General features: G+C 36.2%; 5 protein-coding genes across 6 annotated transcripts; 2 read left to right on the top strand and 3 right to left on the bottom strand.

The window, feature by feature from the left end:
• Positions 1-18,073: 18,073 nt before the first annotated feature.
• On the bottom strand, positions 18,074-22,423 carry LOC120252515. 2 transcript variants are annotated; one of them, XM_039260686.1, is made up of 3 exons: positions 20,674-22,423; positions 20,195-20,254; positions 18,080-18,163 (listed from the first exon to the last, which is right to left on the bottom strand). In XM_039260686.1, the coding sequence occupies exon 1, from the start codon at positions 21,949-21,951 to the stop codon at positions 20,770-20,772; it is 1,182 nt and encodes a 393-aa protein (XP_039116620.1). In that variant the 5' UTR covers positions 21,952-22,423; the 3' UTR covers positions 18,080-18,163; positions 20,195-20,254; positions 20,674-20,769. The 2 variants fall into 2 exon arrangements, with proteins under 2 accessions (XP_039116618.1, XP_039116620.1); XM_039260684.1 differs by lacking the exon at positions 20,195-20,254 and having other exon boundaries at positions 18,074-18,163.
• Positions 22,424-22,552: 129 nt separating this feature from the next.
• LOC120252516 (SKP1-interacting partner 15) lies at positions 22,553-25,572 on the bottom strand. The gene is made up of 2 exons (XM_039260687.1): positions 23,992-25,572; positions 22,553-22,888 (listed from the first exon to the last, which is right to left on the bottom strand). Exon 1 carries the CDS (start codon positions 25,164-25,166, stop codon positions 24,012-24,014), a length of 1,155 nt encoding a protein of 384 aa, XP_039116621.1. The 5' UTR covers positions 25,167-25,572; the 3' UTR covers positions 22,553-22,888; positions 23,992-24,011.
• A 17,705-nt stretch (positions 25,573-43,277) lies between these two features.
• LOC120252541 (cytochrome b-c1 complex subunit 6-like) lies at positions 43,278-55,665 on the bottom strand. Its single transcript, XM_039260720.1, has 5 exons — positions 55,541-55,665; positions 55,413-55,449; positions 44,204-44,288; positions 43,694-43,783; positions 43,278-43,610 (listed from the first exon to the last, which is right to left on the bottom strand). Coding segments are annotated over exons 2-5 (210 nt in total). The 5' UTR covers positions 55,415-55,449; positions 55,541-55,665; the 3' UTR covers positions 43,278-43,577.
• A 513-nt stretch (positions 55,666-56,178) lies between these two features.
• Positions 56,179-58,912, top strand: LOC120252531 (actin-7). The gene is made up of 5 exons (XM_039260702.1): positions 56,179-56,323; positions 57,153-57,224; positions 57,314-57,707; positions 57,797-58,410; positions 58,530-58,912. Exons 2-5 carry the CDS (start codon positions 57,165-57,167, stop codon positions 58,593-58,595), a joined length of 1,134 nt encoding a protein of 377 aa, XP_039116636.1. The 5' UTR covers positions 56,179-56,323; positions 57,153-57,164; the 3' UTR covers positions 58,596-58,912.
• Positions 58,913-68,717: 9,805 nt separating this feature from the next.
• Positions 68,718-69,259, top strand: LOC120252481 (syntaxin-123-like). The gene is made up of 2 exons (XM_039260654.1): positions 68,718-68,980; positions 69,076-69,259. The coding sequence occupies exons 1-2, from the start codon at positions 68,718-68,720 to the stop codon at positions 69,257-69,259; spliced, it is 447 nt and encodes a 148-aa protein (XP_039116588.1).
• Positions 69,260-72,089: the final 2,830 nt, after the last annotated feature.

Here is a 72,089-nt window from a genome sequence, read left to right as displayed (position 1 = left end):
GGTACTAGCCGTAACGAACCTTGGCTTGACCTGAAAATTGGTTGAAATCTTAGGCAGCTTGTTTGATGAAAACTGGATTGTGTTTGCGTATGAAAAAGATATAAAGGGTGACCTAGAGGTTGTCTTAGTGAACTGGAGATCGAATTTAGAACCAGGATTCATGTCTTCCCCCAGGAAGAAGAGTATTATGTAGGGGCATCATCAGGGGTAGAGTTAGAAATTATATATGAAAGATATTATTAAGGGGGGAGAAATAGATTCCTTTGAGTTTATTTAAAGTAAAACTATGGTTTAAATTAAGTGTATTTCTAACAGTACGATGTACGAAAATTTGACACATCAACTTACAAGGCAATCATGGTATGTGATACTTTGACAAGGACGATGCATGGCTTATAATTTTAGGGAGATCTAAATTATTACATTTATATGCTGAAAAGATATTTATCTAAATATGTATTATATTTATACTCTAATAAACAATATATGGAAATTTCAAATATACCAGTGAAAGGAGAAATGGTTAAGGGATAGCATAATTTAAAAATCAAAACATTCCATTATAAATTCTAATATGTGATTCAACAGTACAATGCATTTAATTAATAGCTATGATACAACACTATTAACTTTAAATAGAATTATAGTTCATTACAATGTGAGTTTGATGGATTCCAGGGAACGCACTAATTTAAGAACATGAAACCAAGCAAATGTTGAAGGAAAGTTTTATTACCATATCATGAAATATACGACAAGATGAGCAGTGCCTCATAAACACACACAAAGACAATCTTATTATTCCATGCCACAATGGCACAATATAAGAATAAACTAGTAAACACAATCTCAAGTAGAGAACTTCTTCCACCTAATACTTCCTAACAGTCTACAGAACATGATCCTCTATTATGAAGTGACAAACTTGCACTCTCCCAGCTTCATCCTGAGCACTTGGGAAGCCAACTGCTTCGGGTTCCACTTAGATGTGTCAAGATGGAACACAGATATAGCTTCCACCTACGTCCAATTATTACCGTCCAACACTATCGTGTACTCCTTGCTCTTCCCCTGCGTATGAGTACAGTTGCGCTTGGCACGCAACCAGCTTCTCTCCGCCTATTGCATAGACACCACCCGAAGTAACACTATAAGATGGTTTCATCTCAGCATCACCGTTCGCTCATTCACTTTTATTAAGATTGCATGCACTTCTCTTGTTCACAAACTCATTATGCTGAACTCCACCATGGATTACAATAACGTAGCACAGAGCTTACTTTCCCCTTCTATGGCTGCTCCTCATACTCCACGAGCGTCTTCCTCATGGTACCATCATTAACAAACCTTGGCTTGACTTGAAAATGGGTTAGAATCTCAGGCAGCTTGTGAACGATATATAAAGGGTGAGCCAAAGGTCATCTTGGTGAACCGGAGCTCAAATTTGGTACCAAGATTAAAGTCTTTTTCCAGGAAGAAGATTGTTACATTAAGGGGCATCATCATAGACGGAATCAGAAATTATATACCAAAGATATTATTAAGAGAGGGAGAATTAGATTTCTTTGAGTTTATTTAGAATATAACTATGGTTTAAATTAAGTGTATTTCTAATGGTACGATGTACCAAAATTTGAACATCAACTTACAGGGCAATCATGGTATGTGATACTTTGACAAGGACGATGCGTAGATTATAATTTATAGGGAGATCTAAATTATTACATTTATGTGCTGAAAAGATATTCATCTAAATGCGTATTATATTTATACTCTAATAAACAGTATATGAAAATTTGAAATATACGAGTGAAGAGAGAAATGGTTAAGATATAGAAATAATTTAAAAATCAAAACATTCCATCATTAATTCTAATATGTGATTCAACTATACAATGTATTTAATTAACCACTTTGATACAGTATTGTTGACTCGAAAGAGAATTATAGTTTATTGCAATGTGAATTTGACAGATTCCCTAGAACTGACTGACTTAGGAATATACAACCAAGATAATGTTGAAGTAAAGTTTTATTACCATATCATAAAACATATGTCAAGATGAGCAATGGCTTATACACACACACACACACACACACACACACACACACACACACAAACAATCTTATTTTTCCATGTCACAATACCACAATATGGGAATAAACTAGAAAACATAATCTCATGTAGAGAACTACTTCCACCAACTACTTCCTAAAATTCCTCAAAACATGATCCTCTATCATGAAGTGGGAAACTGGCACGCTCCTAGGCTTCATCATGAGCACCTTCAAAAGCCTCGTGCTTCGAGTTTTACTTAGATGTGTCAAGATGGCACATAGCTATAGCCTCCACCTTCATCTCATCATTCCTCTCCAATGTCATCGTATACACCTAGCTCTTTCCCTTGCGTACAAGTATAGCTGCACATGTCATGCTACTAGCTTCTCTCCGCTCATCACATGGACACCACCCAAAGTAACTCTATATAATGGTTTCATCTCAGCATCATCATTCTACTCATTCACAGTTGTTAAGATTACCTGCATGTCTCTTGTTCCCAAACTCATCATGCTGAACTCCACCATGGATTACAATGACGTAGCATAGAGCTTACTCTCCTCTTCCATGACTGGCTCCTCACACTCCACGAGCGTCTTTTTTATAGCACCAGCCGTAATTGACCTTAGCTTTACCTGAAGATGGGTTAGAATCTTAGGCATCTTGTTTGATCAGAATGGTATGGTGTTTGCTTGTGAATGAGATATAAAGACTGACCCAAAGGTCATATTGGTGAACCAAAGCTCGAATTTAAAACCAGGATTCAAGTCTTTTTCAGGAAGAAGAGTGTTACGTTAGGGGCATCATGAAGGGCGGAACCAGAAATTATTAATGAAAGATATTATTAAGAGAGGGAGAATTATATTCCTTTAAATTTATTTAAAATTAAACTATAATTTAAATTCAGTGTATTTCTGACAGTGCGATGAACCAAAATCTGAGCATCAAGTTGTAGGGCAATTAGGGTATGTGATACATTGACAAGGATGGTGCATGGGTTATCATTTCTAGGGAGATCTAAACTATTATATTCATACGTTGAAAAGATATTTATCTAAATGCATATTATATTTATACTCTAATTAACATTATATGGAAACTTCAAATATACGAGTGAAGGGAGAAATGGTTAAGGTATAGGAAAAATTTAAAAATCAATACATTCCATCTTTACTTCTAATCCATAATACAATGGTAGAGTGTATTTAATTAACCATTGTGATACAACAATGCCGACTCTAAATAGAAATCTAGTTTATTGCAATGTGAATTTGACGGATTCCCGGGAACTTACGGACTTAGGAACATGCAACCAAGCAAATGTTGAAGGAAAGTTTTATTACCATATCATAAAATATAAGGCAAGATGAGCAATTCCTCATAAGCACACACGAGACAATTTTATTATTCAATGCCACAATGCCACAATATGGGAATAAACTAGTAAACACAATCCCACGCAGAGAACTAATTTGACCTAATACTTCCTAACAACCCAAAGAATATGATCTTTTATTATGAAGTGGCATGCTTCTTGGCTTCATCCTAAGCACCTTCAAAAGCCACATTCTTCGGGTTCCACTTAGATGTGTCAAGAGTCCACATAGTTATTGTTTCCCCCTTCGTCCTATCATTCCTCTCCAACGCCATTTGTGTAGGCCTTAGTTTTTCCCCTGTGTACAGTTGCGCATGGCACACCACCAGCTTCTCTCTGTCCATCGCATAAACACTGTTTAAAGTAACATTATAGGACAGTTTCATCTCAACATCATTGTTCTGCTCATTCACTATTTTTAAGATTGTCTGCACGTCTCTTGTTTCAAAACTCATCATGTTGAACTCCACCATCGATGACAATGACGTAGCAAAGAGCTTATTCTCCCTTCCATGGCTGGCTCCTCACACTCCACTACCATTTTCTTCATGGCACCAATCGTAATGGGCCTTGGCTTGACCTGAAAATGGGTTATAAACTCAGGCAGCTTGTTTGATAAGATCGGGATGTTTTGCCTGTGAATGACATATAAAGGGTGACCTAGAGGTCGTCTCGATGGAGGGGAGATCGAATTCATAACCAAGATTCAAGTCTTTTTCTAGGAAGAATAGTGTTACGTTAAGGGCATCATCAAGGATGAGCTAGAAATTATATATGAAAGATATTATTAAGAGAGAGAGAATTAGATTCCTTTAAGTTTATTTAAAATAAAACTATAGTTTAAATTAAGTGTATTTTTGACAATACGATCTACCAGAATCTGAACATCAAGTTGCAGAGCTATCAGGGTATGTGATATTTTGACAAGGATGGTGCATGGCTTATAATTTCTAGGAAGATCTAAATTATTATATTCATATGTTGAAAAGATATTTATCTAGATGAAAATTATATTTATACTCTGATAAACAATACATATGAATTTCAAATATATGAGTGAAGGGACAATGGTTAAGGTATAGACATAATTTAAAAATCAAAACATTTCATAATTAATTCTAATCCGTGATTGAACTGCACTGTGTATTTATGTATTTAATTAACTGCTCCAATACAACACTGTCAACTCTAAATAGCACTATTCTAACAATACACATAACATGATCCTCTGTCATGTAGTGGAAAATTAGCACATTCCTAGGTTTTACCTTAAGCAATTGGAAAGCCAAGTGTTTCAGGTTCCACTTAGATGTGCCAAGATGCCACACAGCTATAGCCTCTACCTTCATCCCATCATTCCCTTCCAATGCCATTGTGTACACCTTACTCTTATCCTTATATGAGTATAGCTGCACATGGCACGCAACTAGCTTCTATAAGCCCATCACACAGCATCGCCCAAAGTAACACTAAAGGATAATTTCATCTCAGCATCACCATTCTTCTCATTCACTGTTGTTGAGATTACCTCGCATCTCTTGTTCCTAAACTCACCACGATGAACTCCACTATGGATTACAATAACGTAGCACAGAGCTTACTCTCCCCTTCCATGGCCGGCTCCTCACGCCCAATGAGCGTCTTCTTCATGGCACTAACCGTAATACACTTGGCTTGCCCTGAAAAAGGGTTAGAATCTTAGATAACTTTTTTGATGAGAACATGATAGTGTTTGCCTATGAACGAGATATAAAGGGTGACCCAAAGGTTGTCTTGGTGAACCAAAGTTCGAATTTGGAACCAAGATTCAAGTCTTTTCCAAGAAAAAGAGCATTATGTTAGGAGTATCATTAGGGGCGGAGTTAGAAATTATGTATGAAAGATATTATTAAGAGAGGGAGAATTAGATTCCTTTGAGTTTATTTAAAATAAAACTATAGTTTGACTTCATCGTATTTCTGATAGTACAATGTACCATCAAGTTGCAAGGTAATCAAGGTATGTGATACTTTGACAAGGATAATGCATGGCTTATCATTTCTAGGGAAGAATCTATATTATTATATTAATCTATTAAAAATATATTTATCTAGATGCATATTATATTTATATTCTAATAAACAGTATATGAAAAATTTTAAATATATGAGTGAAAGGAGAAATGGTTAAGGTAAAATCAAAATATTCCATCATTAATTCTAATATGTGATTTAACGTTTACATTGTATTTAATTAACCGCTCTAATACAATACTATAGACTGTAAATAAAATTATAATTTATTATAATATAATTTAATTAACCCCTCTAATATAGTGTAGACTCTAAATGGAATTATAGTTTATTATAATTTGAATTTAATTAACTGCTCTGATACAACACTGTCCATAGAACATGATCCTATGTCATGTAGTAGCAAATTGGCACATTCCCAAGATTCACCTTGAGCTCTTGGTGCTTTGGGTTCCACTTAGTATGCCAAGATGCCACACAGCTATAACCTCTACTTTCATCCCATCATTCCCCTCCAACGCTATCATGTGCACCTTGCTCTTATCCTTATATGACTACAGCTGCACATGGTACACCACCGGTATCTCTCCACCAATCGTACGGACACCACCCGAATTAACACTATAGGACGGTTTTATCTCAGCATTACAATTCTACTCATTTATTGTTGCAAAGATAACCTGCACATCTCTTGTTCCTAAACTCATCATGCTGAACTCTACCATGGATTACAATGACATAGCGCAGAGCTTATTCTCCCCTTTCATGGTTGGCTCCTCACACTCTACGAATGTCTTCTTCATGGCACCAGCCGTAATGGACCTTGGCTTTACCTAAAGATGGGTTAGAATCTCAAGCAACTTCTTTGATGAGAACGGGATGGTGTTTGCTTGTGAACAAGATACAATGATCACTCCAGAGGTTGTCTTGGTGAGCCGGAGCTTGAATTGGGAACCAGGATTCAAGTCTTTTCCAGAAAGAAGATTGTTACGTTAGGGGCATTATCAGGGACGGGGCCAAAAATTATATATGAAAGATATTATTAAGAAAGAGAGAATTAGATTCCTTTGAGCTTATTTAAAATAAAACTATAGTTTAAATTTAGTATATTTCTGACAGTACGATGTACCAAAATCTGAACATTAAGTTGCATAGCAATCAAGGTATATGATAGTTTGAAAAGGACGGTGCATGGCTTATCATTACTAGTGAAGGGAGAAATGGTTAAGGTATAGGCATAATTTAAAAATCAAAATATTTCATTATTAATTCTAATCCGTGATTTAACAATACAGTGTATTTAATTAATCGCTCTGATACAGCATTGTCGAATTTAAATAAAATTATAGTTTATTGCAAGGTGAATTTGACAGATTCTCGAGAACTGACTTAGAAACATGCAACCAAGCTAATGTTGAAGGAAAATTTTATTACAATATCATATAACATATTGTAAGATGAGCAGTGCCTCATAAATACACACGGAGACAATCTTATTATTCCATGTTACAATGCCACAATATGGGAATAAACTAGTAAATATAATCTCTGTTTCCACTTTCTACTTCCTAACTGTCCACAGAACATGATCCTTTGGCATGTAGTGGCAAATTGGCACATTAGTAGGCTTCACCTTGAGCACTTGGAAATCCAAGCCCTTTGAGTTCCACTTAGATGTGTCAAGATGGCACACAACTATGGCCTTCTCCTTTGTCCCATCATTCCCCTCCAACTCCATCTTGTATACCTTGCTCTTCCCCTACGTACAGGTACAACTGCACATGGCACACCACTAGCTTCTTTCCACCCATCGCGGGATACCACCCGGAGTAACACTATAGGATTGTTTCATCTCTGCATCACCGTTCTACTTATTTGAAAGAAATAACTTATATTTAATTATATATATATATTTATCACTAAATCATAAATTTTTCTTTTAATATGGATAAATTCTCTAAATTAAATTAATAATATCAATCCATATATGATAACTCCAAATCAATGATATCATTTCACATTCCACATTAATTTTTTCAATCCACAAGCATTTCAACAACAAATTTCCTAAAACTCTATACATGACAAATTCTTAAAAAAAAAATTTTTAATAAAATAGATAAATAAACAAACAAGATGATTAAAAAAAATCAGCTTCACCTCCTTTGAAAAGATCAGCATTTTGCTGAAGAGATCTAAAAGGTTGTAGGCTCAGAGTTTGGCTTGTGTTATTTTTTGTCAGAAATTGTAATCCTTCTCAGCAATTGAAAAGTTACTTTCTCTTAGAAATCAGAACTTAGGTACATTTATATTTTTAAATGTATGAAAATCACATCTAGACAGCGGGAAAGAGATATGTTAGCCACGTTTCAAATTCTCATTGGCCCATATTGACTTAATTAGACCTTTCTAGCCTTATTGGAACTCGTAATCTTTAACGTGCTCTAGCGGCCGCTCACACAGTCACGTGGAAACTTGTAATCCTTAAACGCGCACTAGCGGCCTGGAGAGACTCTCACAGCTTAGTTGCTCACACACTCTTGGGGAAAACTGAAGTCTGAAACACCTGCTAGCTGCTACCTACTACTGGGGATAGGAGTTGTAAAAATCCTGGTCCGGACAACTACTCTTATAAGTAACTAAATTAGATGCCCAAACCCAGCCCAAGTTTTTAAATCCGGACAAGTGTGACTTGTCCAGGCCTGGTTTCTTTCAAAACCGAGTTATCCAAATGTCCGAATTTTATTCGAATCATGTAATATACATTTAAAATACATTCAAATACTAAACTATATAGAAATAATTTAATTCATTTCAAATGCAAAAAATAGTGTCTAACAATCCAAATTAATTCATACAATAGTCCAATTTTTAATAAGTATTAAATAAAAATACATGTTCTTAATAATACAAAAAAATACCAAATTGCCAATTGTGAAGAAAGAAAGTCACAAAGTTTGTGAGCAATCAAAAAAATGAAGATGTCATGACCTGTAAGTGTGAGCTTCAGGCTTCAGAGAATTAATGCCAAATTGCCAATTGTGAAGAAAGGATGGCACACTGCACACAAGTGACACAGACACACTAACGCACTAATCGATGCAAGATTGAATTTTTAAATCACAATTCAATCATTCAATGAATTCCCATCCTATTATATATAATTATATTAATATTTAATTAGTAATAATAAAAATTTGGGCTTGGACAATTGGGCTTTAACATTATGTATATCAAAATATTATATATATATATAAAGGCCCAGTTGTCCAAATTTTCTGGGGCCGGGCCCAGCTTAGATTTAAATCAGGGACAACCAGACGATATCCAGACCTGACCCTTATTAACAAAACTTCTGTCCAAACCCGGTTTATCCCAGGCCTGACAAAACTGCGTCTGTGGGCCCTAACATGTTATTGCCACCTTTAACTGGGAAATGGGGGTGGCCTGTGGTCTGTAGAGAAACGTTGGGAAGTGGGGGGATTTGGGCCATAAAAGGGGATGGAGGGAAGCTCGGGGCAACAGGGCCCATTGAACCCAATGTTAATAGGGGGAAGGGCAGTCGCTCCCCTCATCCCTTCGTCCCTAGGCAACATGGACTTGAGTCTCACTGATAACGTACAAATACTTGAAGCAGTCGTTAACTCCAACACCACCGAGACATACATTGAACTTTGTGCGACTACCTCCAGGTTTCCTAGTGTTCACTATTGTCCCTGTCTTATCTTCATCTAGTTCATCTGTAGTTTATGCAAAACACAATTGTTCATTAAAGTTTTAAGTTTTTATCAAACACACAAGGACACGAGAGAGAGAGAGAGAGAGAGAGAGAGAGAGAGAATTATAGAATATGAAGTCCAGGATGGCTCTGGGCATGGGAGAGTTGGGTAACATTTTATGCCAGTAGACTTGGGAAGTGAATACATGAGTACCAGTTTCTATGATTTTAAATAACGTAGTATTTTAATTAGTAAAAGAACATGGATGTTTGAATGAGATTGAGGAGATGCAATTGCATACCAAGATGAGAGCAAAGGACACACAGGAAGTGATTCATGGTTTAGGACAGAAGTGCACTGATGCAAAGAAGAGAAACTTTAGAGTAGAAGGAGGGAATAAGAAGAAAGGAGAGGAAGAAGGAGAAGAGGAGAGGAGATAGAGTCTGGTAAAAAGATTACACCACTTGTGCGAGGATAATGGTTTACTCTATAACAACCTCTCTAATAATCTGGAAATCTTTGATTACATAATCATATCATTCATTAAACCTCTCTAATAATGCTAAAATAATGTCTGACTCTATAACAACCTCTCTAATGACCTGGATATCTTTGATTACATAATTAGTTTTCAATTATCTTAAGAAAGACTCACTCTCTTGGACACAAATGTAGCTTTTGTTAATGTATTTGGACACCCTAATGATGTGTCCTAACTTTTTTTATTAAATGAGATGAACCATTTAATTGATTGAGTTTGAGGGCAGTTGGATAAGGAAATGTAACTGTAGATTGGGAATTGAGAAGCATGAACCTACTTTGCTTCTTCAATTGATTTCTGTTACTGGAATAATATAATAACATACAAACGTGGTGTTTATTAACTTCATAATGAAATTTATGAAAATTATCTTAAAAATTAATGAAGTTGGGAGGCTAGCTAGTTCATTAAAAGATGTTTTTAGTTCATTTGCTTGGAATAAAGCAAGTATAAATATTATTATTTTACTTATTTTTAATTTTTATTAAAATTTTTTTAGCTGATCATCATGTTATATCGACCATCAAATACTTATATCTATGTGAATGGTAGTGGTTGTACAAGATGATTATGTTAAACCATAAACATTGAATGCTAATCTTAATCTCTACTGGTATATATATATATATATATATATGATGATCATGTGTTAATTCACATAAGATGTAACATAAACATAAATGTTAGTTCTGGAGGGGTACTAGTGTGGCGATTTTCGCTCAATCTCTCATGTAATGTAAGCACACACACACACACACACACACACACACTCAATGTAAAATCAAACAAGTAAGAGAAAGAAGATACACAAATCGATTACCCAGTTAGGCACAACTTACCTACGTCTGGGGGGCCAAGCCCGAAAATAACAATCCACTAAAAGAGAAAGAAGAAAGAAGAGTACAACACTCACTCTCACTCTCACAATGAATACATAAACCTTCTCTAGATTGGTCGATGCCTACTCTCTCACCCTTGTCCAAGGGTTTCTCTCCGATGGCACATCCTAAATCTCAGAGAAGGATTTTTATATAAACATCTCAACATCCCAAATATAGCTCCTCCCTCTTTTAGAATCTCCATGGCTCCTAATTCAAACATCTTCTAAATTAAACATTACAACTCCTATTCTAACTGAGCTTACAATGCGATCTTCCTGCTGATCCCAACTGAGTTCTAGCTTCCGTTGCAATGCGACCTTGCAACGCCTCCAACCCTCTCAGTTGTGCCAGTCCAAGTCAATGCAGTCAACTCCTCCCGAGCTTTTCCTGCCAGTAACTAGCTCGCCTCCGCACATCATATCAGCAGGTCTCTCTCCTGAGGGTCATACCCACCAAGATGGGTCTCCATCTCACCAAAGATAGTCTTCAAAGATCTTTAAAATCTTCTTTCCAAACTTGATCTCCATTCATCCAAGTTTGGTAATTTGAATCTTCAAACTTGATCTTCATTTATCCAAGTTTGGTTCATCAATATCCTTGTTACTAAACTTGATCTCCTTTCATCCAAGTTTGATATTCACAATCTTCAAACTTGATCTTCATTCATCCAAATTTGGTTCATCAATATCCTTGTTACTAACTTGATCTCCTTTCATCCAAGTTTAGCTCTTCAATATTTTCCAAGCATGATCTTTATTCATCCAAGCTTGGACTTTAATTATCTCCAAATATATTTGTGTCTTCAAATAGATTTGTCCTTGAATAACTTGGTCTTTAAATAGATCTCCTCTCACAAATAGCTTCAATCTTTGATTAGCCTCAATGAGATCTAGCGTCTATGTAGTTGATCTCGCAAGCTTGATTTACTTACCAAATATAGATGTGACTCCATTTAGCTTTGTTCTTCACATGATCATTACTTGCACTTCAAGAGATCCTCCAAGTTGATTGCCATGCCAAAATTAAATCCTTCATAGTTAGTTTTATATCTTCTTGTCATCTCTTACCACATACGTCATCATTCTATACCACATCATCTTGGTTGCCATGTCATCTTGCCACATTACTGTTGATACGTGTCAAATGATACCAAATATAGAGTCTAGCTCTAACAATAAACTTAAGATTCTATAGAATTAATAAAAATTTAATTAAATAAAAAAGAAAATAAAAGGCAAGCTTGAACAAGAGATAAAGAATGAGGGTGGGAAGCCAAGCTCATCTCAAGCATGGTTAGGGGATGCATCTGAGCATGACCCCCAAAGTTTGCTAGTCTCTAATTAATTATAATAAAAATTATGAAAATATGTAATAAATACTAATAATGTCAATAAACAAATGGATTTACTAGTTTAAGGTACATAATGCAAGAGTTATTCAATGGCTAAAGAAATATATCAAATTTGTTGTACATGCATAAGAGATGAAAGGTTTACAATTTTTATATTTTATTTTTTTAGTATTATTACTTTTATTTGATAATGTAGACAAGTCATCTCACATATACACCTCAAATCCTTAATCATGCTTTGAAAGGGAGTTGAATTGTTGACCTTCCCTATGAAAGTTATTCATACTACCACTTGTATTGGAACAATAGATTAAAACAAACTTTGATTATATTTGAACTTATTCAACAAAGAGCTATAGCATATTCTCAAGAACCTTAATTTGGCACACTCCTAAACCCTACCATAGTTTAGCTATTATAGGAATTCAATCATGAAATTTTCTTAATTAGTGATTTCCACTTTCTCTCTTCAAAACCTCATTAAAAGATTAATTTGTCTTTTTAAACATAATTTCAATCACGATTAAGGATGGATATCATCAATTTAAAGAATTCAATCAAATATAATGGCTAAGATAAAATCTTAGATAAACTCAAATTTTTAAGATATATAAGCAACCTAGAGCCAGCCCTAGGCATAGGTGACCAAGGCCTATGCCTAGAGCCCCAAGATTTCCGAGGGCCTATAATTTATATATATATATATATTTTTTAAAAAAATTATATTTAATATTTTTATTTAGTATTATCCTATCCATATAATTATCATATTGAAGATTTTAATTTTTTTTTTCAACTATAAAATGTGTAATAAATTTGGCCTTGAGGCCCCATAATTTCACAATTCATTTTTAAAATTATATTTTAAATTTTTATTTACTATCATCCTATGATCCTATCCATATAATTATTTGAAAATTTAAAATTTTTAAACTAATATGATAGGACCCCACATTTTTCACGGTCTCACCATTCATGCTTTTTTTAAAAAATTTGTATTAAATTTTTTATTTATTATCATTCTATAATCCCATTCATATAATTATCTTAAAAATTTTTAATTATTTTTAAATTATAACATTTATAATAGGCCCCACAAACTTCTAGGCCTCACACAATTCATGTTTTTTTAAGTATATTAAAAAATTTTATTTACTATCATACGATTCTATGCACATAAATATAATTTTAAAAAATTTTAATTAATTTTTTTAAACTCTACATTTTATCTTATTTAATTTATTGATTTATGATAATATTTTTTATTTTTATTATATAATTTATTATATGATAAAAAGAATTAAAAAAAATTATTATGGTTTTGCCGAGGCCCCATTTGTTCTAAGACAGGGCTACATCAACTAGAAAGAATGAGTACTGTGACGACATACTTAATATTAATGTCTGGCCATATGTCATATTAGTTTGGTGACAGCCATAAGCTAGTATCCTCATCCAATTAAAATTTACCACATCACATTTTAAGTTTTAAAATTTTAAAAAAAAATATCCAAATCTGTTTTTAATAATTATTTTTTTTAAAACCTCATCCTCATCCAATTAAATGATCTAGAGGCAAGAGAAACCCTAAATCCTCAAATCACTCCCTATCGGTACCTCAAATCGCTGTGTTGTCCACATCTTTGAGGCCCCTCGCCGACCAACAAGTTATTCTTTGGCCTCTTAGAACTTCAAACCTAAGGTTGGTTTTTTCAGTTTGTTCTTTACACCGGCCACCATCAGTCTCTCTGATACCGTTCATCTCTCTAATGTCCCTCGTCGGTGTGTTTTTTATTAGAATTTCTCCACATCTTATGGCCTATTATCTCAGTAAAAAGTAAGATAAAAATTACTCTGAATTTTTCAATATAAGAAATAGAAAATTAATATAATATATAAATGTAATAATCAAATAAAATAATAATAATAATAAGTACCTGAGATTTTTACAAACTTGATAGCCAAATTAAAGTGATCTATAGAAGGGGATTGATAATTAGTGTTTCCAAGAAAGAAGGAAGTGAATAGACGAACAGGAGAAAAAGGGCTTATTTTCATTTTTAAAACTTTAAAAATAAAAAAAGTGATATGGTAAATTTTAATTGGATGGGGACACCAACTGATGTGGTATCCGCATTCATAGAATTCCTTCACTTTAGCCAATGCCATATCAGCTAAAAAGGATGGATGACTTGATTTCTAATATGACAATAATAATACATCAAACTGGGTTGAAAGGGATTTTCTAGCCGCCACCTCAACAATTTGATTCTTAAATTCCTCGGGTGACCTTCATTAAAGATTATTGACCATTTAAGGGTGTGTTTGTTTGGGCATATTTAAAAGTGCATGTAATTGGAATTGCAACATGTTTGTTTGAGTGGATTTGAGAAATTCAAAGTAGTTACAACTACAGTGGTGATGGATTTTGGTGTATTTGTAATTACGCCCAAATCAGACGTAGTTCAGACTCCTACATTTTGTAATTTTAAGAGAGTATTGCACGTGGTGTCATGTGTCATGGATTTTTTTATTATTATTTCTCAGACCAAGATCTTGGCAGGATAACAAGAAATTTATGTTCGTCTTTATCTTTGTTTTTTAAAATTTGTAAATTTCCTCTTTAAAAGTTTTTATTATTTTTACAAATTTTTATCTTTAATTTTTTGTTGTGGAAATTGCCAAAAAAAACCCCTAAGTTTTTAGTATTTCTAAAAACACCCCATTAATTTGGGAATCCCTAAAAACCCCTTCCTTTTAAATACAATGAATTTGAAACCCCCCAAGCATGCAATGGAGTTAGTTTTGAATTTTTTGGACGAAATTATCCCTTGTATAGGAAGTTGTGGCAAGTGAGACATGGTTTGACCATAACGCCCTTTGCTACAATAATTTTTCCTCTTTAAGAGGTAGCAGTTTTTTTTTCTTGGTTAATCCTCAGAGAACACCATTATTGGCACTGGTTTTCTTTTTCTCTCTTCATCTCTTCAGCTTTTCTTTTTTCTAAGTTATCATTGCCTGGACATCTTCTGTAGGATTGGACCACTACCTCGAAGGAGAACTCCCGCTCAACTCTTCGGCATTTCATTAGTTTGCGCTCCAAGGTATTGAGGCGAGGTGGATGCCGTTGAAGATGTTGTGCAGTTTCCTTTTGTTTTGATATTCTGTGGGTTTATTTCTGGTTTGATTTGTAAAGTATTCTATTAGAAAGAGAAATTTTTCGGTTTTATGGTGTGATTATTGGATGATCTTGTAGTTTGTAGGGAGATTTTTCGGCTAGGGTTTTGTTTGTTTTTCATTTTGGTCTGTGTACACGATCAAAAGCGATAATGCTGTGTTGAAGGAGATTTTTCGATTGTTTTGCAATCTCATTGTGATGTGCGACTCGATCCACATTTGTCTAGGACGGCCAGGTTTAATTTTGAATGTAAATATTGTTGTTTCTTTTTAACTATCGATTATTCTGTTTAAGTTTCAATTTTTCTGTTTAAGTTTCAGTGTTTATGTTTAACTACCTATGTTTCTGTTAAAATTTCATCGTTTCTTTTTAAATTTGTGTTTATTTACGAAAATGATTTTCATAAATAACAAGCAAAATATACAATAATATGCGATAGTTTGTGGCAAACATATGTAACGAATATAAGTTATCCTTTATGCTTAGTTGGTGACAGTTTTTTTGCAAGATCTACAATTGTGTCCGCACTCATAGTAGTGAAATGAGTTTTTTAAATGGTTAGAGCCTACAAAAACGTTGTCCGACATGCAATGACAAAACTTCAAAATGATCTAACGAGGAAGGAAGGCCTACTAAACCGTCAGGATGGCCCTAAGATGGAACGAATACCCTCGTAGAATCTAAATACCTACTAAAATAATTTCTGTTTAAATAGAAACTGGATAAATTTAAACAGAGACATAACATTTTAAATAGAAACTTGATAAATTTAAACAGAAACATTTTTGTTTAAACAAAAAACTGTATAATTTTAAATGAGAACAGGGATATGACAAGTATAGCTGAGAAAAAACATAAGTTTTAAGCGGAAACTAGGATAATTAATCAATAATTAACTTGTACAACTATGTTTCTGTTTAAATATCATCGTTTCATTTTAAATTTGCGTTTATTTATGGAAACGATTTTCATAAATAACGAGCAAAATGTACAATAATATGCGATAGTTTGTGGCAAACATATGTAACGAATATAAGTTGTCCTCTATGCTTAGTTGGCGACAGTTTCTTTGCAAGATCTACGATTGTGTCCGCACTCGTGGTAGTGAAGTGAGTTTTTTAAATGGTTAGCGCCTACAAAACGTTGTCCAACATGTAATGACAAAACTTTAAATTGATCTAACGAGGAAAGAAGGCCTACTAAACCGTCAGAATGACCCTGAGGTAGAACGGATACACTCGTAGAATCTGAATGCCTACTAAAATCATTTCTGTTTAAATAGAAACTGGATAATTATTTAAACAGAGATATAATATTTTAAATAGAAACTTGATAATTTTAAACAGAAACATTTCTGTTTAAACAAAAAACTGTATAATTTTAAACGGGAACGGGGATAAGACAAGGATAGCTGAGAAAAAACATAAGTTTTAAGTGAAAACTAGGATAATTAATCAATAATTAACTTGTACAACTATGTTTCTGTTTAAATATCATCGTTTCATTTTAAATTTGCGTTTATTTATGGAAACAATTTTAATAAATAACGAGCAAAATGTACAATAATATGCGATGGTTTGTGCAAACATATGTAACGAATATAAGTTGTCCTCTATGCTTAGTTGGCGACAGTTTCTTTGCAAGATCTACGATTTTGTCTGCACTCGTGGTAGTGAAGTGAGTTTTTTAAATGGTTAGTGCCTACAAAACGTTGCCCGACATGCAATGACAAACTTTAAATTGATCTAACGAGTAAGAAAGACCTACTAAATAGTCAAGATCGCCCTGAGGTGGAACGGATACGCTCGTAGAATCCGAATGCTTACTGAAATCATTTCTGTTTAAACAGAAACTGGATAAATTTAAACCAAATACATAACATTTTAAACAGAAACTTGATAAATTTAAACGGAAACATTTCTATTTAAACAAAAAACCAAAAAGAATCTAAAAATGTATGCAAAAAGGTTTAACATGATGTGATTGGGCGGTTGTTTTCCCACCATTTTTAAGGGCAAGGATGAAATTTCATAACATGGAACCAGTCCTAGTGACCTGCAGGGGGTAAAAAAGATGTGAAACAATAAAGGAAGGGATGTCTGAGGTATTCAAAACTCACATGGGCTATTTGGGAAGTTTTGAAATTCTTGAGGGATAAACAGTAATTTTCCCTTTTTTGTTTGGCAGACTATGATTTTCCATCATGTAAAATAAAAAATAGTATATTATTATATTTAATCTTAATATAAATGAAAAAAATAATATATTATTATATTTTATCTTTATATTTTTATCGATAATTTGTTTTAATAAAATTATAAATTGTGTATTATATTTAATATAATTATTAAAATTAACAATAAATTGTAATGAAAACATAATTATATATTAAAATAAGTAATTATATGCATAATTATTTTTGTTACTATTAATAACATTTAATTGTGTATTTATAATTAGTTAAATTTAATGTTGAATCAAGATGAGGGGTAATTGCACTAAACGTGTTTATATCATATAAATATATCCAACTAAATAATATTTTTAAAATCCAGATTTATAAATCCCTTCAACCAAACACAAAATTTTATAATTTAGCATTCCAACTACATCATTTTTTGTATTTTTAAACATAGTAATTATAACTATACTGTAATTTGAAATCCACTATATTTTCAACTACACCTAATCTAATCAAACATTAGCTAAGTTTAGTTAAAAATTAGCCAAATGTCATCATGCTATTGGTCACTACCAAAAAAATTTTGTAAAAAAACCTTAGTTTGCACAAAATTATGTTTTGTTTTCCTAAATACAAAATCAGGCTAAAAAAACAATTTGAAGAATTAATGTCGGCATTTTTGTTCATAGTCATAAGTTACATAGTTGGCTCCCAATACAGAAGACTGCCTAAACAGTACTTATTGGTACATCTGGAAAAATGACTTCTCTCCGCCAAAAATCTAATTTTCTCTCGCACAACATGGAGCTGCTTGGCCTCACCAAAAATTTGGTGGGTACATTAGACATCTCAATGATCTCATCACCTGCACAAAACAGAGATTTTATTAAGCCAGGAAAAAAAAAATCACAAAGCTGTCACTTTCAAACAAAAAAAGAACAGTAATAACATGAGGTGAAATCAGCATTGATTTGACAACCAGAAAGAGACAAAAGACTGCCAAAGTCCAAGAATGAAGACAAGCTCATCCACTCATTTCATGTCTATCTCTAAATTATAATGATGTGTACGAAATTTTGTCAGTAAAAACATACGAAAGTCTTTAATATTTTGCAAAAGAAAGGACATCTAATTCAAACACAAAGGAAAAACACGATTAGCTCAGAGACAATGTCTTCTTAACATGGCACCCATAAATGATATTCAAAAATTCAACAAGAGAACCCAAATTTCCAAACATGCACAAGCAAAATCCTGTAAGAAGAGCATTTCAACATTGCTGATAGTGGATGACACACAAAAGATGAGCTGGAAACATATAAGAGACATCTGATGTAGTAAACAAACTAATGAATTTCATAAAGATAATGGATAAACCACAAAAGATGAGCTGGAAAAATATAATAGACATGTGATGTAGTCAAGAAACTAATGATTGCATAAAGTGGAACCAACTTGATACAAAAGAATCAAATCTTAGAACAAAAGCACACAAGCACCAGCATTCTGCTGTTTTATAATACATTTCCCACCATACCATATCTTGCTTGAAATAACGCAGTAAGATTTTAGATAAGCAAATAGAGATTTATAATAGGTATATGTTCCATCTCCCACCATAAGACAGCCTGCTTGCAATAACCTAGTCAGATTAAAGATGAGCAGAAAGAAAGAAACGAAACGTAAAGCACTCTATTCTGCAGTTTTATGTTAAATATCCTACCATACCATATCCAACTCAAGTGCATCAAATCAGATTGAAAATAGGCAAATATAGAGATATGATAGGTATACACAGTTCACAGACCTCCCCATGAAGGTGCCAGTGTTTAGCATTCAAAGTAAAATGTCGAAGTTTACAGCAACGAGTAGGACTGATTGATGTTAAACACCCTTGAAACTAGAATTTCTTTGTCTAAATTGCCTTGCCTAGCCCATCATCGCTAAAAATTCATGAAACAACTGACATCCATATTCAATATTTTAATACTAATAGCATCCCTACCATTCACAACACTTCTCACAAACACTAACCCCATATGTTTATATCCAGAAAGCAGTAACACCATCATCATTTATAAGGATAAAGTGTTATCAAATAAACATGTTATAACTTATAACTACCTCTTTTCCTACCATTACAAATCACCAAATCCACAGATGAAAAGCAACAAATTGTCTTTTATATCCACAAACGAAAGACCACACCCACTAACTTTGCAAAATATACGTCACCTCCACTACCTAATTTGATATTGTGAACTACAAAGTTAATGGCAGCTACTACATCATGTCAAAACGGCAATCAACCAAATCCACGTTCTACTTATCTAACCACAACTTCAACCTCCTGCAGAGGTTTACATAACTCTCCTGTCATGTCTACATATAAAAATACCAGAACAACTAATATTTCTCGTGGGCAATGCCTATTTTCCCCCTTGACATTTTCCTACATTAATAACATTAATTCTCAGGGACCACAAAAATGCTGAAACTAAATACAGAACTACATTTCAAAAAGTGATTCCTAGCAATTCAGCATTTCAGTAAGTAAAGGAACTCTACACGGTGACAGTTTCATTGCCTTCTAAATGAACACTCACATCAATGGCATTGCCCTAATCAATTAAATATACTAGCAAATCTTGCGCTAGAGGAATATCAGGAGATAGCATAATAGCAAGGTTCAGCTATGAGCTAGCCAAAAAACAGCTTTTCTCCCACATGATTAAACCATGAAGGAGAATACAGGAGTATCAATTTTGGTTATGAAAAAAGAAACCAACTGCAAAGTGTATCTCCAATTACATTTCACATGATGACCAAATTTTACACGTGTTTTGGTCTAAAAACTAAAATCACAGATTTCATAAGAGCTTTAAGGGATACTGACAAAATAACTTCCCAATCCAGTTTCGTGGCAAATCTGATTTTTGATACTATCCTCCAGAAGCTGTTATGTAGAATCAAGTCAATTATGTTATACATTAAGCACCACTTTCTTAACCACAATAATAATGAAATAACTTAATTGTGAAGTTAAAGAAGAATTTCAACCAATAAACATGAAAGGAAATAACACAAATATTGTAAATATGAAATGCAATAACAAATATAAAAATTAAAACACCAAAACTGCTAAGCAAGTAATAACCTCTAATAAAGCTAGAGCAAGACCTAATTGAAAACGAATAGTACCAATCCCAATAAAAAGCATATAAAATGCAGCATACAGAGGAGAAAAGCTTGTCAACTCTATCCTAGAACAAATCTGATATTGTGATACAACAAGGGGATGTGCAACAACAGTAAAGACATTCAATAGATAACCATGAGCAACAAACCTAAGGATTCTAAAGCCACTCATATTACCTTCACCATCACAGTTGACATCACGGAAAATTCAACTATGAGGAAGAATGCACAGAAAGTGTATGGTTTTGCCCCTCAGCATATGTCCTAGATGACTCAGAACAGCAGGGCTAGCTTCTCTTTCCTGTCTATAGTTCCTTTCAAATTCCTCTTACTATACTTCTTCATATAACGTTGAGGACTGCTAGACCTCTCTATTCTCAAGGACACAGCAGAATTTTCTCCAACACGAGCATCACTTTCAGGGGAAGCCAAAACACATTTCTGCTCAAGCAGTTTCACATCAGTATTAACTATATCAGAACAAGTCTCTTCATCTACCTTCACCATGGCCACTGTATTGTTTTCACTGCCCTCAGAAACAACTTCCTGCTCTCTCTTCTCAGAATCCAACCTAGAATTCTCCATGGATTCAAAAAATTTGTTATCTTCAGTGCAAAGTTCAACTTTGCCACCAAATCTATTGCTCCCTGACTCTGAATCTTTGCCATGCCGAGATCTCTTGGCATCCAACAAGACCCTAGAATTCCTAGGTCTAAGATTTCTCGACAACCTCTGTGATCCATTCATGGCCAAATGTAGCCGCAGAGCAAGCTCCTCATCATTCAAAGCACCATCTTTTACTGTTTCTCGGGTTCCATTAGACACCAAAAGAACACCCAAAGCATTCTTGGCCTTTTCAGCAGCACATTTAGCAGCCACGGCCTTCTTCAAAGCTATGTCCTTTGCTTTCACTGCAGCCTCAGCCTTCTTCTCTGCATTCTTCACCAGATCCTCTAGTGAAAGCCTTGAAAAAATTTGATCACTAGGGCCGACTCTAGGGTTCCGAAACTTAAATTTGGGGACAGCACAGCAATCAATGCAGGTGAAGGAGTCCGGATCGAGTTCCCCTTGTGAAACGAAGCTCCGCTGATGCGGCACGCAAGTCAGGTGCACTCGGCACCGGCACCGTCGGCATGTACGAGTTTCAATACAATCCTCAAGCTCCGATGGAGAAAAAGGGGAAAAGCAGTAGGAGCAGCAAGACCCTGAGTTAACGATACCGAGGCAGGAGCGGCAGAGTAGGACAACGCGCCACTGGCTGGGAAGAGGATGGAGCCGGTCGATATGACCGTCGGAGGGGAAGCGATTGCCGCAGCCATGGCAATAGAAGATGTCCGGCAGGTCTCTCGTCTTCTTCGTAGGTTGGCGCTTGGCTGGAACTGGAAGAGAGCGCCGAGGAGGAGGAGATCGGGGCATTATCGAGGGGATTTCAGACAATTTACAATCGTCCACCATAAGAGGAATGGATACAAGGAGAAAGAGATCTAGGGTTAGAGTTAGGGTTAGGGTTTTGGGATTGCATATATTGTGAAGCAGTGAAGGAGGAGGCGAGCATATGTGAATCGCGTGGTTAGTTACAAATATAGGAAACGCGTTTCCATCAAATAGAGGAGGGACGTGAAACGGTCTCTTCCTCTCTTAAAACCAACCATTCAACTCAAGCGACCTATTTTTTGTTTTTTTGCGGAGAATAAGCACAAACTTCTGAATAATATTAAGGGGAAAAAAAAAAACAAATTTCTGACAATATGAGTTTCCTGGAAAATGAACACAATTATACAATTTGATAACATGGGAACTTCATATCAAACTTATAAAGAGCCTGGTTACATGAATAGAATCTTATTCTTCAAAGCAATGAAGTAAATGATATCTTTGATGTGGCGAGTGAAAGATGGCATCACTACAGAACAAAGATATTAATCAAAGAGATTCTTTGCCGACGAAATAACTAACATTCACAAGCAACTTGATCTAAAAGACATTATGCTCAAGAGAAAGCAAAGCAGGATTAGGGATTTGCTTGATTATCAGGGGATGCATTGCATTGTGGGACTTTGTAAAGCAGTCGGTTGATGTGTCATCTCGAACGGAAACATTACATAAGGATAAGTACAATTAAAATGATGTCGAAAGAGAAGCATCCTAACATGATATAGAACAACTTATAGAGGGTCACCAAAACAAGATCCTTTGGTAAGATTACCCAGCAGAGATGTGGCTTATCAATGATGATCCCTGAATGATCACATGGCTCTGCCAACAGTGCTTAGCATCAATATGCTGACACTATTATCTTCAGATTATCGAATGACCTCCATGTATACTGACCCATCCAAGATCCCGCCTATGTTGCTACGGCTACTAACACATTGGAATAATTTTGATAAATCTACAAAGAGGAAACAAATTGGAATGTGGTTAAAAATCACCTACAATTTGGAACTAAGAGATAGTGAAATGTTCAAAATAACATTTAAATAGATGCAATTGAAGATAACAAAGAAAAATTGAGCACAATCACCATATGCTCATCCACTTTATGAACTTTTTTTAAAGCCCTTCACTAGTTCCAAAACATAGATCATCTGATGGTATAACATTGTTCGACTTAGATCATTGTCTTGCCACAAACAAACCAATTGCATATGCCCTTGCAATCCCGTAAAATTGCTTATGCATTTGAAAGACTAATTAACCTATGCATATCACATTCTCACTAAATGAAAGTTTCCTTCTACAAAAACTTAAACTCAGAATTGCTATCTCATATGAGATAGCCTTCAAAAACTTAACTCCTATGTTCATGAGAAATTCTTTAGTGAAAATTTGCAGACATCTAGTCACTCTTCAATTTATTTCAGCATCAAACCAAGTGAAATTCCTATATTTGTCATTGTTGATATGGGCAGGATCCTTCGTATGATTTTCCACTTAACAGGTTGTTCCTTTCCAGCACATTGTTAATTTTGGTGGAAGTACTAACTGAGGAAGTCATAAAGGTAATCAATGATCATCAAGCCTAATCAAAGCATTGCTTCAGAGACACGTCTAATAAATTCGACAAGCAATGCTACTAAAATAGATGATCTGAGATACATAATGTCAAAAAATTTTATGAAAGTAAATTTGATGAAAGAATCCAGTAGTTCCCTAAATGTCATAAGGCCAAAGGTACACTCAACCATTTCAAGACAAAATTGCATTAAAAAAGATCAAAATAAAATAAAACAAATCCTCCAGCCAAAGTTCAATTGAGCCAGCACATGAACAAGTTCAAAACAAAAACAAAACTTATATCCAGGACAAAAGAAGCTAAAAAAAAATAGCATATTTCACTACCAATCAGCAAGAGATGAACACAAACAAGTAAGCATTACTGAACAACTGCAAACAATGAATAACATAAAAAGCTACACACATGCTGCATATTCAAGTGAACCAGATAAGAACATTGCATTGAAATCTAAATCCTGAAAAGAAGAATTGACGCACCAGGCTAAGCCATTGTCTCCTCATGGCATGGCAGTGAAGCCCGCATCGAAGACGAATCCCCGGTAAACCCCCTCAGTGTACCCGGGTACTCCATCCACCCACTTCCACGCGCCTCCACCACCCTTCCTAACTTCCCTATCCTCCTCCCACATGGCTAGCTTCCCCCTCGCCCTCTTCCCAGAGAACCACACCCTCCCATCACCACCGAAAACCTTAACCTTGTTGTTCCCCCCAGCACTCCCACCAGCAACACCTGCGAAACACCTATACATCTCGGGAGGCATACGCCCGAACTCATCCCACTCCATCGTCCCCAAATCCAGACCAAGGATAAGCACCGTTGAGCACGGCGCATCCACAGCGAACGAAGACCTCAAGCCTCCAATCATCAAGATCCTATTCCCTCCCGCCCCAGGGATCAACCGCGGCCTCTTCAAAATATCAAACACATCCCCCCAGTCATGCCGCTCCAGCTGCGTCCAGCCACCCAAGCAATTCATCGAACAAGAGAAGAGCTTCCACTGAGATCTCCACGGCGAGCCGATGTCGCAAAGCGTGAATATAGATCCAGACATCAAAATCGGGCTGCGGGGTTTGGAAGGGAGATTGAGGGGGGATTTGAGCCAGTGTGGGGAGCCAGGAGTGTAGGAGAGAGCGGCGAGTTCGGTGAGTACGAGAGCAGCGCCGCCGGGGGCAGCAAGGACGGTGCCGTGGCGAGACCAAGCAGAGCCAAGAGGGGGCAGCACGCGGTAAGCTCGGGCCAATGGATTGCAAACGATGAGGGATCTCGAAGGCGGGGTATCAGCCCAAAGCAGGAGAAGGGATGGGGAGGAGGCGACGGGAGACGGAGAGGGAAAGGGGAGGAAGCTCAGAGGGATGCTGAGCCAGAGTGGGGAAGCGAAGGAGGGGTCGAGGACAAGGATCGTGTACGGCGAGTGGCGAGGGTGGCGGAGGGCGAGGAGGCGAAGAGGAGGGAGGCTTTCAGGGGGGAGAGCCTCGCGGAGGAAGCGGCAGGCCGCGCGCGCGGCCAGCGCCGGCCGCAGCGTCAACCGCCCCATGATCTCGTGCAGCGCGTCCGGTGGGAGGAGCTCGAACGGCGATGGAGAGGAAGAAGACGAAGAGGACGGCGCCGGATCGGGATCCTCTTTCCGATCAGGATCCGACTCCGGTTCCATCGCGTTTCTCGACGACGGCGGCGGCGCCGGCAGCGACGCGTTTCCCCGGTGGGGCGCGTGGGCTGGAGACTAGGTGGGGCTTAGGGGTAGTCGGCGACGAAGGTTATTTCAGGAATGCCACGGTTTTATCTCTAGTTTCCCTTCTATCCACCGTTCATATTTCCTCCAGATCAGCAATAAGATCAAGTCGTCCCAAGTCACCAGATGATCTGGAACGTTGGATTAAGAGGGTGAATGAATGAACGGATGGATTCCACTAATGAGAGACACCGTACGATGGCATTGAGATCGGGAAAGGAGCTGATCTCGAGGAGAACGAAGGGTCAGTTGCTGGGTTGACTCGGTCGTTGATGAGTGGGGTATGTGGCGGCGGGAAGACCGATTTTCTCTCGCTATCTGAAAGCGTTTTCTCTGTTTCCGTTTTCAAATGAGAAGACAAAGCTTATCTTGTGATTATGCTGGCACTATGACAATCCCGGCCTTAAATAATCATCAACGTAATTAAACTCTTTGTTACCTAATTAATTAAAGAAATATTGCAATTTTAAATTAGTCTAGAAAATGCACTACTTGTCGGTATTCTATAGGATATAATGCACTATGGTTTTTATAATTTTTTTTTTAGAAAAAAAGAGATTGTGGGGTGTAATGCAATTTGATTCTTATAGGTTATTTTATTTGGGATATAATACTCGAATAGGTCGTTCTACTTTTCTCTCTCTTTCTATTTGGTCCCTCTACTCAGAAATGCTTCCAAATAGTTTCTCTACTCTTAAAAACGGTTCTACTTAGTTCCTTTTATTCTAAAATAGATCAATTATTGTCTGTATTTTCAAGAGTAGATGGACTAAATTAGGTCATTTTCAAAAGTAGAGGGATTAGTGGGGCACATTTCTGAGTAGAAAGGGTCCAAAAGGGAAGAGAGAAAAATAAAGTGACCAATTCAGGTATCATACTCTTTTTTCACAAATACGACAACTATCAGGGTGTCAGTGCATCAATTACACTGGCTTAATGATCTTTTAAGATTTACCATGTGAGGTGGACTAACATACGGGCCAATTAGAGCCTGCCACATGCACCTAAGATGATATATTAATTATTACAACCCCACAATGATAAATCCCCTCTACCTTGCAACCCTAGAAGGGTAAAAAATACGGTTTTTCCACCCTATAAACAGTTGGTGAACAATACTTATGTATTATATCTACAGTATATCTACAATATGTTTCACAGTATTACAACATAAAGGATTCGACCTTGCACCACTTATTCACTTTTTATGGTAACTTTAACTAGACTATCTAGTGGTTTTGTCATTCTTATAGTTTTAGAAAAAATATTTTTATTGTTATTTTTTTTTATAGAAGGTAAATGTTTTTGTGGGCGTGGAAGTGAAACTATCAAATTGGAAGTGAGTCATTTCCATTCCATAGATTTCATGATATTTATTTTATAAGAATGGCATGCGAAGTCAAAAATGAAATTGCTCGAAAGTTTGATTAAAAAAAAAATCTCACTTAGTAGTGAAATTTTTTATTGAGTGAGACTTCGGTCAATTTAAGTAAAAATACTAGAGTCCTTACTTAACTGCTTTAGAACAAATTGAAACCTTTTGTAATTATTTAAAAAACAACCATATATATCATGTATATTCATATTTGCATATCAGTCCTAATCTTCAAAAAAACTTGCATATGATTTACCTAAATATATGATCAAATATAATTTTTTTAGTTGTATATCATTTATTTAATGAAAGAGACAAACACAAGTGTTGTCAAAAGGCATGTGCATAGTAGCCATTATCGTTTGAGTAATGCTAAATGAACCGAAAAGACTTCACGAAAATCTCGCACAAATGATGTGGGGTGCCTTACATGGCATCCACATTACTTCTGCATCATTAATTTTTTATTCTCTCTCCTGGTGCATTTACACTGTCATCTTCTTTCTTTTCCTCTCCATCTCCTCCAGAGTCTCGTCTCCATTCTCCTTTTTCTCCACTTTCACCGACCACCCTTCTTATGTACCACTATTCATTCTCCACGGCATCACTCTTCAATAAAGCAAGTACTTCGAGAAAAAAAATCATTATCTCCACCCCCAAAGTCCAAAAAGAATTTCACTACATCTCTCAAAATTTTTCAAAAATTTAAATACTCATGTGTAACCATCCCATATCACTCATTAAAAAAATAATTAATGTATATCATAATAAATCCCATACAATCATCTTTTAAAAAATCAAGAAAATTAACAAAATTAAATTAAAAAAAAAAGAATGGATGAATCAATCAACTCCGTTGAAACACTTACCAAAACACCCATTAGAAAAGCAAACACCCAGAAATCAACGAAAACAAACACCAATAAATCAAAATTTCAGTTTTTTTCCTTCTCTAAATTTTTCTCTTCAGCCATATCATCAATGAAATCAAAACACTAATTCAATCCAATTTTCTCTTCTTCGATACCTAGTGTAACGGGCTTGTTATTTCATTCAAGATTGTGCGGCCCTTGGTTGGTTTTTGTTCACACTTCAAGTGTTTGTTCAAAGTTCAAACCGAACCAAGGCAGCCTTCCCTCTTAGAATTACTTAAGAATTACAAGCTTGTAAGAATGAAAATGTAAACTTGGCAAGAAAGTAAAGCAAGAAAGAAAATAAATATGCAAAAACACTAGTAAATAAACAAACCAGAAGATGAGGAGAAATCTCTTTTGTATAATAGATGCTTGTAATGAATCACTCTTGTGTGTCTTTACAATTGTCATGAAGGATTTATACAGTCCTTCACCTAACAAATTAAGGGTTAGGATCATTTTGATCCAAGGGCTCACATTAAGGGGGTAGGTGGCACCTACCCCCCAAATAATATAAAATATGTGAGTTCCACCGGTATGGTTTGTGGGTTTTGGGAAACACTTAAGCACTCATAGATCTCACACAAACCGTCAAAAAAAGTTCACACAAACAAAACAAGAAGGAGACATACAAGATTGGTAACCCAGTTCGGCGTCCACTCGCCTACGTCTGGGGGCCAAGCCCGGAGATAAACAATCCACTAAAAGAGGTAAAAATAGATAAGTACAAACACTTGTCACTCACACTCTCAACAATAAAGATCACTACCCTCTCTAGATTGTCTGGTGCTCACACACTCTCTTCCAAGAGTCACCCAAGAGTCACCTTACAATCTACAAGCAAGGTAGCTTATATAGACGCCTCAACGTCCCAAATATAGCACATACCCCTTTTAGAATCTCCGCGGCTACTAATTTAAAATTCTGCCGAAATTAGCTATTGCAACTCCTGTTGTAACATGAATTACAACATGGCCCTGACTGCTGACTTGACTGAGTTTTGGTTACGTTGCGGACAACCTCAAGACCCATCAACCTCCCGGTCATGCTTAGTCCGAGTCGATGCAGCCAAATCTCACGATCCCGATTGCCGGCAACTAGCCTACCTCCTCAGTTCCTCATCACGCAGTCCCCTCGCAAGGGGCGCACGTCCTTGTGCGTCTTCATGAAACTTTCCAAACTTAGTCTTCAATTCACCTAAATTTGGTCTTCAAAGATTCTCCAAACTTGATCTTCAATTCACCCAAGTTTGGTCTTCAAACCTTGTCATTAATAGACTTCAATCAATCTTCATCAAGGATTCTTCAAATCATATATTCAATTAGTCTTCATTCACACTATGAATAGATCTTTATTTAATTAAGTTCCACCATATTTAGTATTCAATCATATCTCTCTAAGTATGGTCTTGATATGATCTTGTCTTCAAAATGTAATGCATTGCCAAAAATAACTCCACCAAGATCTTTAAGATAGCTTCACCATGATCTTCAAGATATTTGCCTCCATGTTATAGACTTACTAAAAATAGCTCTACCAAGATCTTCAAGATGTTTGCCTTGCACTCCAAGTCTCCTTGCCATGTCACAATGCTTGCACATCATCAATTATGCTTTGTCACCTTAGTTGCCACGTCACTTGGTCTAGGTGTCAAATCATGCCAATAAATAGTGCGGTTGCACTAACAAAATATTCCCCACCAACCCCCACTAACTCTCTCCACCTACCACCAAGTCATGATAAATATGGAGAAATGTCATCCTTGCCCTTATGTGTTGATGGATAAAATTGTGGAGTGTGACACTAGTGTCCGGAACAAGGTTGATTGGCACTCTTCATGAGAAACTCCATAAATGCATGCTCTTTTACTAACCTTTCAAACCACATATACTCTTCTTTGGAACCACGGCTGCGATCCAAAGTCCTTCACCATGAGTCTAGAGTACAACATCGCTTCCACTATTGGTTCCTCCATGTTGGAACAATAGATCAATGGTTTTTGAGGATAAAGATAATGATAGGAATTCTTTTCCGAAGGCTTTGGCTTCATTCGGTTCTAGAGAGAGAGAGAGAGAGAGAGAGAGAGAGAGAGAGAGGGAGTTCGGTCGAAAGAGAAAGAAAGTGATGGTATAGATGAAGAGCAAAGAAGATGAATAGAAATAGAAGGCACTAGAAAGCTGTGTGTGAGAGGAGAAAGAAGTGATGTGGAAGTAATGTGGATGCCACATCATTCGTGCTAGATTTTCGTGAAGTCTTTTCTGTTCATTTAGCATTACTCTTATCGTTTACTCAAGCGTCTTCACTTGCATGATATAAGAAATTGGGTTGCAAGCTCGCTTCACACAATTGGGAACCTTTGGCACCATTGTGTTTAGCGGATTTCAAACTCAAGCAAGTAGTATTTCATTTACTATGCCTTACTCAGTGGGGCCAATGCCGTTGGATAACCTTTGTATTTCAATTTTTCATAAATATATATAAAAACTAATGCCACCTCTAATTTGCTTATCCAAACTATATTCCTTAGACAAATTCAACTAAATTTGTTTCCATGTTATTTGTATTCTAAAGACATGATTGATTTTTATGCTTTTTAATTTTTATGAGATATATAAATAATTATATTATATAGGAAAAAGTTAAAAAATAATCGATGTGGTTTTTGAGTTTTACAAATAAAGAATATGTAAAATTTTTTTGCATTTTCAGCCTTGTGATTTGCCAGATTGGCAAAAACAGACAAAACCATCAACGACGTTAGTTTAATTATATCATTAAGAATGCTTTAATGAAGGAGTTAGTTTAATGAGAATGAGAGAGTTCACATCCCGTCTCCTTCAGTGCCACTTGGATTTTCACCCATCGTTCAGACAACAGTAGAGAGGATTTCTAGGGTTCGGACAAAGGGGACAGTGGAGAGGGTTTCTAGGTTCAAATAACAGGAATAGGGGAGAGGGTTTCTAAGTTTCGGACAAAGGGGAAGTTCTCATCAAGACAGATGTGCAAAGGGTTATGATTTCTTAAAATTAAACTGAAATTGTGAAAGCAATGTTGGAGAGCTGTTTCAGTTTTAATTTCTCCTTCTTATTTGTGAAAGCATTGAGATATGTGTTTTAGTTTTAACTTTTTTGTTGGTTTCATTTTGATAATTTTAGTGTTTGTGATGGTTTATTTGTTTCTCACCATTTTAAATTCTCCATGCTTCTTTTAGTGTTTGGACTAAATTGATGTAAAATAATTGGGTTCAGTTCTAATTTATTCTTACTTGTTTGTGATGTTTTATTTGTGAGTGCATTAAAAAATTTATTTCAGTTTTAGTCTCTCCAATGGGAATTTTATGTTGAATGTTCTTAAACCTTTGTCCAAACCATAGAAACCCACTCCACTGCATCCATTGTCCGAACCTCACTATCCCCTTTGTCCAAACCATAGAAATCCTCTCCACTGTTGTTTGAATGATGAAGTGGCGTTGAAGGAGACAGGAGGTGAACTCTCTCATTCTCATTAAACTAACTCCCTCATTAAGTATTTTTAATGATATAATTAAACTAACCAAATTAATGTGGCACCAACTAACATGAGAAAATGATTTTTTTTTTTTGTGTTTTGACTTTTTTAACCCTGCCACGTCAACTTCTACTAACGTTGTTGACGGTTTTGTCGGGTTTTGCCAATCTAGCAAACCACAAGGCTGAAATTTTTACACATTCCTTTATTTGCAAAACTTAAAAACCACATGTTTTATTTTTGAATTTTTCCCTATTATATTGAAATACATATAAACTTTTTTTGTGGTGATAAACGCAATTGCTCCAAATATTTTCATACACTTAAATTTTTAACAAAATTATAAACAAATTTGGTCATGGTCACCCTACACTCCCATACACCACTTTTTTTCATCCAAATAAGAAAAAGTGATGGAAGTGTTGGTTTTATGGCTCATTCTTTTTTTATTTTTTATTTTTTATTTATTTTATAAACTTTTATTTTTTTAAAATAAAAAATAATTTATAAAAAAATTATGTGGTACCTTAGGGCATTTCCAACCGAGCTCCAAATCAGTTTGGAGATGCCCTAATTTGGCGCAGGATGGACTCCAACCGAGTGCCAAATCAGTTTGGAAATACCCTAATTTGGCGCAGGATGGGCTCCAACCGAGCGCCAAATCTTGATTTTGTTATAGTGACGCGCAAATAATTATGTGCACTATAGCATGAGTTATTTTTTATTTGTTTTATATTTAATAGTTATTTAATAAAGTTGTTTAATGGTTGCGTGTCACTATAACACATTTTTTTCTTCTGTTTAATAGTTTTTTAATGAAGTTTGGGTCATTAATTTACAATTTTTGGTCTACTTTTAGCCACATAAATATACATTATTACAAAATTTGTACTTATAATTTCATATTTTAATCAAATTAATAACTTATAATTAAAGTTTATATTTTGGGAAAATTATTTATTAGTTCTTGCGACTTTTCAAATATCCTCTGCAGTTCCTCTGACATTTTCAATATCCTTTATAGTTCCTCCTTTTTTCAGTCCATGTAGCTCATTCTGTCAGTTTATTTTATATAAAAAATCCAATTTTGCCCGCTTACAAAATATAATTCCTGCTTATTAAGTATATTTTTCATTTAACATTGCATGTTTACTTGTAATCACATAAGTTTTCACTTAATATGTTACTTTTTCATTTAATATTTGTTTTTAATGTTTAATAATTTAGTTTCTCATTTAATATTATGTATTCTAGTTTAAAGAAGCTGAGGGGCATTTCGGTTAATGTCATCTACTTTTTTGACAAAAGAATTGAAAAATAAACTGTCATAAAAAAGAAGGATTTTTTAAGAATATGCAAATACCTCAGGATTTTTTTATCAAGTGGGAAATTTGAAGGGATGATATGAACAATTTATCTTATATTTTTAATTAATAAAAAATAAAAAATTGAAGAAAATAATACAAGAAATATAAATTCATTAAAGTTAGGACAAATTACGTGAGCAAAAAAAACATAGAAAATAATCATGTTAGTTCCGCCAGTGTGGTTTGTGGGTTTAGAGAACACTCAAACGCTCATAGAAATTTTACACAATTAACTAAACAAAAAGGAGACACATAAGATTGGTAACCCAGTTTGGCATTAACTTGCCTACATCTGGGGGGTTAAGCCCGGAGATAAACAATCCACTAAAAAAAAGTGAAAATACATGAGTATAAACACTTTGCCACTCACTCTCTCAACAATATATCACTTCCTTCTCTAGATTGTCTAGTGCCCACACACTCTCCTCCCCAAGAGTCACACCCAATCTCAGAGCAAGGTAACTTATATTGATGCTTCAACACCCCAAATATAACCCATACCTCTTTTAGAATCTCCGCGACTACTAACTTTAACCTTCTAAAATTAGCTATTGCAACTCTTGTTGTAACACAACTTTGAAACATGACCCTGACTGCTGCCTTAACTGAGTTCTAGTTATATTGTAAATGACCTCAAGACCCATCAACTTCCCAGTCATGCTTAGTCTGAGTCGGTGTGACTTGATCTCCCGATCCTGACCACCGGTAACTAGCCTACCTCCTTAGTTCCTCACCATACAGTCCCTCGCAAGGGGCTCATGTCTTTGTGTGTCTTCATGAAACTTACAAAATTTGATCTTCAATTCATCCAAGTTTGGGCTTCAAATCTTCCCAAGAAAGATCTTGAATCAATCATGTCAATCGTGTCACCAATAGGTATGTCTTCAATCATGCTTATTAAGGATCTTTCAAATTATTCCTTCAATAGCCTTCAATCATACCAGTGATAGGTATTTCTTCAATTAAGCTCCATCCATATTTAGTCTCTAATCAAATATCTCTAAATATGGTCTTGATATGATCTTGTTTTCAAGTTATAATACATATTAAAAATAGCTCCATCAAGATCTCCAAGATATTTGTCTCCAATCCAAGACTCCTTGCCATATCACCATACCTTACCATGTCATCAATTATACCACGTCACAAAGGTTGCCTTGTCACCTTGTCTTGGTATTAAATTATACCAATTAAAGTGCATTTGCACTAACAAATCCTAACATAGATTATCATCTATATTGATGGTAGAAATATATAAATTATGAAGTGGAAAAAATATTCTTAGAATATTATGTTTTAAAGTTAAAAATAAGTTACTGGTTGAAGAAACTTTCTCGAAGCTGTATTTTTATATATAAGCTTCAAATATAAAATTTTAGGTTGGAGATAGTCTTAAGTGGCAAATTATGCATTTTTATGTGAAAAATATATAATATATTTTACAGTTTAATGACATGGTATGATGCGTCACTTGTCACAAAGCATCTTAGCGGCCATATTATTAAAATATATTCGCATCAATATCAAATAAAATTTTGAATATAAAACATATAGTTGTACTGTTATTTGTGCACTATGTAAGTGGTACATATCAAAACGAACAGTCACAAACACAAGGTACAAGGATCATAATTTTTTACTTTTCAAACTCAAAAACTAAAGTGCATTATACAGCATAGTATAGACACCAACAGTGCACTTAAACCTAGTTGACATTATTTATAACACAACTTGTGTGAATTTGTTGTTCTACTTCAATGTTGTTAATTAATTATATATGACCAGATAGTGATCATCATCTTAGTGGTAAAACATCCCCTTTTATTAATGCATATACCACCAACATGGCATGAATGCATGTTTCTTTATCCACTTGATCTTCAACTTCTCATGGCAATACATTGATATGGGATTTTAATATTAATGCATATCCCTCTTATGTTTTCCCCTTTACAGCCTGTGTTGGATAAGATAAACTCATTTGATCAATGTTCCAAATATTTGGATCCACAAGTTGTGGTTAAGACTACTCCCATTTTCACCCAAGAAAAAGTCACCCTAGTGACTTGTCCACCTCCCATTGGTTCACATATTGAAGTAGTCATCTCTAGGTAGACAAGTAAGCAATGTCTACATGGCATGAACCATACGGAGAGGATTAGAATCTCTTCAGTGGATGGTCCAAAAAGGAAACATAATCTAGTTTTTTAATCAACGTATGATGGATTGGATTTCATTACCAACAAGATCAGAGTATGTCACCATTTTTTCTTATATTTATATTGCAAATCAAATCCAACAAATACATCCAAAAAGCATATCATTATAAACAATTAAAAAAACAAACTGTGGTGGTGTGTATTTATCTATATATATAGACAAACCTTTCAAACCATCTTGCTAAACAATGGCAAGCTCTATGCCTGCCATTCCATATCAACATTCAAGAAGATCATTGCTAGAGGCTACAATCTCCGGCTCCGCCGTCTCTTCGGTGTACAGCATGACGAAAGGACGGCATCGATGAGAGTGATATCAATACTACTGTTTTCATAATCCTCTCGTCGATGATTTGCATTGTTATATGTGCTCTTGTGCTTTACACCATAACTCGGTGTGTGATCAAGATCACAAGATTCATTTGGGTTCAGTCTCAGCTTGAGTTTGAGCTTGTCAGTGGATCAAAGACTAGAAGACTTGTAACTTTGCCTGCACTGCTATATTCTAATGGCTTGGACCTCACCGGAGTTGGTGGTTCCGAGTGTACTATCTGCCTCTCGGAGTTCATTCTCGATGAGGCAGTTCGGGTGTTGCCGGGATGTAATCATGGATTTCATGTCAATTGTATCGATCGATGGCTCAAGTTTCATCCGACATGTCCAAATTGCCGTCAAAGGATGCCATGTTCGATGGTTGTTATTTCAGTGAATAATGAGAGTGCAGCGGTTGATCATCAGGGAGGTTGCTAGATTGAATGGTAATAGTTATAAGTTGATTTGTAATTGTTCATGTTTAACTATTTTGTATGAGTTTTTTTTTTTTTATTTTTTTCATATTTATTGTCCAATATTACATGTTGTCAAAAATTGTATTATTAATATTATTTTTTTGGGGGAGAATATTTGAGGGGAAACCAGAGATAAAAACCAAAATGCAATCTTTAATCTGGTTGCCAAACGGTAAGTTACCATAAGATCCTTCTAGTGTGCAACTATATAATATAGCAAATTTAGTTCAAATATTTGGATCCACAAATAAAGATAATTATTGATGGTCATCTTTGTGATGATTGTTGTTAGTGGTAATTAATATTATAGTACTTATTTGTGCTTTTGGATGAAATTAATGGATATTGTTCTAATGGTAATTATTTCTAACAGTAACATAGTCCCTTGTTTTGGTGTAGAACTGTGAGAATAGAAATGTACTATGTAAGGAGTAACTAATGTTATTCTAGAAAAAAAATTTATTTTCGGTGAATAAGGAGTAATGAACTGTTTTCCCCTTATATGGATGTAATAACAATCATTAATTTAAATAATTAATTATAATAATTAAATAAAATAATAATTAACATGAATTATGTAATTATAATATTTAATTATAATAATTAAAGCGCAATGACACTCTCCTTGATCAAAATTTAATTATATAGAAAATCTATTTATTTAAATAGTTAATAAAACTAATTAAAACTATTAAGTAATAATAATTAATATGAGATATTTAATTTGAATATTTAATTGTAATAATCATTTTGAATAATGGTATTCAAATAAAAAAATCATGTATTATTAAGTATAACTCATTATCAATATTATTTATGTATATTAGGGTGTAAAAGTAATATTACTGTACTTTCTTCCTCGCCTTTTTTATATTTTCATTTCATTCCTGCAGTCTTGTTCTCATTCCTTTATCCCATTCCCATCTCATTAACCAGACACGAATATCATCAAATTTATCATATTTACATTTCAAAATTTTTCACTTCACTCACAAAAAGTCATTAATTCAAATGTTCAAGGAATTACTTAGGAGTTGACAAGTCAACAACATTTATATTTCATGAAATTCATGGAAGATAATTTGGTTTTTTTAAATCAGCACAAAAAGATTGATAACATTTCAGTACCAACAAAAAATCACATTAGTGAGAAATAGGAGATTAACTCCCTAAATTTTGTCTTCATTTTCTACAAATAATCAAATCCAATACATGTGTGCTTGTATGTATAAGTAAACTAACAACACCTCCTTCCAAACCACCTTACAAGAACTTACAATGGTTCCAATACACTAAATCCACTACATTTAAGAAGATCAATATTTCCACTGCCATAGAACATCATTGATGCCTTCATGTATAAGGTAAAAAGTCTTGTATTTCTTGTACAACTTTCAGGCTAATTAACTTGTACTCGGAGGGAAGAAACAATCCTCTTTCCTGACTCTATCTGCTTTCTCTGCCCTGACTCTGTCCTTCTCTCCGTCGTTCCCCTCTTGCCATGGCAAGTGGGGACCGGCACCCGATCCCTCCCCCCAACCAGCGCAGCCCAAGTCTTGGGTGCAAATCGCTTCCTCCCTTCGCTAGTCTTTGGACAACTCTCCCTTACATAATGCCCATATCCTCTCTAAAACCAAGGAAACTACAACTACCTTCATTAAACTGGATGGAGATACTTTGAACAGAGCTTGTTTGAAGTTCCAACACGCACTTTATGGGAAACTTTTTGGCAAGTCCCCTCCATTTGTTGAAGTTAAAACTGATCTCCTCGCCAAATGGAGTTCCTTCGGAGAAATCTCCATCTCTGATCTACCCAACGGCTTCCTTCTTATTCATTGTTCTTCGCAGAAAACAATGCAAAGTCTTCTACTTGTCGGACCATGGTCTGTTAATGGCATTATCCTACAACTCTCGCCGTGGAAGCCGTTCTTCGAACCTACATTTGCAAAGCTCTCTACAACGGCCATTTGGGTACAGCTTCATAACCTTCCAGTTGAGTTTTGGGAAGGAGAGACCCTGGAAGCCATTGCTAACTAGTTTGGGACATTACTCAAGGTCGACGAGTTCACCTCCGCTCTCACTCGACCCAAGTATGCTCGCATCTGTGTTGAAGTTGATTTGTCCAAACCTCTCAGCCAGGGTTTTTGGATTGGCGATGATCACCACCGAGTTTTTGTTGTTGTTTTATACGAGCGCTTACCGACTTTCTGCTATTCCTGTGCCTCTAGAAACAACTCGTCTCGCCCGGCGTGGCAGACTGGGACTGGTTCTAGCTTGGTATCAGGAGTTGAGGATCAACACATGGATGACTCTGACCCTAACCCGGCCGTCCCCCCGTCGGAAAATATGGACGGTAAGAATCCTGTTACTGATTATGGCCCTTGGCTCTTGGTCTCTCGCCGGCGAGGTGGCACTCGCGGTCGAGGCGGTAGTGCTTGTGCCAGTCTCTTGACCAACGGTGCTGCAGCCGAGCCGAGTCCCGAGAATGACGCTACCCGAGGTGCCGCCCCTCGCAGCCTACGTGGCGGTAGATCATTTGTCCCTAGTGGGCGGCAACCCACTTCTCAAGTCAATCCTACTGTGGAGCCAGCTGTTTCCGAGGTACCTACCCTACATGACCAATCTGTTCATAGACCGCCCGTTACCTCCCCCTCGCTCAGCGCTCCAATTAATTTCTCCGAGTCCCAAGATGAGGCCTTGCTAGCTTCCAGCGCCTTGCCGCCCAGCTCGATCAATCAAATCACACCCCTTCACCTATCCCCATAAAAAGCTAAGAGTATTCATCCAAGACATCAGATCTCCCCACCTCCTATACTTCTCTCCTCTCTTCAGAACCCCCACACCTCCTCTTCCCATCCAAATCCTAGCTCTCATTCTGAACTTGTTGAGAAAATCTCCGATGCTCTTGAGGTGGAGGGCATGGAAGAAGACAACAGTCAAGATGAGGAGTTCTCTGACGGGGAGGAGGACGATGAGATGTCTGAGGAAGAGATCCCCGAAGTTAGCCCAGATGATGACATGACACTAATTCAGTATCAAACCGAAGCTAGACGTGAAGCACTTGTTCGAAAAGGTTCTAACATCCCCAGTACCTCTCCCAAGAAGGGGAGAGTGGAACTCGGAGAAACCGGCCCCTAATCCTAAGGAGTATCTCTGTTCTCTCTTTATTCATATTGTTTTTCATGAATACAACCAAAATCATTTGTTGGAATTGCAGGGGTATTTCCGCGCGAGATACCACCACTCGTGTTTTCCGTCTTATTCGCTCTCACAAGCCGGTTGTTGTTTGTCTTGTTGAAACCAGAGCCAACGCTGATCGTCTTGCTCGTTTCTGCAGGAAAATTTCCAAGAACTGGGATTGGGATGCTATCCTTTCCGATGGTTTCTCTGGCGGCATTATCATCCTTTGGCATAAGTCCGTCGGAGTTGTCACGCCTGTCTCTATGTCTAAGCGCGCTCTTCATATCATTATTACAATTAATTCCTCCAAAACCTTTCTTATTTCGGTTATTTATAACTCTTCGCATTTCCGTAAACAATGCTTTCTTTGGAATGAACTCTTGAAACTTTTCGCTCTTCATATCCCCTGGCTTATCCTGGGAGATTTCAACACCATTCTCCACAGGTTCGAGCACAAGTGTGGTACATTTGCTTACTATGATAGAAAAGCGAGATTTTTTAGAAACTTTATTGAGCTCAATAATCTCATCGATCTTAATTACTCTGGTCCTCATTTTACTTGGTGTAATAACCAGATGGGCCTTGCTCGTCGCTAGGCCAGACTTGACAGATGTTTATTTAATCTTGAATGGGCCAACTCTTTTAACTCAAATTCTCTAAAGCATCTCGCCCGGTCTTTCTCTGACCACTCGCCGCTCTTTCTTTCTTCTGCTCCGTTCTCCTCCCACACTACTAGAATTTTCCGATTCAATATTAACTGGTTGGATTTTATAGGTTGCCATGATGCCATTCGTGACGCCTGGAACTGTCATCCTCATGGGAATTCTGTGCAGGCCTTTTCGCATCTTCTTTCTCGCGCTCGGTATAATCTCTCCAACTGGCATAGATTGGGTGTCAATTCGCTTGAGGCGGATTTGATGTCCAGTGAGATCACCATTAGTAACCTCGAAAATTATGATTTAAATTCAATTTCCCAATCTCTTCTTATGGACCAGTATGCTAATCTTGCTTCTTTGCAGCGCCAGTGCAGTATCAAATGGGCCCAACGGGCCCGTATGTTATGGATCAAAGATGGTGACAAGAATACCAGTTTTTTTCATGCTTCTACTCGTATCCGTGCTCACTCTAATTTCATCTCTCAGGTTGTGGACACTAATGGCTTTTGTTGTCAGGATCATACTAGTATCGAGAGAGCTTTTCTTGATTTTTACAAGAATCTCTAGTCGGTCCCCTTTCACTGAAAGTGATAACTTACTCAATCTTTCTCCGATTAATCTTCCTCGTCTCAATGATTCAGTCGCTAGCTCTCTTGTCCGGGAGGTTACCAAGGTGGAAGTATATCAAACTCTTTTAGACCTTCCCACTGGTAAGTCTCCTGGCCCTGATGGTTTTTGCACTGAGTTTTATCGTAGTTTTTGGCCCATTATCGGAGACCATCTTTTCTTGCATGTTCGTTGTTTTTTCGAAAGGTCTACTATTCCCTCATCTTGGGGTAAAACCTTCATCACTCTCATTTCTAAAAAAGACCGTCCTCTAAGTGTTTCTGATTTTAGACCCATCTCTCTTTGCAATGTTAATTTCAAAATTATTTCCAAACTTTTGGCAAATCGAATGCAGCTTGTTCTCCCTAGCTTGATCGGTCGAGAGTAGGCTGGCTTTGTTTCCAATCGCTGCTCTTTTCGATAATATTATTGTTGTGCAAGAGATAGTTCATACTTTAGAAACTGATACCAAAAACCCCCCAAGGATGTTAATAAAACTTGACATTGAAAAAACTTATGACACAGTTAATTGGAATGCAATTCTTGCTGTTTTTGCCCGCATGAATTTTCCTGCACTCTGGATTTCTTGGATTTCTTCTTGTCTTCGCTCTTGTTCCTTTTCTCTTTTAATTAATGGCAATCCCTCACCCTGGTTCCCCGCGTCCAGGGGTGTCCGCCAGGGAGATCCTATTTCTTCTTATCTGTTCATTTTGGTTTCCCAGGTTCTCACCACCAATCTCAACCAAGGTCTTTTCTAGCGGCTTGATTCCTGGTTTTTTCCTGAGTCATAACCACAACTTTAACCACCACATGTTTGACGATGACTCAATTCTAGTCACTTTAGCCTCTAGGAAAGCTGCTAGGAGTATCAATCATTGCCTAGAGGTGTATCGCCACATTTCCGGGCAACGTCCTAATCTCCTTAAATCTCAAATTTTCTTTCGAACTTGGTGTAACAAACATGTCTCCTCCCGCATCTGCTCTATTCTCAATCTTACTCAAGCTTCCTTTCCATTTAGGTACCTTGGTATTTTAATATCTTACAAACGTTTAGGCCTCCTCCTTCAATCCCATGGTTGATAAAATCCGTCATCTATGTTCTAGATGGAGAAATTATAACCTTTCTCAAGCAGCTAAAACCACTTTAATTAACTCCACTATTTTCTCTATCCCCACCTACATCCTTTCAGTCTATCCCATTCCTGATGCCATTATCTCTGAAATTACCAGAATAGTGAGGGGATTTTTTTGGTGTAGAAACAACAATGGAAAGGGCTTCCATAACTTGAATTGGAAAATTGTCAATGAAGGTAAGGCTGAGGGGGGTCTTGGTATTAGAAATCTTTCTCTTGCTAAATACTCTCTGATGGCTAAACACTTTTTTTAATTATCTCAACAATGGGGAAGCTATTTGGGTGGATATCCTGCGTTTTAAATATGGTGACTTTAATTTCTGGAAGAATAATGCCCCTATCAAATGTTCCTGGTTTTTTCGCTATCTCACTAGGATTGCTGGCCGCATCAAACCCAATTGTCGTATCAATTCTGTTAATCCGGCCAGGACTTCATCCATTTGGGATCCATGGTGTTTTGAAATCCCCATTGCCCTCAAGCCCACCTTTATTAATATGGATATTGATGTTAATTTACTCAATATTTCTGATGTTATCATTGGTGATAGATGGAATGAGACTCAATTGCATCATGTTTTTGGTCATAATTTTAATGCTCAGGATCTTTCCTCTAGCAGTATTGATCCCAATTCCTGTAATCATTGGGTTTGGAATCCTATCACTAAACACCATAAAATTGCCGCCACTGTTTACAAGCATTTGAATCACAATCTTAATCAATCTGAATCTTGGTCTGGCTGGCAACTCCTTTGGAAATTGAATATTGCCCCTCTTGCTAAGCATTTCCTTTGGCTTTTATTCCATGGCCGTTTCTCTACTTCTAATTTTTATATCAACTGAGGCTGGGCCCTGATAATCCATGTGCTATGTGTGGCTTATTTCCTGAAACAATTGATCATCTATTCTGCCATTATAGTACTGCTAAACAGGTTTGGAATTATCTAAGTTTAAAGATCAACACACGTATTCATTTCCCTAATGGCTTTGCTGTGGGATCCTGGCTCACTGAAGGGAATTTTTCTAAGCATTGCATATCTGTCATTGCAGCATCCGCTTGGTTAATTTGGAAATCTCACTGTGCTGTTATTTTTCGTAATGCTCATATAAATACTCCTGTCATTGTCTGTAGAGCTCTTTCTCATGTTCAGGAACACACCGCTGGTCACCGGTGGCTGGCCGGTCAAAAACTTATCTTGCACAACTTCTCCAGCGCTGATGAGCTATTCTTATTGTCCCACTCCAGTTCTAATCCGGCTTCTTCGGTAAGTTCTGCAGGGTTTTTTCTCTCAAATGCTAATTTTGTTGTTTACCTTGCAGGTTGCTGTACTTTGGTCCAGTCGGATTCTGTTTTGGACAAGCTCTCCGCCCTTGCTGTCGCACTCCAATCAGTCTTGGATAACCAACTCAATATCAAGCATATTTTTATTAACACATCTGAAATTCTTAGCATTCTCAGGCATCCTGTTCCAGTCACCTTGTGGAGATTCAGCTCTCAGATCGCTCACATCCGATCACTCATTGATGAACTGAATTCTCCTACTATCCATTGTATTCCCAAAACTTGGATGCACCCCGACTGTCAACCTTGCCACTCATGGTGCCAGCTCATCTAATATTAATCTATTCCTTTTTGGTCGTGATCTCCCCCGCTGAGTTATGAAGTCCTTCTTTGGCTCTGGATTTAAGTTCTATTTGTATTAGTTTTTTTTTCTTAAGTTAATTGCTTTGCAGTTCTTTTGTATCTTTTGGTCTATTTTAATAAAATAGCCCTCGTGGTTCTTTTTCAAAAATAAAAACACAATGCCATTGTTCTCATGTGATCATCGTCACTGTCATGATATGTACTCTGGTGCTCTATACTATACCAGAGACCGGAAAGTTTACTTGAATCTGAGCTTGCCAATTTGATCAAAGGTTGGAAGACATTGCCTCCATGGCTTGGCTCGACTCGACTAGGCTGGACTTTGCCGAAGCTGCCAGCTCCAAGTGTGTTATTCGCCTCACGGAGTTCGGTACCAGCTAGGCAGTTTAAGGGTTGCTAATATGTAACTATTGATTCCATTGCAATGATCGATGGCTTGAGTCCAATGCGATATGCCTGAACTGCCACCGGATTTTGCCATGGTTCACCATTGTTATGTTGTGAACAGCATCGATGTAATGGTTGATCTTCAGGGAGGTTGCTAGCTGACTGAAAATTAGAAACTGAGTTAGATGAATGAATAGATGCACTTCATGCAAGTGCATACATATGTAACAAGCTAAATCAGGTAGTCTTTTTCTAATTCTGAAGAAAATGTTTGCTTATCATTTAACACAGCTCATACACAAGTATTCAGCAAGAATTTCACATTATATGTAATAATGTTTGTCTAAAGTTTACAAATCAGGAAGCACAAGTTCTGCAGCCAGAAACACTTGCATTGACTTGGAATCTAAGCAAACACTATCATAGTCGTATATAACTATATATCATCGATAAATGAAGAAGCTATTCAAAGTCTGTGAATATATCAGAGCTGAACTGCAGCAAAGAGCAGCATTCTCTAAAAGGCCAAGTTCATAGAAAACAATGGTCAAATGGAGGCTCATTTCAGCATATCAAAGAGTTTTGCTGCAACCTGTAGAAAAAAAAAAAAAAATTCAAGAATTGAACTTCACCAACTTAATGAACGAAATAAATTCAGTTGAAGTATATGCTTACACATTTATCAATACATGCCCAGTAATCAAAATATTGACCAGTGCAGTGCTTGTGCCCGGTTTTGTCATCCCTGATTCTCTTAGCACATTCCTGCAAATAGGGAATAGGGATATTTATTTCAGGCCTATGTGTGAGGCCAGTATTGGCATAGAAACAGATTTGCTGGTGTGATTTCCACTAAATAAATCAAAGTAATAAACTGGTATTAAGCAACAATTTATTATCAGTCACTTCTAAAAGAGAGCATCAATTCTGCAGTCAAGGAAGAACAGCATCAACACATGTTGTAAATTTGCAAGGTTCAACATAAAGTTCTTAATAAGTTTGCTTACACGAAGCTTTGTAAGAGATAAAAAGGATCACCAGGAAAAATGACTTGCCAGTTGACAAGAGAAGCTAAAAGATCGATGGAATCAACATCAGAACAATATGCAGCTTAATGGCTGAATATAATAAGTTCATGGTACAGGTACAAGATACTGGACTTTAAGGCAACAGGAAATACCATACCTGATATTGAAATAATGGTCTCACACACTTTGGCTTGCATTGCTCCTCAAGATACTTCTTTGGATCAACAGGTTCATCATCTTCCCTGATGGAAGAAACAAATCAACATTAACCATACGACTGGGGAAAAAGAGAGCACATAAGCATATTTCATTGTTTAAGAATGCTTAGTGTCCATCTACTCTCGATTGATAAATAGCTAGTACACGGCCAACATGAATTAGTTAATGTCTGGATTAGAAAAACTTAAACCAACTAAATTTGATCTACCCTTAATACAAAACAAGATATATACGCCTTGGACACCAGAGAGGCAAAGGGTATATCACTGAGGATGAAGGCAATAGCAAGTACATTGTGAGCTTGAGAGAATCTATTTGTTACATGGCAATTAGGCATGAATGTAGAGATGGTTTTCTTTAAAATCTAGCATATGCTAATATTCTCTCATGGGCTCAGAATAACAGTCCCATTGTCTAGCCAAAAGGAATATTTCCCCCTCATAACTCACATGATTTCAAGAAGCTTAACCAAAATCTAAGTGCACTATTCATAATTAAAAGGATTCATGCAACAAAAGGAAATCCACACAAACCATGAACTACAAACAATAAATAATCTTTACAGAATAAGCTTGAACCAACAGAATAAACCAAAAGTTCACAAAGGGACATCATGATATTAGAGCACAAAAAGTGAAATTAGGTGATTCCTAATTCTGAAAATATGACAACTTAGTTAAGAAACCCCATCAAGACAAAACTTTCAGTTCGTGGACAGGATGCACACTTGACAAGGCATAGATAAGATCTCTTACAATTAGTTTGGCAAACAGGCCCCAGTTCATGACCTTGATCTAGATTTCTTTTTCTCAGTTGAATCCACCGAAAAAAAGGAAGATTCCTAAACATCTGACATGGCTTAAGCATCTCCATACTTGGCAACTGAAAGAAAGTTACTCTTTGGCATGAAATAAAATTGAAAAAGGGAAGTAAATGTTGAAGGATGATCAAAGCTCTTCATGTAATGGTCCAGGTGGCAGCCAATGTGGAAAGTGAACGTTGAGAAGATGTTATCAGGTTTAGTTATGCGGTAGTTACTAATAGTTATATTGGTACTGTTTGATATATGTGTCTTTTGTCAAAGAGTAATGTTGTTTCATGTAAGCACCCTTTGTCAATGGGTGAAATTGATGTTAAAAATATCCATGAGTGTAATACAGTAATGTATCTGTTTACTGTTTTGTTTCATTTGCAATACAAGGTTTACATTATACAGAGAATTCCATTGTTCAATTTAACTTAATATAGTGGTATCAGAAAATCGGTTACAAAAGTTCAAGGCATCATGGCATCAAATGGCAATAGCATGAGTGTATCTCAACCAACACTCCTGGTGTTCAAAGGAGAAAGCTGCGATTTTTGGAGCATCAAGACAAGAACATTATTTAAATCTCAAGATTTATGGGATTTAGTGGAGCATGGTTATCAAGATCCAGATAAGGCAAGGTTGAAGGAGAACAAAGAAGAAAGATTCAAAGGTTCTATTCCTTATACAACAAGCAGTCCATGAAACCATTTTTTCAAGGATTGCAGCAGCAACAACTTCCAAACAAACATGGACAACTTTGCAAAAGGAAATCAAGCCTCTTCAAGGGTGATGGCTGTCAAACTTCAGACATTATGACAGGAATTTAAAACTATGAGCATGAAGCACAATGAGGCTGTGCAAGAGTTCATTTCCAGGATGATGGCAACCATTGATAAGACACTGGCATTTGGAGATAATATTACTGATCAAACGAGTCATTGCCAAGGTGTTAAGGGGTTTAACACATTGTTTTGATCATGTAGTTGCAGCTATTGAGGAGTCCAAGGATTTCACTTAATTGTCCATTGTTAAACTGAGCGGATCACTTCAAGCACATGAATTGAGGATGAACAAATCTGCAGAAAAATCAGAGGAGAAGGCTTGTCAAGCGAAGGCTGATGTATCCACTACAAAGTACCCTGCAAGGTTGGCACGAAAGGCCAAGGGAGAGGTTCCTATAGGGCCAAAATTGGTGGTAAATGTAGGAAGGACCACAGAGAAAAGGCAAGTCAATAATGATCAAAGAACTTACAAAAACAATGTACAATGTCAACACTTCAGGAAGTATGGGCATATTAAAGCAGACTGGCAGTATAAAGATAAGGCATGGTTGATAGACAGTGAGTGTTCTAATCATATGACTGGAAAAAGAGAATTTTTTAGGGAATTGGATGAATCGAAGAAACAAAAGGTGAAGTTGGATGATGATATAGAAATACAAGTGAAGGGAGAAGGGACTGTGGTTATCACAACATCACAAGGCAAGTCAAGCTACTGCACAAAGTTCACTATGTTCCTAATCTTGCATATAATTTATAAAGTGTTGGTCAACTAATACACAGTGGGTACTCACTCCTATTCTCAAATGGAGCATATGCTATATTAAAGATGCAGAGACTAGGCAACTAGTGACCAAGGTACAAATGACAGCAAATATAATGTTCCCACTTGATATCTCAAGAATGGAGAATTTTGGTTTGATCACAACTGAACAAAATTCATCCACATTATGACACTAAAGATACGGGCATCTCAGTGCAAAAGGATTAAAACTTCTCAGTTAGAAAGAGATAGTGCTTGGTCTACCTCAAACTGATCAACTTGGGGTATGTGAGGCTTGAATTTATGGGAAACAAAACCGGAGGGCTTTTCCAGACAGTGCAACTTGGTGAGCCTCAACACAATTCAAACTCATACATGCAGGCATATGTGGTCCTATGCAAACAACTTCTCTTGGAGGTAACAAGTATTATTTAATATTTATAGATGATTATATCTGAATGAGTTGGGTATATTTTATTAAATTAAAGTCCCAAGTCTTCGAATAATTTAGAAGATTCAAAGCTCTCATGAAGAAGGAATTGGAAGTAATAGCACCCTATACTCCGGAGCAAAACGGGGTTGCTGAGAGGAAGAACCAATCTGTGGTTGAAATGGCTAGAAAATTTTTGAGGGAGAAGGATCTTCCTAACTATTTATGGGCTGAGGCAGAAGCTACAACAATGCATTTACTGAATATTTCATCAACAAGAGCTGTGCAAGATATAACTCCTTTTGAAGCTTGGAAAGGTATAAAACCTAATGTGAGTTATTTAAGAGTCTTTGCCTGCATAGCATACTCTATGATTAACTTTCATAACAGACAAAAGTTAGATCATAAATCTGAAAAATGCATATTCATTGGGTATTCTAATGAGTCCAAAGCATACAAGTTATACAATCCAGTGACTGGGAGAGTTATAAATTAGTAGAGGAGTTATATTCAATGAGGGTGCAAAGCGGAGTAGGAATACTGAAGCAGAGACACTTGAGAAAATTTCAGTTGAGATTGCAGAAGATCCAGTACCTACATCAGCATCAAATGGTTCTAATATCTCAAATGAAAATGATGAAGCAACTATCTCAAGTGGCAGATCGTCACCAAGTAATAATTCAAATAAATCATTAAGCACAGCAAGCAGTCAATCCTAAAAAGAAGAAACTCCAGTATCAAAGGTCAGATCTTTAAAAGAATTATATGAATCCTGTTCTTATGATTTTACTGTTACAGATTCCCTTATGAAGAAGCTGCTACAAAGAGAGAATGGAAAGAAGCTATGAAAGAAGAAATCACAACAATTCAGAAAAACAAAACATGAGAACTTTATGATTTACCAAAAGGAAAGGAAACTATTGGCTTAAAATGGATATTTAAAACAAAGTTTCATGCAAATGGCACTATACAAAGGCACAAAGCTCCGTTAGTGGCAAAAGATTACTCATAGGTGCAAGGAGTGGACAATGAGTAATCATTCTCACCTGTTGCAAGGCTGAAAACAGTAGGAATTCTTCTTGCGCTAGTAGCACAACAACAATGGCCAATTTATCGACTCGATGTGAAGAGTGCTTTTCTAAATGGAGAGCTTCAAGCGGATGTGTTTGCTGATCAACCAGAGGGATTTTTCATTGAAGGGAATGAAGATAAAGTCTATAAACTAAGGAAGGCTTTATACGGTCTGAAACAAGCTTCAAGAGCTTGGTACAATAAAATAGACCATTATTTTATATAGCATGGGTTTGAACGAAGTGAAAACAAACCAACTTTAAACAAGAAGAAGGAGAAAGGAAGTAGTGATCAGTTACTGGCTTGTTTGTATGTAGATGACATCATTTATTTGGGATCCTCACAATCAGTAATTGATGAGTTTAAAGATGGGATGATGAACACTTTTGAAATGAGTGATCTGGGGCTAATGCACTATTTTCTCAGGCTGGAGGTAAGACAAGAGCACGATGGAATATTTGTTAATCAGAGGAAGTATGCAGAAGATCTTCTAAACAGACTTAACATGCAACAATGTAAGAAGACTCTAACTCCAATGAATACAAATGATAAAATGTAGGTGCAGGATGGCAGTGGGAATATAGATGCAAACCACAGAAGCTTAATTGGAGAAATGAATTATTAGGTCCATACTATACCAGATATTTAATTCTCTGTCAGTATGGTGTCAAATTATGAGCAATCCTACAAAGCTTCACTATGCTGTGGCCAAAAGAATTATGCGTTACATGCAGGATCGATTGATTTTGATCTCTGGTATGGAAGACTTCAATTAATTGGGTTTTCTGATGGTGATTAGGTAGAGTCATTGGATGATCAAATGAGCACTTTAGGGAGCATATTCATGCTGGGGTTCCAGTGCAATCACATAGAGTTCCAGGAAGCAAAAGATAACAACATTATCAACAATCGAGGCCGAGTATGTTGCAGCTACTTCATCAGCTTGCCGAGTAGTATAGTTAAGGAGATTGCTTGAAAAGTATGGGTCAAATTCAAGTTGAGGCAACTAAGATCTGCTGTGACAATCGATCAACAATTTCCATAACAAAAAATTCAACAAGGCATGGGAGAACCAAACACATGGATATACGATTCCATTTCATAAGAGGACTGGTTGCAGAAGAGAAGATCACACTAAACATTGTGGTACTGATAAACAAGTGGCTGACATATTCACAAAGCCACTTCCCATTTACAAATACAATTATTTCAGATCAATGTCAAGTGTTTGTAGGGTTGATTCAAGGGGGAGTGTTGAAGGATGATCAAAGCTCTTCATGTAATGGTCCATGTGGCAGCCAACGTGGAAAGTGAGCGTTGAAAAAACAGTTATCAGGTTTAGTTATGCTGTCAGTTACTAGTAGTTATATTAGTACTGTTTGATATGTGTCTTTTGTCAAAAAGTAGTGTTGTTTCATGTAAACATCCTTTGTCAATGGGTGTAGTTGATGTTATAAATATGCATAAGTGTAATGCAATAATGTATCTGTTCTCTGTTTTGTTTCATTTGCAATACAAGGTTTAAGTTATACAAAGAATTCCATTGTTCAATTTAACTTAGCAGTAAATTCCACCTAGTTAGTCCAGTAGTAAGCAGAGTCTTCTTCAAAGCAAAAGTTCTCAGTTTCAAATAATTATTTTTCCAATCTGCAAGAGATACAACACTAACACCAAGACCTGGAAATTGTGCATCAAAGAAAACATCATCAAGTAATTCCAATGATAAAATTGAAAGTCATTTAACCTAATGAACTACTATAGATCAAAGAAAAATTGCCCATAATGTTATGCAGAAATGTTAAGTCAAATATTATGGTTGATACTTATCACATCATGGCACACTTAACCCGGTGGCGGCATGGAAAGTCAAAAAGGAATGGCTAGAATGTAAAGCTGGTGAGCTATGCCTTACCTAAGGAAGGATTAATGATTAATTAGGATTTAATTTCTTTATAAATAGGCATGAAGGATGAAGCCTTCATTGCACCAAGTGAAAAAAAACAAGTGAGGGTGAAAGAAAGTGAAGGGGGAATTACTTTGAGATGTAATATTTTTATGTTGGTATACGAAAGAGTCCTAGGTATCTCCATATCATTAAAGAGATTGTAAGTTCACAAATATTTAGCCACCAAATAAAGTTATTTTATCTTCTCTATTGAAAGGCATTGGTTAATGCTCTTGAAACAATTTGTAATGGAAACATTGGCGACAAGATACAAGATTGAGAATTTAATAAGAGTAATTTCTCGTTGTGGAAATTGAAGATGAAGGTAATTCTGAGAAAGGATAATTGCTTAGCGGCTATCCATGAAAGGCTAGCTAAGGTCAAAGATGAAAAGTGGAATGAAATAGACGCGAACGCCATCGCAAAGTTTCACCTACCATTTGTTGATGGAGTTCTATGAAGCATAAAGGAGAAAAAGACGGCGAACGACATTTGGGATCACCTCACTAAGTTGTACAAGGCCAAGTCACTCCACAACAAGATTTTCCTTAAGAGGAACTCTATACTCTATGTATGACGGAATCCATTTCGGTGACAGAGCACCTAAACACATTGAATATTCTATTTTCCCAACTCACATCATTGGAACATAAAATAGAGTCAGGTGATGTGCGGAACTTCTACTCCAAAGCCTACCGGATTTGTATGATCAGCTCATCATCAACTTAACAAACAATGTCCCCCACGGACATTCTTGTCTTTGACAACATTGCAGCTGCTATTCTGGAGGAAAAGAGTCGACGCAAGAACAAGGAAGATAGGTTGGCAAGTTTGCAACAAGCAAAGGCCTTGACGGTGATGAGAGGAAGATCAACAGAGCGTAGCCCCAGTGGAAGCCACAATCATGGCAAATCAAAATCAAGGAGTAAGAAGACTTTAAGTGCAACCACTGTGGTAAGAAAAATTACCTAAAGAAGAATTGTTAGAATCTAAATAAGAAAAATTATAATCCTCAAGGAAATGTTGTGAACACTTCAGATGATGGAGATGGCATGGTGTGTGAAGCAGTAACAACAAGGAAAAAGATTTGCTGATGTACGGCTTCTCGATTTAGCAGCCACTTTTCACATGACCTCCCGAAGAGAATAGTTCCATCACTATGAATCAATCTCTAGGGGATTTTATATATCTATAATGATTAAGCTCTGAAGATTGTTGGTATTGGCACAATCAAGTTGGAGATGTATTATGGCACGACTCAGATCATACAAGAAGTCCAGCATGTGGAGGGCTTGGAGAATAATTTGTTGTCTATAGGACAACTCGATGACTTTGGTTGCAAAATTGAAGTCCAAAACAAGATCATAAAGATAATTCGAGGTGCGCTTGCATATATGAAAGGAGACAAGATAGTTGCAAATTTATATATGCTGAAAGGAGAAGCTTTGTAAGAAGGCGACCTTCAATTACCATAAGTAGTCCAAGTTAATGATTTGCAATGACATGACACAAGAAACTTGGACATATGTCAGAGCAAGGAATGAAGATTCTTGCAAAGAAAAATCTACTTCTAGGTCTCACAATGGTAACACTACTCTTTTGTGAGCATTGCATTGTAAGCAAGTAACATCGTCTAAAATTTAACATATCTAATTTTAGAAGCATAGTAATTCTAAAATTGGTTCTCTCTGATATGTGGCAAGCACCAGTTATATCCCTACAAGGAGCAAATTATTTTGTATCATTTATTGATGACTATTTTAGAAGATGTTTAGTGTATGCTATGAAGGGGAAGGCAGATGTGTTTCAAGTCTTCAAGTTTTACATAGCGCGGGTGGAACTTGAATTTGGCGAGCAAATAAAATGTGTGACGACAAATAATGGAGGAGAATACATTGGCAAAGTATTTGATGAATTTTGCAAGCTAGAAGGCATCAAAAGGTAGTTCACTATAGCATACGCTCCTCAAAAGAATGGGTGACAGTGGATGAACATGACTATGTTGGAATAAACAAGAGTGATAATGGGAGTTGCAAGCCAAGAAAAGAAATTTTGGGTAGTAGTCAATACAGCCTGTCATGTGGTAAATCGGGCTCCATCAACTGCAAATCGAGTTAAAGACACTGACGGAGTTTGGACTGCTAAGTTAATTAACTATTCAAACTGTCATATATTTGGAAGTTCTATGTATATGATGTATATTATCCAAGAAACTATAAAGATGGATCTAAATCTAAGAAATGTATATTTTTGGAATATACTGAAGGCATAAAGGGATATCACATGTGGGATCCCACTACATACAAGGTTGTCATCAGCAATGGTGTTATCCTCATAGAAGACAAAGAATAAGAGCAAGGAGAAGGTAATAACACTTCAAAATAGAACATAAAGACTACATCAATACCGTTGAAGAAGGAGGTTCAAGCTGCACCAAAGTACGAGGTACAAGAGTTAGCTAAATCTGAAGTTCCAAGAGTTTGACGGTCAACTCGTACAAGAAAGACACAAAGTTAGTATTCTGATTATATTATGGAGGGTAATATTGCATATTGTCTTCTAATTGAGGATGAAGAGACATTAATTCTCCAAGAAGCACTATATATTTCAGATGTATCTAAATGGATGACAACAATGCAAGAAAAAAATTAAAGCTTTTCGTAAAAATAGGACATTGGCACTGGTGTCACTATCGCCAGATATGAAGCTCATTGACAACAAATGTGTACAAGATCAAGCGTAATTGTGATGATCAAGTGGATCAATACTATACTAGATTGGTAGTGAAAGGATACTGCTTAAAAAGAAGGGATCGACTATAATGAAATATTTTCACCCGTGGTTCAATTCATGATAGTCTGAGTAGTCCTCTTAACGTGTACCACATTTGGCTTGCATCTTGAGAAGTTAGATGTAAAAACTGCATTTTTTTCATGGAGACCTTGAAGAGATTTATATGCTCCAACCAAAAAGATTTGAAGAACAAGGTAAGCAGAACTTGGTTTATGAGTTAAACAAATCTTAGTACGGTCTAAAATAAACGCCAAGATGTTGGTACAAAGGATTTGATTTTTTAATCATAAGCCTTGGATAATGTTTAAAGGCAAAAAGATTACCTAAGGCGTTTTGCTTTAGTGAGGCGAGGTGTAAGCCTCAAGGAAGTTTGAGGCGTAAGCCTCACCTTAAACTAAAAAAAATTACATATAATAAAGTAAAAAAATAAACTAAATAGTAAATAACAAATAGTCATAAAATTCATAATAAAAGGATTAGTTGTCTTTAATTTTTCATGGTTTTTAATTTAAACTTCATACTTGATAGTTCATTCTAATTTCTAAGAAATTATCTTGTACTTGCCCATTTGCCCCAAAAAAACATAGACACCATCATCATTCATTAATCACTATCACTAGCAAAATTTCCAATAAAATCATAGTCTTCATGTTCAACATCAACATCATCATCCAATTTGGATTATTCTTCATCCACTAATGGCATTGGCCTTTTTCCGTTACCTAGATTGAGGTTATCCTTGATAATAGTTGGATAATTGATTGAGGCTTTGACACATAAATATATTTTTTTAAATATATATATCAATTTGTTTAGTAAAAAAAGTTAAGGAGTCAATTGAAAAAAAAAACTCCAAAGATTATTTAAATGTATTTGAGATTTATCCAATTAATTTTAAAAATCTAAAGACTTATTGATTTCAAATTTTTATTTAGATTATTGATTTCAATTTTAAATGATTAGTTGGTTGTTTATAGATAGATTAATAAGAATATCAATAAAATTTAACTTTTGTGTTTGTTAAGCATTGATAAAATTTAAAAAATTAATATCAAATTAATTAAAATTTTTTTTTATTTGTACTCTATCTAACTCAAACAAACTTTAATATATATATATATATATATATATATATCTATGATTCTATATATATTACTATATAAGTTAGTATATAAGTATATATACTAATTTGTTAATGTGTATGTATATATATATATATATATATAGTATACAATAAGGGAGAAATAATTAGGCCTGGGTGAGACGCAAGCCTCTTGCGCCTCAAGGCGATGCACCTCACCCAAAAGAGGCGCGAGATCCATTCATTGCATGGGAGGTGTATGCCTCAAGGTGAAATTCTACCGCCTCGCCTTGAGATATGCCTCAAACGTTTTTTTAAACACTGGGTTTAGATACAACAGATTCAATGCAAACCCTTGTATATATGTTGAAAGGTTTAGAGAAGAAGATTTTCTCTTCTTATTGATGAATGTTAATGACATGTTGGTAGCAGACCCTAACAAAGATTGTATCTAGGAGTTGAAGGCACAATTGGCTATGGAATTTGAAATGAAGGACTTGGGAACAACAAACAAGTATCTAGGGATGCAAATTCATCGAGATAGAAATAATAAGATTTGGCTTTCTTAGAAGAATCATCTAAAGAAAATCTTGTGGTGCTTCAACGTTCAAGACTATAACCCATTAGAGTTCAATACCACTTCCTCGTGAGAAAATAGAAGAAGGAAAATTCATACCAAGGACAATCTAGCAGATTTCATGACAAAAGCAATCAACGCTAATAGATTCAAATGGTGTCAATCCTTATGTGGTTTGTTAGAAACGTAAGCAAGATCAAGTGACAAGAAAAAAAGAATGGTGTGAAGATCTTATTGAATTTCAATCACATTTTCATGTGGGAGAAATGTTAAGTCAAATATTGTGGTTGATACTTATCACATGGTGGCTCAGTAACCGCAGTGGTGGCATGGAAAGTCAAAAAAGCATGACTAGAATGTATGCCTTACCTAATTAAGGATTAGTGATTAATTAGAATTTAATCTCTTTCTATCTTTGCCTATAAATAAGCATGAAGGATGAAACCTCCATTGCACCAAGTGAAAAAGAAGGGAGTGAGGGTGAGAGAAAGTGGAAAAAAGAAGTATTTTATGAGGTAATATTTTTCTCTTGGTATAGGAGAGAGGATTAGGTTTCTCCTTATTATTAGGGAGATTATAAGTTCACAAATATTTTCCCACTAGTAAAATTATTCTACCTTTGCTTGTGATTTTTATCCTAATTTATTTAAGGATTTTCCTCACAAAATCTGTGTCTTTTATCTTTATTATTAATTTTCAATTTTTTTTCTGCGACCCTGTACAATTTGGTCCTATATTTTCATAACAAGCCAAAATCTCAACTTTCCAATATCAATAAGTACTACCGGTAAAATAAATAAATAAATAAATAAATAAATAAATAAATAACATAGAGATCAATGATAAACCAAAATAAATAAATAAATAACATAGAGATCAATTATAAACCAAAATACGCACATTGATTCCGAAGCTGAAATCCACTCAACGCCTTCCCCTGCGTAAAATAAACCAATTCAAAAGCATTCAAGAAATAAACCAAGATAAAAATCAAGACCCCAGCATTAGAAAAAACTCAAAGCTCTCACCTTGGATCAAGAATGGCGCCCTGAGGGATGTCAAGCAGAGAACTTTTTCTTTGAGAAATGAAGAGCGAGAGCGAGAGCGAGAGAGAGAGAAAAGGAAATATGAATGGAAGAGACTGGAAATTTTACTTTAGTTGATCCTCCGGAACGGTTTAAGCAAAAGGTCCTCCAGCGAATAACGGGCTTGGGCTGACTTTGCGGGTTCGGGTAAACGGGTTAGGAACCTTCTAGAGCTCCTCGGATCCGCCAGCGGGCAATGGCTGGCATCAAACGCACGTCTTGAGTTTGCTGACATGGCATGGGCCCCACCCTGCAGACAACAGTGACCTTTGACCTTTGATCCTACGGTTGGCACCTCCTCATTGTCCATCCAACGGCTATCCTTCGCTGATTGATGTCCGGGTCCAGCTCACGATGACACCACACCGCCACTTTTAACTTCAAAACATTATTAAAATAATGATCCAATGAAATGCCGCCACGTCTGCAACAAGACTGATACTCTGATTAGCTGTTGCAATGCAAACAGCGTGTACTATGTTCTGGTCATCTCCACCGTCGGAGATACATTAAGATTCGTACGAATGTTAATTTGACGGATGTGATGAATTTAAAAGCGTTCATCCTGGTTGGATTGAAACAGCGAGCTCGGTTTCAACGGGAGGGGTGATGCTCATAAAGAGGCGAGTCTCCTGAGCTTCGTCTCGGACCTCTCATCGCTCGCCGACGTTTCTCCGACGATTCGGAGGCTGAGCTTTTGGCTGTCGGAGTGTGTCCCTCGATAAGGTTTGCTTCTGATCTTTGGAAATCTCTTCTGTTTTTCTTTTCTTCGTTAGTATGTTGTTTTGTGGTTGACTTTCGATTTCTATTGTTGTTTTTGGAATCAATGCTGTGGTTTTATGTTGATTTGGTTGTGTGGATTCATTGATCTTGAGGGGATCGTTTGATTTTGTGCAAATAGCAATTTTTTTTGGGGTGTCATAGCTATTTGAATGAAAATCTTAACATGGATTTGATCTTTGGGGGTTCTGGATCTTGGCTTTTGTGGCATCTGTTGGATTGACGGTGTGAGTGGTGTTTGATCTGAGAAAAAAAGTTTCATTTTGTGATGAGTTGGTTTGTGAAGCGTGTTTGTTCGAAGTTCTTCCATATTGAGGGATTGTTCTTCATGCTGATGAAGTTATTCTGATTCTACGTAAATGGTACGGGTTAGATCTTTTGTTGTGTTGAGGAATATGCTTATCAGTATTGTTCTGAATGGGAAGTGGGCTTTTGATTGAGATCTTTCGAGATTTGACCTATAAGAGATAAAATATAATACTTTACATATTGTGTCTTTTCATTCTAAAGCAATTGACATGCTGATTAGGTTGATTTGCATCCTTTAAATGCTTTAAAGCCAGGATCTTTGACATAGACCGAGCACAGAACTCGTGACATATGTCAATAGTCTTTGCCTTGCATGTGTCTCCACTTTTATTGCTCTTCATTTGATATTTTAGTTGTTCCATGTCAAATTTATAATATAAAGATTGGCGATGTCACCTACAAATGAGGCTCTGGTAGTTTAGATTGTTGATGTTGATGAGTTATCATTTGGTGTTTCTTCTTATAGATACAAAAAACAATGGCTGACGTTGACGATATCCAGCCCCTTGTTTGCGACAATGGTACTGGAATGGTTAAGGTATGGCCTCATTGTCTAAGCTGCAAATCCATTTTTTTTCCCTTTTCTATGGATTTCCAAATTGACGCTTATTCCTGTTTGTCATATAGGCTGGCTTTGCCGGTGATGATGCACCAAGGGCTGTATTTCCCAGTATTGTAGGGCGACCTCGCCACACTGGTGTCATGGTTGGTATGGGCCAAAAGGATGCTTATGTGGGTGATGAAGCACAGTCAAAAAGAGGTATCCTCACCTTAAAGTACCCAATCGAGCATGGAATTGTGAGCAATTGGGATGACATGGAGAAAATCTGGCACCACACCTTTTACAATGAGCTCCGAGTTGCCCCTGAGGAGCATCCTGTTCTGCTTACTGAAGCCCCACTTAACCCCAAAGCAAACAGAGAAAAGATGACCCAGATTATGTTTGAGACCTTTAATGTGCCAGCTATGTATGTTGCTATTCAGGCCGTGCTTTCCCTGTATGCTAGTGGTCGTACAACTGGTCGGTATCTTATTTATATTTGTTCAATGAAGCCTTTTGACTTTGTTGCTATGTGTCTACTAAATTGGTCCTATATCCTTTGTCAACAGGTATTGTGCTTGATTCTGGTGATGGTGTGAGCCATACAGTCCCCATATATGAGGGATATGCCCTTCCACATGCCATCCTTCGTCTTGATCTCGCAGGGCGTGATCTCACTGATGCTTTGATGAAAATTCTGACTGAGAGGGGCTATTCCTTCACTACCACTGCTGAACGGGAAATTGTCAGGGATATAAAAGAAAAACTTGCCTATGTGGCCCTTGATTATGAACAGGAGCTGGAAACTGCCAAGGGCAGCTCATCTTTGGAGAAGACTTATGAGCTTCCTGATGGGCAGGTAATCACTATTGGTGCGGAGAGGTTCCGTTGCCCTGAGGTTCTCTTCCAGCCGTCTCTAATTGGAATGGAAGCTGCTGGTATCCATGAGACCACCTACAACTCCATCATGAAGTGTGATGTGGATATCAGAAAGGACTTATATGGCAACATTGTGCTTAGTGGTGGCACTACGATGTTCCCTGGCATTGGTGATCGTATGAGCAAGGAGATCAGTGCCCTTGCCCCGAGCAGCATGAAGATCAAGGTGGTGGCTCCACCTGAACGGAAATACAGTGTCTGGATTGGAGGATCCATTCTTGCCTCCCTAAGTACTTTCCAGCAGGTAAATTCCTTGATACAGTCTCATCTTTGCTGGAACGCAAATGCTGATTTCATTTTGATAGTTCTTCTCATTATATTTTCCTTAGTTCTTATAGCTGATTCCCTTGTCCTTTGGTGCAGATGTGGATTTCCAAGGATGAGTATGAAGAATCAGGTCCTTCAATTGTTCACAGGAAGTGTTTTTAAATTCGATTTCTTGAGGGAGCTACTACCGCTTTATTCAGCAAGTATTATTATTGCTATTTTTTGCATCTAAACTGTGTAAGTTGGTTTGGTGATTGTTTCTGCTTTGCAAAGATTGTGTCAGAAATGTATGTGACTAGGCCTTACTGGTATTTGAAGTTGCTCAAAAGGGGGAAAAAAAGGAAAAATCAAAAATAAAAATAAACAGTTGATTATTCTTGTATTCATTTGGACAAGCCATGTATCAAGTATGTATTTAAGGATTTTATTTGGTCTGTACTGGAGAATGATTTATTTCCTTATTGTTCTTAGGATCATCATCTAGCAGTGCTCTTCCCGGATTGATTGTGAATGTATTCATCTATGTTTGTGTTCAGGCAACTCATACTTGCTATTATATTGAAGCGAGTTAGCAGATGCCCACATTCTCATTTCAGTGGGTTCCTCAAGCACAGGCTTGTAAACGGTTTATGGCATACGTTTAGGTTCAGAGCTATGAATGTTAATTGATTAAGCTGGAAGCAGTTTGTGGTTAGTAAAAGTTTGAACTCGGATTGAATTTTTAAGGTTTTTTTTCCTGAGTTCAAGTTTAGAATTTTAGCTCAAAATTATGATTTTTATATAATGGACATGTTTGATTGTATTCTAACAAAAGTTTGAAATTGACAATCAGGTGCCTAATATGACGGGAATGATTTACATAGTAGAACTCACATAGTTGGAACTAAACTGATGGTTTGTTGTTGTTGCATATTTATAATGAGTATTGTTATTGTATTATAATTTTATATTAAACATATGATATAATTTATATTGTTTATGATTAAAAATAAAAATCAAGATTTAATTGAGGTTTTAGTTTTAACTTAATCAAGTACTTGAACTTGAGTTTTTAAAAATAGATTGATTCAATTTTTAAATTGAATTGAATTGTATGGTTTGAGTTTTCAAAATTAAAAATGAAATGGGTTTTCTTGTAAAAAAAAAATTAACTGGTTTTGTTAGAACCTAGTTTTTCGGAGCACATACTGTAGCAATCCGTTACTGTAGCGACCCCATTTCTCTAGAAAATTGTTACTATAGCAATCCGAGAGTTTGTTTAAAACTTCAACCTTTTGCCTCCTCCAACTCCATCTCACATCCATGAATTGCAAACCCTAGCCCTATGATCTTTTCTCCATCCTTGGCTGTTGATGATTATAAGTAAGTGAATATTAGGTTTTCCTTAAATTTTTTTTTGTTTTGAGCAATTGTTGATCCTAACCCTAGATCTGGTCTCCATGTTTTTTCCTCTTTTTGTTTCTTCTTAGATCCTTTTGAAGTAGGGGGAAAGAAGAGATTTCAGGTGAGTGGGCTAACTGAATTTTTTCTTGATCTATTTTGACTCTTATATATTGTATTTGCTTGATTTGGTATCGATTTGATTTGATTATGTTGGAACTTTGGTTGTAGTTTGATGGAGTATCATAATATGTTCAAATGAGAGATTTCCATGAATCTAATTGGTGATATTATTTGAAGTTCAAAGCTTTATATGTATTTTTGACTTATCATTTTTCTTTATTTGGCAAAAACTCATTTGTTGAGGAACACTGCTTGATGAATGATGTATGTAAAATGGTTATATTCTTGACTTATGTGGAATTTATGAGATGGAATTTGGGTTGATGCACACAAGATGTTTGCTAAATTACCTCTAAAAGGAATTGGCTTCAAATCAAGATGTAGGGAAATGTGGAGATACTCATGTCATTGAATGTATTGAATTAGTAGAATGGAAGAATTTTGGGAAGATAAGATTTTATATTGTATATGTTGTATATGGGCATAGAACTGGGTATGCTAATCTAGAGGTTTGTTTGATGCCCGTAAAAGTGTTCGATGAAATGTAATTTATGATTTATTTGACATCCAAGGTTTTATTATGTGTATATTTTTATTGGCTCTTTATTAATTTACTTACTATAAGTTCACTTTGTTCACTCTATACTTAAAAGCTTAAAACCTTTGGGAGTTATATTTATTGTTATCTATGCCAAGATGATTATGTAGATCTCATGGATTAGATGGAGAGAATGGTTGATTAGGGTGGAAGCGAATGCTAGAGGATAGGTGTATGTAAATCGGTCATGAATGGTTATGTTGGAACTCATATGTAAATTTTTGAATGATGCATGCCAAGTGTTTGACATAATGCTTTGAGAATTAATTGTAAGCAATGACCATATGATTGTGAGATGGGTGGTGAAAATGATGTCATTATTGAAGTGAAGGTGTTGCCTACCCTTCTCTCGACCAAAATGACCCTTCATACCTCCAGACTAGGCCCTTGTGCACCTTGGTAAATCTCTAGCTTTGGTGTTGAAGGAACCTTACCATCACCAAGTCTCCTTCTTCAAACTCTACATGTCTCCTCTTTCGTGTCCGCTCACTTCTTCATCTTTTTTAGAGGCTTTGGCTAAGTAAGCCTTTGCCATGTCGGCCTTTTCTTGCCACCCCTTGGCAAACTTGAAGGTGGCCGAACTAGGGCTCTTGTAGTCACTCGCCAAAATATGTCGGTTGTTTCCCGGTGGCTATCTCAAACACGCTTTGGCCCCTAAAGACTCACTCTTTTGGAGGTTGTAAGAAAATTGGGCCATGTCAAGAAATCTCACCCAATCTTGTCGTTAGTACTCACATAATGCCATAGGTAGAGCTCCACCAAGGTGTTCACCCTTTTGGTTTGGCCGTCGGTTTGACGATGGAAACTTGTAGAGAGGTTGAGTTCCACCCCCATAAGCTTGAAGAGTTCAGTCCAATACCGCCCTGTGAACCTTGTGTCGAGGTCACTTATGATGTTTCTTGGGATGCCCCAATACTTGGCTACATGTTTGAGTAACAATCTTGTGGCATCCTCGGAATTGAACTTTGCGGGTATAGGGATGAAGACCCCATACTTGCTAAACCGGTCCTCGACCACTCATGATGTTGCTACATCCTTCAGACTTCGGCAAGTATACGATAAAGTTCATGGAAATGCTTTCCCATGGTCTCTCTGGAGTAGGAAGAGGTTGGAGAAGCCCGGGGTGTGGCCTTGCTCTACCTTATCTTGTTGGCACACAAAGACAAGTCTCCACATACAACTCAATGTCATCTCGCATGTGAAGCCAATAGTAGGCCCTCTCGATGAGTGCTTGGGTGCGTTGGGCTCCCAGATTCCCTGCCCAAAGTGAATCATGACACTCCTTCATAATTTCTTCCATAGCCCTTGCCTCTTAGGCATATAAAGCCGGCCTTCCATGGCCACAAAAGCCCTATCTCTCACCCAAAATTGGCGAGTCTTGCCTCCACTTGCAGTCTCAAAGATGTTCTTGGCTTGGGGATCATGTTGCAAGCCTTCTTGGATGCGGCTTGCCAAAGGAAAAGCCAGGAAGAAATGGAGGCGAGCTCCGTCCTGCTACTTAGCGTGTCCACTCATGAAATTTGTCTTACTGGGCTTATACTCCATCATGAAGTCAAACTCAGCTAGGAACATTTGCCATCTTGCTTTGCTTTGGTGTCAACTTCTTTTGGGTAAAGAAGTAGCTTGTGGCAATGTTGTCCACCTTCACATTGAACTTGGACCCCAAAAACATAATGTCTCCAAGTTCTAAGGTAATGTACCACGGCCGTCATCTCCTTCTTTTGGATAGTGTACTTTCTCTCCGTATCATTGAGCTTGCAGCTTTCAAAGGCAATAGGATGTTCCTCCTGCATCAGTACACCACCAATGGCAAAGTCAGAAGCATCGGTTTGTACCTTAAATGGTTTGCTATGGTTTGAAAGTGCGAGTACGGGTTCCTCCATCACGGCTTGCTTCAACATCACAAATGCATCATGGCATGCCATGTTCCACTCCCATGCCTTGTTCTTCTTGAGTAGGTTGGCGAGTGGGGAAGCAATGGAAGAATGTCCCCGGATGAACTTGCGGCAGTAGTTCACAAAACCAAGGAAACTCCGTAGTTTGGTGGCTCTCTTTGGTGCCTCCTAAGACTCAATGGTTTGGATCTTGGCCTTGTTCATCTTGATCCTTCCATGTCCGACTACATGTCCCAAAAATGAGACCTCTAGCTTTACAAACTCACACTTTTCTTTCTTTACAAATAATTCAATGCCCCTTAAAACTTGAAGAACTTGTTGTAGGTGTTGAATGTGTCCGTTCAAGGTCTTACTATAGACTACTGTATCATCCAAGTACACTACCACAAATTTATCCAAGAAGGTATGAAAAACATGGTTCATCAAAGTGCAAAATGCAGTCAAGGCATTGGTTAGCTCGTAAGGCATAACAAGGAATTCATAGAAACCATACCTTGTTACGCATGTGGTCTTTGGCACATCATCCTCCGTAATTCTTACTTTGTAATACCTGGACCTTAGATTAAGCTTGGCGAACCATCTAGCTTCTCCAAACCTATTAAACAAGTCTCCGATGATGGGAATTGGATACTTGTTCTTTATCGTTAGCTTGTTAAGAACCTAGTAGTTAATGCACATGCTTAAATACTCATCATGCTTCCTTTGAAAAAGGACGGGGGAGCGTATGGTGCCTTTGAGGTTCCAATGTGGCCGGCATCAAGCAACTCCTTCAATTGTTTACGTAACGTTTTCAAGTTCAGGATGGTGCCATCTGGTAAGGGATGGCGGGCGGCTGTGTTGAGCCATGTCCAAGCTCAATCTTGTAGTTTACCTGGGTGGGAGCTTCTTTAGCAACTTAGGTGACATGACATCCTTTGAACTCTTTTAAGGATGGATGTGATCTCTTTTGGTACTTCACAAGAGATTTCTTCGGCTTCCTCCTTGAGTAAGTCGAGGAAGGTGGTGCAAGACTTCTTAAGTCCCTTTTGGAGTTGCACGGCCGAGATTTGTTTGGTTTGAAGGCTTACCTACCTTGCTAAAGGTATCATGCTTGGGCTTCCTTCTTCAACAATGCTCATGGTGTTGGCGAAGGGAATCAACTCCACCTTGACACTATCCATGAAGTCCATCCCAAGGACCATAGGGTAGTCATCCATTAGCACGATGGAGAATTCGATTTGGCTCCTCCATTCTCCTAGGTGCACCTCCACGCCATGTGCCACTCTGAATATGGACTTGGCTTCAGAGTTGATGGCCTTGAGCCATAACACTATGTTTGAGGTACCGTTGACAACTAAGGCCTTCACAACTTGGCCTTTCACCTTGGATTCAACAAATAAATGCCCCTTCTTCTCGGCTTTGGTCTCAACCTTGGCCTTGATGTCGTCTAATATTTGCAAAGATCCCATCTTTTTCTCCTTTTGGGCTTGGCTTCCAGTAACACTTACCAAGAATATTGTTTCAAAAATGTCACAATAAGCATTTTTTGTTGTAGTGTGTGCTATACAAACTAAGGAGTACTACAAAATAGAGATAGTAATATGGTCGAACCAAATAAGCATTAGGGTCATAATATGACTAAACCCAATCTTACATTGCATCACACTTCAACAACGATGAGTAAGCATGATTTTGTCTACAATAGTTTAGGACTAATAAATTGGAATAATAACTTAGTGTAAACAACTTGTGATCCAAAACTTTTTATTTTCAATAGTTTGAGAAATATCTAGAATATATCTACAACCATCTTTTTCATGACATTTTATAGAAATATTATATGAATTATTATAAATTATTTTTTTGGTAGATTATGGAGTGTAATTTATAAGTGGCTTAAAGTTTGTTAAACACTATATAGATAGATAATCTCAAAAGTAACAACTTTGTTATTGGAGGCAAGGATAAAAAATAACTCTATTTGACAGGATAATTCAGACAATCACCATGAACCAAATGAAAACAAGAGAACAACTCTTTTTTTCTAAAAAAAAACATAACTCTAAAAACAACACATATATACATCTAATAAACTTCAGTAATTAAAAAGAAATAGGTTAGCTGAGTCATGTTGATATGTGTCGGGATCCAATCAACCGGACCGCTTAACTAGATTTGTGCCTCGAACTTAAACCATTTCCATGATCTTTAAATCCCGTCCGTCCTTCACAAACACAATCCATGCTTTCTCTTTTTGCCTCGAACTTAAGCCACATTGCTTGATCAAGAGCATCATCACCGTCCAAACATTCCCTCTGATCTTCCAATGGCTTCAACGAACATTCAAACACTTAAAAAGACCCAGTTGCCCTTCTACTTCAAAGTAATTCCACCAGGACACTTTTGCTTCAACATCCCTGCTCCTTCACTTCACCTCCTCTGAAATTCACTCATCTTCAATCATTTTCTAATAGTTATTTATATCAAATTCCAAATCCTAACATTGGCGATCAAACACAAGCCAAGGAACAATTTGGGGAAAAAGGTAAAATAATATGCAGAAACAATCTTCATTCAAATCATCTAATTATTCTTATTTCACATCAACAATTGATTCTCTGAAGGTGAGACAACACACAAGCAATAGAAAGCTGAAAATTAGAAGATAGATTTACTGCTTACTGAAAATATAGATGCAATGGCTCATTCCATGTCCATCCAAGAAGATAAACTCGAGCTGGAAGAAGCTCTATAATTCCTCTGCAATAAGAGAAACAAAGGATCTAGAAAGGAGAGAGACTTTACAAATCACATAAAAAATTTTCAGTAGAAAATTTGGCCAAAACATGATCATCAGTATTTTATTCTCTTTTCATTACATTCAAAGTAGCTCTCTTCCACACTCTAGATTTTTCTATAGAAAAGTAATGTAAGTTCACACATTTACATGAAAACACATACTTAACTTATATTACATAGCTTTGACTAGTCAACTAGGATGGTAGCACATTGCTCAACATGATTTTTCCCTCTTTAATGTGCTCTTCTTGAACTCCAAGCATCTCTCTAAAATAATTGGACTTGTCTCTTGGAAGTACCTTTGTGAAGATATCAGCTATTTGATCTTCACTTTTACTAAATTTCAAGTCAATCTCATCATTTTCAATTGCATCTTGAATGAAATAGTGCTTGATTGCAATGAGACCGGTTATGTTATATCACGCTCCGAACCCAGCTCGCCGAGCCTAGCACCCTAATAAATGACCGCATACCCACAAGGCCAAGACCAAGTGAGCATGCAAAACCTTAAAACTTGTCTCAAAATAGCAGATACATCTAACAAAAGTACCAATTTAAAGCAAACTATAACATCTAGACACAAGACAAAATCAAACTAACAAGGTTCACAAAAAACCAACAAAAAGTACAATGGTAGTATTTAGGTCTACTAGAAGACAAAACATTATTAACTTGAAAGAAAGCTAGACAACGCTTTGTTTAACAACCCCGCTGAGCTATCCGCCAACAAACCCTACACCTGATCTGAAAAATGGTGAAAACACATTTATGAGCTAAAAAACTCAATAAGCAAAGCAGTTCTTAAAAACTCAGAATTTAAGTACAAATGTGATAACATAGCACAATACTTGTCAAAATATAATTCAACACAAAATAATTCAACAAAAAAATACAAGCTTTGTCAGATAATTCAGAATATATGTCTCCCAATTCACTATTGCCAAAACAAAGTATCAAAAATCATTTATTCAAACTCGATAACCTGAGTCAGAAGTTCAAAGTTCATTTGTTTACCCTCGGTGAACCGAGCCAGATTATCAGAGGCCGTTTTTCTCCACCGACGGAACGGTGCAAAACTATAGTATCTTAACAGAGCTACATGTTGACACAGTCAGTGTTAAACCCCAGTGATAAGCGTTATTGTATAGTTAATTGGAGACTATAATTATTATGACAAAATACATCATGTCCCTCAAAACAATAATTAACAAAGCTCAAACCAAGCAAATATGAAATAAATCGCCAAGTAAAAATCCGAGCAATCATATGATCCCATTTTTTATAACATCAAAATAATCAATTATTTAAACTTAAACCGATAATTTAAAAATTATCAAATAATTTAAATAATCCAAATAATTCAAAAATATACTTAATCAGAATATATATATATATATATATATATATAATTTTGAAACAATTCAAGGAAAATATAATAATTAGAAATTAAATAACATTTAAAATTTCAAATAATTCAGATAATTCAAAAAAGTGACATTAAACAGAATTTTAGAAAATTAAAGGATAATTCCTAAAATAATAATAATTAAAGAAATACTAATTAGCTAATCAACAATAATATAATTATCAACATAAAATAATAAATAAACAATATAGCTAGTGTCAAAAATATGTATATACATAATATAATTTATATGTGGTTATTTATCTGATAACACCAAGGATACCTTCAAAATATAACCCAAACACCATCGTCAAGCTTGGCAAAAGGTCCTATATTTTACAAATAATTTTTAAAAACGAAGCAAAAAATATAGCTTATTAATTGAAACTGCAGGTGTGACATATCAAATTAATGTTTTCAAAATAATTGACTACACAATGCTGGGTCCACTCAACAGTACAGCTAAATGTGGGCAAGATTGGCATCTGGCTATTAGCAGAATGATTAACTATAATCAATAGCAATGATCATGGATTAAGCAACTAAAATAGCATCACAAATCCGGACAACATGCACATGCATATCAATACCTTAGAGTCAGGTACCATACGAGGTATTGGATAAATAATGGAAAAAACCCAGCTCCAATTGAAATCAATCTAATTTCAAGACAACCTGGTTGTGGCACCCATCTTGAGACATTTTTAATATTATAATTTTTTTTAATTACCGAAATGAGTAAAATTTTAAAAAATGACATGTTTGGGCAAAACGGTAAGCTAATTACCGCTTTGGTGGGGTTTAAGTAGGGATGGCAACGGGTAGGATATGGGTAGGGTATGCCAAAACCCCTTACCGTGCACGTAACCCCTACCCCATACCCGTACCCTTACTCGCATCTTGCAGGGTAAAAATCATACCCTTACTCCTTACATGAGATGCTGGGTATCTCATGCAGTGCTACACTTTCTCCGTTGTTACCCATTGTTCAAATTATCGAATTAAATTTAAATAATAATAAAAAAATAAATTAATTATACGTTTATATTACAATCTTTTAAACACATGTCCATAAATTCAAAAATTACTGAGTTGATATATATTTGTTTATCTTAAATTATATAATCGCAGGAAAAAATGACATTTATTTAGAACTCAATGGTAACTCTACCTTTTGTTTTGTTCAGTGTTTAACTATCTTGGTTTTTGTTTTTAAATTTTTTTCATATATCTACTATTTATATTTTATATAAAGCTTCAAATTTTATAAATATCTAGTAAGATTTTTGAATATAAAAAATATTATAAAGTAATTCTCATAAGTTATATCCAATTGATTTTTTTATTAGTATCTTATTTTTTTCGGGATGTTTTTATAATTTATAGAATAAATTATTATAACATTATTTTTTTTATATTTGTTTATTTTTTTAAATTTAATTATGATTTTTTTAATATATATCTAAAAATTCAATTTTTGATAATATTATCAAATATAAATATAGAAATTAAATAAAATTTAAAAATAATATATTAAGAGAAAATTTGAAGTATTATTTTTCAAATTAATCACCATGAAAAATAGATATTGAGTAAATGTTTAGTTTAATAAAAAAATTATATATATATATATATATATATATATATATATATATATATATATATATATATATATATATATATATATATGAAAAGGGTAAGGGAATGCAGTGCAGGGTAAAAACCCGTCACCCTCTTCAACAGGTAAGGGTAAGGGGTAAGGGATGCAGGGTAGGGGTAGGGGGCATGCCTTCCCCGACCGTCATCGCTCAAAAAACTAACGGGTAATACCCTTTACCCGATGCAGTGCCGGTTAAAGAGGGTAATACCCTCTTTGGCAGAATGCGAGTACTGGTATACCGTCGGGTAGGGTACAAATTGCCATCTCTAGGTTTAAGTGGAAAATGATAACATCGTTATTATTTTCAATTTTTTTTTTTAATTTTTTTATTAACCTTGCTGACTTCTTCATCGACGTAGGCAACATCAACGTTGACCTCCAAAACCTACAATATCTCCATCTTCAACTCCACAACACAAACAAAGAAGCCAAGACAGTGTTCAACATGACCACCATGAAAGATCTCCGAGTTCGGATAGAATCAGATGCCCAGCAAGTTAGATGTCAAGCCAAGACGGTGAAGATGAAGCTTGAAGAGCTTGATAAGGCCAACATGGCTCACCGGAGACTTCTCTGGTGTGGGCCAGGGACACTTGCGGAGAGAACTAGGACTTCAATTGTTGGAGGGTTGGGATCAAAGCTTAAGAAGTTGATATATGAGTTCCATGAACTCAGGACAGAGATGGTTGATGAAGAAGTTATTGAAAGGTTGTCTTAGAGTTGCTCGTCTTAATGAATAAAACTAATTAAGTTATCTTTTATGCATAAATATTATGTTATATTTTATCAGGTTGACAAACAAGAGAAGGAAGTGAGAAGTTTATGAAGGAGGTGGTGATGGAGGTGAAGGAGAGGAATGATGCAGTGAAGGCGATGGAGAGGAGTTTGAAGAAGCTTGAACAGGTGTTCATGGACATGGCTGTTCTAGTGGGAGCTCAAGGAGGGAAGATTGAGGATATTGAAAGCCACGTGGAACATGCCAACTAATTTGTGAGGGGCTTGAGGAGTTACGGACAATGGTAGCATGCGGCGGTTGTTATAACCGACCCGTTCTGTATGCAACTTTATAAAAGCCCAACATCTGCAGACGCAGATCTGTAGCAACCCGAAAATACTTTTTCTTCCCTTCTAAAAGTTTCGACCCTCTCTTCCATTTCCCATTCATGCTTGTTGGAAACCCTAGCCATGTCCTTCTCCTCTTCTTGCTTTTTAATGGTTAAAAGATAGGTAAGTAATTCTTGTTTCCATTAAGTTTCATTTTTGTGTTCTTGTTGATAACCTTAGTATAAACTTAGGGTTTGTGTTCTTCTTGTTTTTCTCTTATTTTTCCTAGATTAATGGAAGTAGAGAGGATGAGAAGAGAAGATGGCAAGGTGAGTGGGGCTAACCGAATCATTCTTGATTTATTTTTGGTTCTTGTAAATTATTTGCATGTTTGGGTGTTGTTTTGGCATGATGTTGATTGGAAACTTGGCATTTGTTTTGCTACAATATCATACTTGTTGTTAATTGGGTCCATGACAATGTAAGGCCTTGGGAGTTATATTTATGATGAATTATGCAATTGTAGATTAGTGTGTAAAGAAATCATATTATTGAGTTATGCTAGAGTCCATGGAATGGAATTTGGGTGATGCACATAAGGTGTTTGACTAATTGCCTCCTAGTGTTGAATACAAATATTTGGGGACATAATTGTGAGAATTGTGTGATTTAATTTTGTAATGGCTTCAATGGTATTGATGGGCTTAGTTGTTAGTTTGTATGAGCACTCCTTCATATGAAGGAATAATAAATGTGGATCCCTTGTTTGTTACTAAAGATGAGTTGAAATTCTTAAATGCATTTGATTGATCTCATGTGTGGGTGATAATATGTATATCTTGTGGAATTTGGTTAGGAATCAAGAGGTAAGGAATGTGTTTTTTTATACATATCATGGTTTGTGTTAAAAATACTAGAATGTAAAATTATGAGAAGATGGACATTTTACATTATAGATTATAAGTATATGTATGTTGTAGGGAAATTTGTTTATGCATGTGTGAGGGAGTTATGTTTATGTAATTATTTTGCTTGGGAATGGAAGAGATTGGAAATGCTTTGATGATATGTCGGGATGATACGAAGGAGTTAGAGAAAGGGGGAGAGATGTATGCTCATAATAGGATGTAAGATTTTGATAAAAACTTATGTGATGAGAACTAAAGCATGAATGTTCAAGAATGAAAATAATAATGTGAGTTGCTTTTGAATCTAGAGGAATGGGGTGGTATGAAGCTAGGATTGAAGACATTTTAGGGTGAGATGACATGACAATTATGGCGGTAAAGAATTGAAAAAGTTGGTGAGTTTCTTGGGTGTTATTGCATCTTGGATATTAGAGGTGACCTTGACCTAATGTTAATTCAAAATTGGGGTAATTGCTTTATATAGCTTATGTTGGTTGATGTTCAAGGGTTGTTTTTAATATTGGAAGGGAAAAAACTAGGTTTATGCCTTTGAAATGATAACTTGCTTTTAGATGAACAATTATGATAAGATACATTATTGATAAAAATCAAAATGATGGGGAAAACCAAAGGGTGCGGATTGGATTTATAGATTAGAAGTTTTGATTTATTAAAGACTTGTGCAAGATGATGTACTACGAGGGAATCTTAAGGTTTAGCTTGATTTTTTTCTCACTAGGGGACAAAAACTTTGGGAAGCATTTGACAAGGAAAAATGTTCGAGTATGGTCCCGAGTTTCATTCGACAAAAATATCTTTGCAATTGTTAGTATGATCTTGGAGTTATGTGTTGTGAAATGGAGCAGAGTTAGAAGTGATATTATGGCGAGACCTTAAGAGTGTAATTCAGGTGTTTGGTTTTTATTTGATGATTTATTCATTTGGTAAATTTTTGTGCATAATTTCTGTTTCTTAGCTTATTTTCCCTAATGTGGGATTACGAAGTTCACGTATTGCTTAGTGTGAGTATCCGGGAAATTCATGAATACTACGTATTTTGACTATGATGTTTTGTGTGATCGATTTATTATATCATTTTGCTTACTTTTTATATAACCTACTCTCTTTATTTAGTTATTTGCCCCGGATTGAAAAACTTGGAATTTATTAGTATTTCTGCGTTTATTTGAACTTCTGAATTTGCAATTTATGAACTCGAACTACGTGTTTTTTTGGTGTATAATTATTTATTTGTTTATTTTGTTTTTGCATTAATTATTCAAATGATTTCCTCCATCGTATTACGTATCTCCGTGGTTTTAGTACATCTCCATTTCGGCTCGCCCTGACTAGGGAGGAGTAAGTCCCTAGCCATGTGCACATGTTTTTACGTAGTAGAGCTACCCCCGATCGCGAGTCGAAGATCCGCTACGTACTGTTGATAATGCGTTACGCTACGTTCCGACTTCATAGTCGAAGATCCAGCCTCGTGCTGTTGATTTCTGTTATTAGTCAGGGAGATGTATATGTCTGTTTTGCGTATTTTCGGCATTTCTGAGTATCTCTGTATTCTGAGCATTCTCTGTATTTCTGTTCGGCTATTATTCTGCTATTTTGTCATTCTGTATGGAAAGTATTATGTTTGGGATTATTTCGATAACCAATTTCCATATTCTGCTGGTATTTTGAGTTTTCTCGTGTTTTTACCCCACTCACTGAGTAACCGAGTTACTCAGCCTCTCTTCTTCTATCTTTTCAGGTACTCGACTCTTAGGTTGTGCTTAAGACCTTGTTGATCAGCCAGTGCTAGGATGGATCCATTAGGATTGTCGTTTTCTTGTAAATTTTTTTATAACCTGTATTTA

This window comes from Dioscorea cayenensis, chromosome 21 (genome assembly GCF_009730915.1).
Source record: "Dioscorea cayenensis subsp. rotundata cultivar TDr96_F1 chromosome 21, TDr96_F1_v2_PseudoChromosome.rev07_lg8_w22 25.fasta, whole genome shotgun sequence".
In the NCBI taxonomy this organism is placed as follows: Eukaryota; Viridiplantae; Streptophyta; class Magnoliopsida; order Dioscoreales; family Dioscoreaceae; genus Dioscorea; species Dioscorea cayenensis.
Note: the sequence above shows the minus strand (reverse complement) of the source record. Positions and strands in the feature narration are given on the sequence as shown.

What these genes read in the sequence shown, in the direction of transcription:
- LOC120252541 (XM_039260720.1), bottom strand. An exon ending in GACCATTATTTCAATATCAG is followed by an intron (nt 43,784 to 44,203) that starts GTATGGTATTTC and finishes CCCTATTTGCAG; the next exon opens with GAATGTGCTAAGAGAATCAG. An exon ending in GGGCATGTATTGATAAATGT is followed by an intron (nt 43,611 to 43,693) that starts GTAAGCATATAC and finishes TTTTTTCTACAG; the next exon opens with GTTGCAGCAAAACTCTTTGA.
- LOC120252516 (XM_039260687.1), bottom strand. Translation starts at nt 25,166, where the DNA reads ATGGAACCGGAGTCGGATCCTGATCGGAAAGAGGATCCCGATCCGGCG.
- LOC120252531 (XM_039260702.1), top strand. Translation starts at nt 57,165, where the DNA reads ATGGCTGACGTTGACGATATCCAGCCCCTTGTTTGCGACAATGGTACT. An exon ending in ATGGTACTGGAATGGTTAAG is followed by an intron (nt 57,225 to 57,313) that starts GTATGGCCTCAT and finishes TTTGTCATATAG; the next exon opens with GCTGGCTTTGCCGGTGATGA. An exon ending in CCCTAAGTACTTTCCAGCAG is followed by an intron (nt 58,411 to 58,529) that starts GTAAATTCCTTG and finishes CCTTTGGTGCAG; the next exon opens with ATGTGGATTTCCAAGGATGA.
- LOC120252481 (XM_039260654.1), top strand. Translation starts at nt 68,718, where the DNA reads ATGACCACCATGAAAGATCTCCGAGTTCGGATAGAATCAGATGCCCAG. An exon ending in GATGAAGAAGTTATTGAAAG is followed by an intron (nt 68,981 to 69,075) that starts GTTGTCTTAGAG and finishes TTGACAAACAAG; the next exon opens with AGAAGGAAGTGAGAAGTTTA.
- LOC120252515 (XM_039260684.1), bottom strand. Translation starts at nt 21,951, where the DNA reads ATGGTGGACGATTGTAAATTGTCTGAAATCCCCTCGATAATGCCCCGA.